Genomic DNA, 60,948 nt, shown 5'->3' with positions numbered 1-60,948 from the left:
TGAAATGAATGAATTTTATTAATATAGATCAAGAGAAGACTGATTCGGGTCTTGATCGGGGTATGAACAAAGTTTACGAGGATTGAGCTTGTCTTCACTATTTTGTATCGAGGTAAGTACATATGCAAATAATATGTTAACGAAATTTATTTTAAAATACCTTGATAATATATATGTTCAATTAGCTTATTGTTGTTATGTATCTAAAGTTTATTTGTTTTCGTGAATGTGTAAATGACATGTTATTTGAGTATATTACGTCGCGAGCAAATGCGATGTTATTCGGTTAAATATGAAATCCAGTTGAACCTTTGATATAACATAGGATACGAAAGGGCATGTCATAAAATATTTATGTGGTATGAACTCATGAATGAGTCAGAGTTCATGAGATGATTGTTATAGGTAATGTGGGTCTGAGTACTGGCTTTGTGTACAGACCCGTGAGTGGCTCAATAAGCAAACATTGCATGATAGCCATGGGGTACGGGTCTTTACTTGATAAAGAGGCTCATGAGTAGCTCAAATGCGAGCGCATCATAGCACGAGGTAGCCCTAACTATTTATATGGCATTTAGATGAAAATTTCCTATTTTTCCCTATATATTCCGAGTGTTCAACGGGTAATGCGAAGATTTAGTTGGTGAAAAATTTGATGAGGTACGTAGACTGAACTCATGGATAAGGTCTGAATATGTGATATGTTGTCTTTAAGCATATATGAATGGAAGGAAAAAAAAATCGAGAAGTCTAAGTGGTTTACATTTTTTATACATGTCAATTTATCGTTTGACAAATAGGTTTTCTTTAAATTACACTTTATCTGCATGTATGTACTTACTAAGCTCCCATGTTTACCCTCATTTCTTTTCTTTCCTTTTAGTGCTGCCAATCTAGCATCGGAGATCCAGTGACATCAGAAGCTTCGATCACACTATCACTCAAGGCCTTGGTATAGCTAGTTTAATTGTTTTGTTTACTGGCATGTATAGGGACTCGAGTCCTTTGTTTAGCGTTTTATCAAATAGTCATAATGTGTTGGCTCATATGTGATTTGTGATACTCATTTTGTATAGGCCATGGATGTTGGCTAATGCTAATTATTATTCAATGCAATGATGCAAATTTCTAATGGTTATGGCTGTTTTGGTTATGCTCATTATGTTGGTATTGAACTTGGTTGATCTTATTTAAATAGGTGTTTGTAAAGGTGGCAAAGAGGCTTGGTAAATAGCATTATTTTGTCCATACGGGTAAGCATACGGGCTTGTGTTTAGGCCGTGTGTGACCCACGGTCTGCCACATGGGGGTGTGAATTGGCCGTGTGTCCCCTGTACGTAAAAATTTTAAGTCAGTATGCATGATAGTAAACACACGGGCAGAGACACGGCCGTGTGTCTCAGCCGTGTGAAGGGTACGGCCTAGCACATGGGCGTGTGCCTTGGCCGTGTGGCCCTTAAGGATTGCTGACATCAGAAACAAAATGTCTAGGTTTTTGCACATGGGCTAGGACACAGGTGTGTTATGGTCGTGTGCAAAACACGGGCCAGGGACACAGGCGTATGCTAGGCCGTGTGAAAACCTCTGTAGGTATGCATTTAGAATTAATTCCATATGAGTAAAGGATACGGGCATGTCCTTGTTTTACTTAGACCGTGTGATCCACACGGGCTAATAGCACGACCGTGTCGAAATGTCACACGAGAGTGTTACCCCTCCCACATGGGTGTGTGCCCCTAGGTTAAGTGTTATTTTCAAGATTTTGTTTAAGGACCCGAATTGATTCTGAATGGGTTCCTATAGATGTTTTAAGCCTTGTAAGTTCTCATTAAGGAGTTTATAAATAGAATTGAAAGGATTTTAAATTTGAATATGTTTTGGTGTTATGAAAATGTTTATATGTAAAAGTTTAAGTTAGGTAACGCCTCATATTTTGACCCGGCATGGGGTACGGGTGTGGGGTGTTACATTTAGTGGTCTCAGAGTTACGGTTTAGTTGGTTCTTAGACTAATGTAGCGTGTGTATGAGTCTAGCTATACATACCAGAAATAAATTATAATAGTGTAACGACTCCTGACCTTTTAAATTGTGTTTTCATGTAGTAATGGATCCCGATCGAACTATGGCAGATGACATAGAAAGTAACGCGCTGGCTCCTACCAAAGGGGCGGTGCCATCTGATAATCGACCTCCTACGGTTAGTCAGGAAGGAGAAGAAGGGGCTCGGAAGCCTTTCTCCACATGATGAATGAGTGGTACACGGAGTTTGTCTGAGTGAACCCGAATGCTCAAGCCCCTCCACCCCCACCTATCCTTCAATCTGTCCCCGTAGTACCCAGGGTATGGACTTTGAGAGGCAGAATAGACCTCTAGTGGATAAGATCCGAAAGCGGGGAGCTGAGAAGTTCCGTGCTAATAAAGATAATGACTTTGAAAGGGAAGAATTCTGGCTTGAGAATATCATCAGGGTATTCGATGAATTATCCTGTACTTCTGAAGAATGTTTGAAGTGTGCCATATCTTTGTTGAGGGACTCGGCATACTACTGATGGAAGACGTTAGTCTCAGTGGTACCTCAAGAAAGGGTCACATGGGAATTCTTCAAAGAGGAATTCCAGAAGAAATACAGTAGTGAGAGATTTATAGACCAAAAGCGTAAAGAATTTCTTGACTTGAAACAAGGTCGCATGACAGTTACTGAATATGAAAGAGAGTTCGTCCGACTCAGTAAGTACGCTCGGGTGTGTGTATCCTCTGAGGCTAAGATGTGTAGAAGATTCGAAGACGGACTTAATAAGGACATTAGACTGTCAGTGGGTGCCCTTAAGTTGAAAGAGTTTGTAGTATTTGTTGATCGAGCCTGTAAAGCCGAGAAATTAATTAAGGAAAATAAGAAAATCGAAGCAAAAACTAGAGATGCAAGGAAGAGAAATGCGAGCAAATCATTTCCATCACAATCTAAGAAATCCAAAGACGCCTACTCTCGCTCTCATGCATCAACCAGACATTCATACCGAGATCGTATAAAGCAAGATTCAGATTTTAAGTCTCAGGCTACATCAGTGGCCAGCGTGGGTAATGTCAGATCTTCTAAACCAGAATGCCAACATTGTGGTCGAAATCATTTCGACAAATGTAGGATGAATGATGGATCTTATTTTCGGTGTAGTTCTCAAGACCACTTTATCAAAGATTGCCCCAAGATGATTGACAAAGAGAAGTTTCAAGGTACAAGACCAAGCGGCACAAATTCTAAGGGAAGGCTTCAGAAGAATGTTGGAACTGGGGCTAGCAGCAATAATATGACGAGAGACACCATCATAAGGTCTAAAGCTAGGGCTCAAGCTAAAACCTATGTTATACGTGTACGTGAAGATGCATCATCTCTTGATGTGATCACCGATACATTTTCTGTCTATGATAATACTGTTATTGCTTTGATTAACCCTGGTTCTACTCATTCATATGTGTGTATGAAGTTGGTGTCTAACACGAATATGCCTGTTAAGTCTATGGAGTTTATGATTAAAGTGTCGAACCTATTAGGCAAACATGTGATAGTCGATAAGGTATGTAAGAAATGTCCTTTGGTAGATAAAGGTCATTGCTTTTCGGCCGATTTGATGCTGTTACCATTTGATGAATTTAATGTCATTTTAGGTATGGACTAGTTGACATTCCATGATGCTGTAGTAAATTGTTGATAAAAGGCTATTAAATTGAAATGCGAAAACGGTGAAACCCTTTGGGTTGAATCAGGTGAACCAAGGAACTTGCCTATTGTGATATTTTTGATGTCGGCCCAGAAATATTTGAGGAAAGGATGTGAAGCTTATTTCGCTTTTGTAATGAATAAAAAGGAATCAGAATTAAAGGTTGAGTCAGTGCCGGTTGTAAGTGAATATGTGGATGTATTCCCAGAAGAATTGCCTAGGTTACCCCCTATTAGAGAAGTTAAATTTGGCATGGAGCTAATACTAGGGACTACGCCTATTTTGATTGCTCCGTATCGGATGACCCCAATTGAGCTGAAAGAACTAAAGTCATAGTTGCAAGAATTGACCAACAATGGCTTCGTGAGACCAAGCTTTTCACCGTGGGGTGCTCCGGTATTATTTGTGAAAAAGAAAGATAGATCTATGAGGTTATGCATAGATTACCGGCAGTTAAATAAGAGGACGATCAAGAACAAATACCCGTTGCCACGAATTGATGACTTGTTTGACCAACTGAAGGGAGCACCATGGTTTTCTAAGATAAATTTGAGATCTAGCTACTATCAACTACGAGTTAAAAAGGCAGATGAGCCTAAAACCTCTTTTAGGACACGGTATGGTCACTATGAGTTTCTCATCATGCCTTTCGGCTTAACAAATCCCCTGCTGTGTTTATGGATTTAATGAATAGAGTATTTTGGCCATATCTAGATAAGTTTATAGTTGTATTCATCGATGACATCCTATCTACTCTAGAGATGAGGTAGAACATGCTGAACAGTTGAGAACTGTTTTGCAGACTTTGAGAGACAATCAGTTGTATGCTAAATTTGGCAAAAGTGAGTTTTGGCTTCGAGAAGTCAGCTTTTTGGGCCATATTGTCTTGAGTGATAGTATTAAGGTTGATCCCGGGGAGGTTTCTGCTATTGTTGAATGAAAACCGCCAAGTAATGTGACCGAAGTTAGAAGCTTTTTAGGGTTGGTTGGTTATTACAGGCTATTTGTAAAAGAATTCTCTTTGATTGTGACTCCCATGATACAGTTGCTGCAAAAAGGAGTTAAGTTTGCATGGTCAAATAAGTGTCAACAGAGTTTTGAGAAGTGAAGATGTCGTTGACTGAGGCTCCAGTGCTAGTACAGTCCGAATCGGGAAAAGAGTTCATGATTTACAGTGATGCTTCTCTAAATGTGTTGGAATGCGTATTTATGCAAGAAGGCAAAGTTGTAGCTTATGCCTCGAGACAATTGAAACCTCACGAGAAGAACTATCTAACACATGACCTAGAGTTGGCAGCCATAGTGTTTGCTCTGAAGATTTGGCAACATTAATTGTTCGGGGAAATATGTCACGTATACACCGATCATAAAAGTCTTAAGTACCTAATGACCTAGAAGGATTTAAATTTAAGACAATAGAGATGGTTGGAATTATTAAAAGATTATGAGTTGATTATAGATTACCATCCGGGAAAAGCGAACGTGGTTGCCGATGCATTAAGTAGGAAATCATTGTTTGCTTTGAGACCAATGAATGCCCGATTGACCTTGTCAGAGGATGGTTCGGTTCTAGCAGAGTTAAAGGCTAGACCAACATTTCTTCAAGAAATTTGCGAGGCTCAGAAGAGCGACAGTGAACTACTATCCAAGAAAACCTAGTGTGAATCGGATGTTGGATCGGATTTTCAGATTGGTTCCGATGGTTGCTTGAGATTTCGGGCAATGATTTGTGTTCCTAAGGACACTGAGTTGATTAAAAAAAATTTAGATGAGGCACATAGTGGTTGTCTATCAGCACACCTCGGGAGTACGAAAATGTACAACGATCTAAAGAAAATGTATTGGTAGCCGGGAATGAAAAGAGATATTTCAGAATTCATATGCAAATGCTTAGTATGTCAGCAAGTGAAGGCCGAGCACCAAGTACCTTCGGGTTTACTTCAGCCTATCATGGTCCCAGAGTGGAAGTGGGATCAGATTACTATGGACTTCGTAATGGGTTTGCCGGTAACCCCGAGGAAGAAAGATGTTGTATGGGTTGAGGTTGATCGACTGACAAAGTCAGCTCATTTTATTCCGGTACGCACAGATTACTTACTCGATAATCTAGCAGAGCTATATATTTCTGAAATTGTGAAATTACATAGAGTACCTTTGTCAATCATATCGAATAGAGATCCAAGGTTCACATCACGGTTTTAGAGAAAGCTCCAAGAAGCTTTGGGTACAAAGTTGAATTTTAGTACAGCTTTCCACCCACAGACCGATGGCTAATCAAAGAGAGTAATTCTGACCTTAGAAGACATGCTCCGATGTTGTGTATTGGAATTTTAGGGTAGTTAGGAAAAGTTAACAACAGCTTGCAATCGAGTTTAAAGATGGTACCTTATGAGGCGTTGTGAACGCCTTTATATTGGACCGAGCTTAGAGAAAATTAGTGTGACAGCCCTAACATGACCCTAGTCGGGAAGTGGTTTCGGGACCACAAAACTGAGTCATAAAAATAATTAGCTGTCATGTTTGATGTTTACTATATGTATATATGAATGTGTGAAAGTTTTAAGCTTCGATTTAGTAAATTGCATGTGAATTTAGTCAATAGGACTTATGTGTGACACTTTTGAAATGTGATAGGTTAATCTATAAGGATCTATTAGTGCATGTAATCAAAAAGGATGGGTTTGCATGTCAAATTACCCAAAATTAGAGCTAGTGGCCGGCCATGCTATGGGGTGAAACATGTTGTAAACATGTTGTGTTAGTGTGTTATGTTAGAAAGAATAAAGTAAGAGGTTAGTAATAAAATAATGAAAAGAGTGGGGTGATGAAAACAAAGTTGTCTCATCCATGCCCCCCTCCATTGCCGTGACTAGAGAAAGAGGAGAAAAAAAAAAGTTTATTCTTTAGTTCTTCTTGGCCGAATTGAAAAGAGGAAGAAGGGGATGAAGCAATCGGCCATCTTAGGTGAATATTAAGGTAAGAAAGTTTATGCTAGTTCTTGAAATTTTAGTTGATATTGAGTGAGTTATCAAGTTATTTTTGGTAACACATGTTGAAATTTTGATTTTGGATATAGTAAGGTTTTCGGCTATGGAGATTAATAAGGGTGATGGTTATGTTTCATGCTAAATCTAGATGAACAATGGTAGATGCTTACACCTTGATATTTATGAGTTCCTTTCTTGGTTCTACCTTAGATCCATGAAGTATATTTTCATTTGGTGTTGTTGGAGATTTCGGTCATGGGTAGAAAAAAGGAACTATAGATTTTGAGATTTATGTTAGAAGCTAATGAGTGAGAGTTGGATGAATATTAGGAGGTTATAATTCATGGGATTATAAGCTTGTAAGCTTGATGATGAAATTTATGCTTTGTGAGGGTAAATGGTTTAAAAGGAGCATTCGGCCATGATGTAAGATTATGATGAAGTGATGTTAAATGCTTTGAATATTGAGTATATATTGTTATAAGTTGAATTTGAGGTTTGTTAAGTTGTCTTTGTCATTGCCGAATGTGTGTATAGTTAAAGAAAACTTGTTAAAGTGCTTAGTTAAGTGATATTAGGTTAATGATATGTGTATCCGGTCATAAAGGTGTACATGAGGAAATGTTAGATTAATTGTGTTAAATTGCTCAATGTGATTAAAAATGCGTATGACCATTTTGTATTTGAGCTAAAGGTGGCCATATGACCTATCAAACTCCTTGTCATATTCGGCCATAAGCTAGCATAATGAGACTTTAATAAGTTAAATTTGTTTGAATTAGCTCAAGAGCAAAGGGGAACTAAATCCGATAAAGGGAAGGAAAAAGTGGTTGAATAGCCATCGAAATCGTTCGACAACATCCGAGGTAAGTTTTCGAGTAACGAGACTTAGTTTACGATTTGATTAAGTCATGACGTATGAGCGTAACAAATATACGGTGATATGATGATTCTACTTGAATTATATGTTGAGTTAATTAGTCTATAGTATGACGGGTAGCCGTATGTGCATAGAGATCGTGCCATAATGCAAACTAACCCATGCTGTTTGTATGTGGCTAGTGAGCCGAAAATGGGATTGCTTAATTCGTGACTTGTGTTTGAACTCTAATTATGAAAATGAAATATAGATGTGTCATGATTTATTGATATGTGCATGAATATTTGGATGATAACCGGGCTAAGTCCGAAGGCATTTGCGCTAGTGACTAGTTCCGGCTAAGTCCGAAGGCATTTGTGCGAGTTACTATATTCGAGGCTAAGTCCGAAGGCATTTGTGCGAGTTACTATATCCGGGCTATGTCCCGAAGGTATTTGAGCGAGTAGCTATATCCGGTTAAATCCCGAAGGTACTTGGCTTGGGAATGAGCGACCTTGCTGTAATAGTTTCAATTAATACGCTCGTAAAATCCCAGTGATGAGGTATGTTTCGTATATGCATTGAATTAGTTGATCCCTTACAAATAGTATATTTCGATCGATAAATGAGCTACCGGCCTTTGGCTAAGTTGATCTTTTGTGTATGAATATAAGGGTTGGTAATGTGAAGTAAGTATGATATTGAGAATTTGTGCATATGAAATTATCCGTTTAGCCATATGAATGTTACACTTTAGTTGTGTCAAATTTTATGGCTCAAAACTTACTAAGCATTAAATGCTTACTCCGTTTCTTTGAATCTCTGTTTTATAGATTTTGGTTCGTCAACTACCGGACTCGGGATTGTCGAAGTAGAAGTCGTCCACACTATCAAAGCCCCTTTTGGTACACTTTTGGTTGAACTTTGAAATGGCATGTATAGGACTACCCTTTTTGATGTTGGTCATGTACCTTTCGGTATTGTACAAATTTGGATAGCCATGCGAAAATGGCTTATATATATTTTTGAGCATAATGTTATAATCATTTTGTATGTATATGGTTATTGAGAGGTGTGAATATGCTTGGCAATGATTGGCCATTGGAATGGTTAATCACGATCATACTTTGTGCTATATATGCTAAAGGGTTAGTTGAATCATGGAAACTATGTAATAGGTAAAGTCTACCTTAAAGGCAGATGCTGACAACAGCAGTGGTGTGAATTTGAAAAATCACTAAAAATAGTAGGAATGGAATTAAATAGTGAATAAATTATGTAATCGAACCTTGATGAATCTACTTCCATATGAAAGAAATGAAACGGTCATATGAGTCGTATTTTAAGAGATATTTAAGTTTTCGAGGGACAGGGCCAGAGCAATTTCTGGATCCCCTGATCTAACTTTGGAAATTCATTATAAATTAACCAGAGATAATTAGAAGTCATGCCATATATGTATAGATTCCTTTTTGAGTCTAGTTTTATTAGAAACAAACGGCATAAGTATTGAAGCCCTGTATAAGGAGTTATCTAAGTCACAATGCAGGAAGGTTAGTGTAGTCGAACCCTGTAACAGGGGAGACTTTAACTAATAAACTGTACTAATTGGCTCGACCAAAAATTCTAGAAAAAACTTTGTGGATGGATATATGAGTTTGGTTTCAGGGAAAAATTACGAAACTGATTTTCAAGTTTTGGAACTCAAGATATGATTTTTTTAGGTGACAGTGACGCAGTTAGCCAGCTGTCTAGAAATTTTTAAAATGGACTGTGAACATACATGAATTATGTCTGTTAGCACCTCGTGGTCGCTTCCGACAACGGTCTCGGGTACGGGGTGTTACAATTAGATTCACGGGGCTGATTTAGTCAAAGAGACTGAAGAAAAAGTTAAGGTGATTCGTGATTGTTTAAAGGCTGCTTCAGATAGATAGAAATCTTACGCGGATTTGAAACGAAAAGAGATCGAGTTTCAAGTCGGTGATAAGGTATTTCTAAAAGTATCCCCATGGAGGAAGGTTCTTAGATTTGGTAAAAAGGGTAAACTGAGTCTGCGTTTTATCCAACCTTATGAAACGATCGAGAGAGTCAGGCCGGTAGCCTATTGGTTAGCCTTACCATCGAAATTGGAAAAGATCCATGGCGTATTCCATGTGTACATGTTACGTCGATATCGCTTCGACCCTTCACATGTGATTTCTCCGACTGAAGTAGAGATTAGATCGAATATGTCTTATGGTGAGGAACCTGTTAAGATCCTAGCTCGAGAAGTCAAGCAATTGAGAAAAAAGAGTGTTCCTTTTGTGAAAGTGTTATGGCAGAGACATGGGGTTGAAGAGGCCACATGGGAACCCGAAGAAATCATGAAAAGCCAATACCCAAACCTTTTTATCGGTAAAATTTCCGAGGACGAAAATCCCTAATGGGGAGAATTGTAACAGCCCAATTTTGAGGCTAGTCAGAATAGTGGTCTCGGGACCACGAATCCAAAGTCGAATGAATTATTTTATTTTTATTTTGATGTGATAGCATGATTTTATGAGTGCATGAAAAGTTTGGTGGAGTAATTTTATCATTTGTGGGCTTAATTGTGAAAAAGGACTAAATCGCATAAAGTGCAAAAATCTTGAATTGATAGCTAAAGGTGTCAAATAGATAGAGAATAAGAATTGGGGGTCTTTAAAGGGGACATGGATGTTGAAAAGTCAACACTAGGTAATTGATGACATATTATGTAATAAAATAATACCCTAAGAGCTTACCTTCATCTTTTTCATTTTTCCTTCCTACTTGACCAAAAATACCAGCAATGGAAGAGTTTTTGAAGCTTTAAAATTTCAGCTAGGATATCCTCTTGCAAGTAAGTGATTTTTATGTTCTTTGTTAATGATTTTTACATTTTTGAGACCCTTGAAACATAAGCTTTCAAATGAGGGGACTATTATGCAAAATGGTAGAAAGTCTAGGGTTTTTCCATGAGAACATATAGGGTGTTTTTTGGAATCTTATGGAAGAATATGAGTTTTGGATATGTTATAAACAACTTTTGTGAAAGGTGTTAGCATGAAAACACCAAAAAAGGCCATTTTTGCATAAGTTGTAAAATAGATGATAAATGTATGAAATATTGAGAATTTGGGCTGCTTCTAGTTATAAAATATATTCAGCTAGGGTTAACTTGCAAGAAAATGTGATGAACATCGAATTTCGGGCATAGGGGTAAAATGGTCATTTTGTGAAAGTCTAGGGGCAAAATGGTCATTTTGCCCAATTATGAATTTTTCGGTGTTTGGATTGTTATGCTGATGAAATGAATGAATTTTATTAATATAGATCAAGAGAAGAATGATTTGGGTTTTGATCGGGGTAAGAACAAAGTTTACGAGGATTGAGCTTGTCTTCACTATTTTGTATCGAGGTAAGTACATATGCAAATAATGTGTTAACAAAATTTATTTTAAAATACCTTGATAGTATATATGTGCAATTGGCTTATTGTTGTTATGTATCTAAAGTTTATTTGTTGCCGTGAATGTGTAAATGACATGTTATTTGAGTATATTACGTCACGAGCAAATGCAATGTTATTCGGTTAAATATGAATTCCCGTTGAACCTTGGTTATAGCATAGGATACGAAGGGGCATGTCATAAAAAAATCATGTGGTATGAACGCATGAGTGAGTCTGAGTTCATGAGATGATTGTTATAGGCAATGTGGACCCGAGTACTGGCTTTGTGCACAAACCCGTGAGTGGCTCAATAAGCGAACGTTGTATAAAAAGTCTGTAAGTAGCTCAAATGCGAGCGCATCATAGCACGAGGTAGCCCTAACTATTTATATGGCATTTAGATGAAAATTCCCTACTTATCCCTATGTATTTCGAGCGTTCAACGGGTAATGTGAAGATTTAGTTGGTGAAAAATTTGATGAGGTATGTAGACTGAACTCATGGATAAGGCCTGAATCTATGATAAGATGTCTTTAAGCATACGTGAATGAAAGGAAAAAACAAAATCGAGAAGTCTAAGTGGTTTGCATCTTTTAGACATGTCAATTTATCATTTGACAAATAGGTTTTCTTTAAATTACACTTTATCTGCATGTATATACTTACTAAGCTCCCATGCTTACCCTCATTTCTTTTCTTTGCTTTTAGTGCCGCCAATCTAGCATCGGGGATCCAATGTCATCAGAAGCTTCGATTACACTATCACTCAAGACCTTGGTATAGCTAGTTTAATTGTTTTGTTTACTGGCATGTATAGGGACTCGAGTCTTTTGTTTAGCGTTTTGTCAAGTAACCATAATGTGTTGGCTCATATGTGATTTGTGATACTCATTTTGTATAGGCCATGGATGTTGGCTAATGCTAATTATTATTCAATGAAATGATGTAATTTTCTAATGGTTATGGCTGTTTTGGTTATGCTTATTATGTTGGTATTGAACTAGGTTGATCTTATTGAAGTAGGTGTTTGTAAGGGTGGCAAAAAGGCTTGGTAAATAGCCTTATTTTGTCCACACGGGTAGGCACACGGGCGTGTGTCTAGGCCATGTGTGACCCACGGTCCACCACATGGGCGTGTGAATTGGCCGTGCGTCCCCTGCACGTAAAAATTTCAAGTCAGTATGCATGATAGTAAACATACGGGTAGAGACACGACCATGTGTCTCAGCCGTGTGAAGGGCATGGCCTAGCACAAGGGCGTGTGCCTTGGCCGTGTGGCCTTAAGGATTGTTTATGTCAGAAACAAAATGTCCAGGTTTTTGCACACGTACTAGGACACGGGCATGTTATGGCCGTGTGCAAGACACGGGCCAAGGACACTGGCGTGTGCTAGGCCGTGTGAAAACCCCTGTAGGTATGCATTTAGAATTAATTCCATACAGGTAAAAGACACGAGCGTGTCCCTGTTTTGCTTAGGCTGTGTGATCCACACGAGCTAATAGCAAGACCGTGTCGAAATGTCACACGGGTGTGTTACCCCTCCCACACGGGCGTGTGCCCCTGGGTTAAGTGTTATTTTTCATAGTTTGTTTTAGGCCCCGAATTGATTCCGAATGGGTTCTTATGGATGTTTTGAGCCTCGTAAGTTCTCATTAAAGAGTTTATAAATAGAATTGAAAGGGTTTTAAATTTGACTATGTTTTGGTGTTATGAAAATGTTTATATGTAAAAGTTTAAGTTAGGTAACGCCTCATATTCCAACTCGGCGTGGGGCACGGGTGTGGCATGTTACAACTTCCATGCATACTGACTTGTAAAATTGAGGTGCAGGGGAAACACGGCCGGACTACACGCCCGAAGATAGACCGTGTGTCACACACAGCCTAGACACATGCTCATGTGTTTGCCCATGTGGACAAAAATAAGGCTATTTACCAAGCCTTTTTGCCACCCTTACTGTGACATCCCTAATTTGACCCTAGTCGGAAAGTGGTGTCGGGACCACTAAACCGAGTCTTATAAGTAATTAAAAGTTATATTCTATGTTTATGATGTTAGTAAATGCATGTGTGAAAGTTGCATGCATTAATTTGATCATTTCTATGTGAATTTATTAAAATGGACTTATATGAAACATTGTTGAAAGGTGATAGGCTAATCTTTCAATGGTCTAATAGTATATGCATGCAAAAGAATGGTTTTGCATGTCAATTTACCCAAAGAAAAGGAAGTGGCCGGCCATGGTAATGAAGATGGGCAAAAGAAAACATGTCTTAAACATGTTTTGCTAGTGGTGGATGTTAGAAATAATAAAATAAGAGCATGGGTAAAGAAATGAAAAAAAAAATGAGTGTGGATGCTTCCCCCCCCTTTGTCGTACATGAGAGAAACAAAACAAAGAAAGAAAGAAAAAAAAAAAGTGGTTGTTCATCCTTTGGTTTTCTTGGCCGAATAGAAGAAAGGGAAGAAGGGGGAAAGCTTGAGAAAATCAGCCATGGGAGTTTGCTAGACTAAGGTATGTTGAAGTTATCCATGAGATTCATGCATGTTTTTAGTTGATAGTTTGAGTTCCACCTAACCCATGGTCTAAACCTTTACCATGAAATGGGGATGATATTCGGCCATGGGTGTTGTCTTCTTGGTATCATTGATGTTTGATGTTTGATGTTGTGGTGGTGAGGCATGAAGATGAGTTAAGGTTCAGCTAAGGTGGATTTGTGGATGTTATTTGCATGCTAAAAGTAAAGCTTGTAATGATGCATGGTATGGTGTTCTATGGCATTCGACCATGGTAGGAAATAAAAGGAAACTATGTTCGTTGTTCATGTCATTTGAATGAGAAGTGCTAGTAAGGTGAAGTACAAATGTTAGTGTTTGATTTACTAGTGTATATGTGCATATTAGCCTAGTTGTGAACTTGAATCAAATTGGTGTTTAGTCGATACAAGCGACCTTACTTGTAGAATGTATCAAGTGTGAAATCGGCCTTAACATGGATGTGTATGTTCGCCACATGAACGAATACATATGTTGATGTGTATATTCGGCCTTAGGTAGCCTATTGATGGCCTTAGCTTTTCCTTGATGCTTGAATGAATTGTATTGAATTGCTTGATGTAATATAAAATGTGCATGACCATTGTGTATTCAAGCTAAAGGGTGGCCATATGACCATTTAAACTCCTTGTCATATTCGCCATAAGCTAGCATAATGAGGTTTTAATAAGTTAAATTTGTGTGAACTAGCTCAAGAACTCAAAGGATCAAAGTTGGACAAGGGAAAGACAAAGTAATTGAATAGCCGTTGAAAGCGTGCGACAACATCCGAGGTAAGTCATCAAGCACACATTTGATATTGCTTAAATGATTGTAAAATCTATGCAATTGTGTTTAATGGGATGATATACATATATAAATGAAAATGTATGTGTATGGAATGATGACATTTGTTGAATGTAAAAGAAATAGTGAAATGTGTAGAAAGTTTGCTTTCGGCACTAAGTGTCTTGGGCAATACGTGTGTACGGTGTGAGATTGGCACTAAGTGTGCATGCTGGAAATATATGGCACTAAGTGTGCATGCTGGAAATATATGGCACTAAGTGTGCGAGCTCGAGGGTATGGCACTATGTGTGCGGGCTTAAATCGCATGGCACTGAGTGTGCGAAATCGAGTATTAAGCACTGTGTGTGCGTACTATATATATATATATATATATATATATATATATATATATATCTCCGATCGAACAATTATATGGAGGGTGTGTCTCCATCGAGTTGAGTATGGACAGCGGATCGGGTAAGTACCTTGAGCTCATGACGAATAGGAAATATGATCATGCTCGGGGTTGAGCTTGGTAAGCTTTAAATCTATGTGATGATTGCAATTGTATGATTGTGGTGTGAATGAGTTGGTGTGTAAAAATGCCTCAAATATCTCATTGTATAGAATATGAAATGTGGATGTATGACTTGGTATGAGATTGAACCGAAAGGTCCGAGGAATTATGGTATAGTTTTGATATGGATGAGTACCTAGCCTCGTTTATTGTTTCATGTTGTGGTAACTTTATTAATGGATGGTTGTTGAATGCTTATGACTTACTGAGTTATAAACTCATTCGGTGTTTTCTTGTCACCCATTTTAGGTCTCTTGGACTCATATTGTTTGCGTGCTCGGAACCGTCGTTGAAGTCATCACACCGGCTGGAAATCTTTTGGTATTGTCTTCGTAGTTGAAGAACATTTGGCATGTATAGGCTATTATGTTTTGTGAACTGTGGGTTGTAAACTTTAAGCCATGTGAAAATGGCCTATGTGGTCGTTGAGTGGGATGCGAGAACCTATAGCCACGAGTCTTAGAAACTTTAATTTTGATAAGGTGGCCATAATTTATGTCATGTATGATGGATGATTAGTAAGGCCAAGGAAAGATTCATGAAATTGGCATAGTCTACTGCAGTAACTGTTGCGGACAGCAGCAGTGAGATGAGATTGAAAAATCACTAAAAATAGTAGAAGTAGAATTAAATAGTGAATAAATTATGAAATTGAACCTTGATGAATCTATTTTTATATGGATGAAACAAAACGACCATATGAGCAGTATACTGAGAGATATTAAAGTTCTCGTGAGACAGGGCCAGAACGGTTTCTGGGTCCCCTGTCGCGACTTTGAAAATTTACTATAAATTATCCAGAAAGAATTAGAAGTCATTCCTTATATGTGTAGATTCCATTTTGAGTCTAGTTTCATTAGAAACAAACGGCACCAGTATTAAATCCCTGTACAGAGAGATATTCAAGTTGTAACGCACGGAGGTCAGTGTAGTCGACCCCTGTAACATGGGTGACTTTAACTAATAAACTGTACCAATTGGCCCGACCAAAAATTCTAGAAATAAATCCATGGATAGATATATGAGTCTAAATTCAGGGAAAATTTACGGAATCAGTTTCCTAGTTTTGAAACTCGAGATATGATTTTTTAAGGCGACAGTGATGCAGTTAGCTAGCCTGCCTAGAACAGCAATTAAATATTTCCAAGAGAGAAATAAGGGAAGTAAGCCCGGTAACACCACATGGTCAAATCCGGTGACGGTCACGGGTTTGGGGTGTTACACTTACTTGCACCAACCTATACAATATCAACCAAAACCAATCCAAGCATAACACATATAACCAAATCAACCACAACCATGAGAAATTTGCGTCAAATGCATTAAATAATAATCAATATTAGCCAACATGAATGGCCTATACAAAATGAATATCACATCCATCATATGAGCCAACCCTTGTGGCTAAACTAACAAGACACTAAACAAAAGATTCAAGTCCCTATAAATAAAATCAAATGTTAAACTAGGTATGCCAAAGCTTCAGGTGATAGTGTGACCAATGCCTCCAACGTCCCTTGATCCCCGATACTAGCTTGGTGACACTAATGGGAAGGAGAAGGAGTAAGCATAAAGCTTAGTAAGTTACATATAAATAAGTAACTACATCAACCATGCATATTATAAATCCTCACAACATTCTTGAGTGAACATGGGTAAATATTACTACATACTTATATATATCGCAAGTATAAACTAAAGATTTCAATATCATCCCAAGATCATTTTCATAGCTAGAACTTACTCGTGTCATTCAAAACTAGACTCAAATCTCATGAGTTTCAAATAAGAACCTGTACCACTCACAACATGATTATATCATTCCATATCATTGTCATAAGCTTTTAAAATAACCCGTGAAACCATTTGAAATACTAAAGGATATCTGACAAGCTTTACACAAGAGGGTGAATTGCTGATGCCATGTTCCAAACATGGTCTTACACTGGCTCACATGTCGAGGCTGATGCCATGTCCCAGACATGGTCTTACACTAGCTCTCGTCTCATTGCCGATGCCATGTCCCAGACATGGTCTTACACTAGCTCTCATAATGTGGCCGATGCCATGTTTCAAACATGGTCTTACACTGGCTCTCATAATGTGGCTGATGCCATGTTCCAAACATTGTCTTACACTAGCGCACATATCAATGCTGATGCCATGTCCTAGACATAGGCTTACACTGGCTCTCACAACATCGCCGATGTCATGTTCCAAACATGGTCTTACACTGGCTCTTATATCGTGGTCGATGCCATGTTCCAAACATGGTCTTGCACTGGCATACATATCACCCAAATGTCATGGCATAGATTTCCAATCTATTCCTAGGTTCAACCGGGAATTTACCGCATTAATTTCATCACGCCTTATTCATAATCATATTCAACCATATTATGCAAAATAAATCATTCAACACATAATAATGATAAAGTTACCTTACTTAAGTACAACTTACCTCGATATACAAAAAATGGACGAGTAGTTGGATTTAGTTTACTTGCTGGGCCTTTCCGTCCTGATTTCATATTTCTTGATCTAAAATGATAAAACTCACTAATTTAATCATCATATTAATCAATACATTTCATAATTCATATTTTGGCAAAATGACCATTTTTCCCTTAGACTTTCACAAAATTACTATTTTACCCCTAGGCTCATAAGTCGATTTTTATCGAATTTTCTCACTAACCAAGACTAGAAAATTCTTTTTATACTAGAATCAGCCCACAATTCCCATTATTTCACACATTTACCCCATAATTTATAACTTATGCAAAATGGTCCTTAGTTAGGGTTTTCATGAAAACTACTTCACAAAAGTTGTTTGTTTAACAACCATGATTCATTTTCTTCCATAAAAATGCAGCAAAAAACATGAAAACTCTCATGCCAAAACCCTATACTTTCAACCATTTTGCAAAATAGTCCTTCCATTAGCTAAATTAAGCTACAAGAGTCCCAAAAGTACAAAAATCAACAAAAATAACCATCAAAATGACTTACATGTAAGGGTTTATTGTGCTGAAAATTTTCAAGCTCCCATGGGGTTTTTCACTTCAAATTTTCGGTGGAAAAGAAGGAGAAGAAAGATGACCCCTATTGATTTTTATTTTTTTATTCAATTAGCTAATGTCATCAAATACCAACCCTACTAAAATTTTGACTTTTTGACTCCTCTTGTTTCCATGGCCAGTCGCCCTATTGAAATAGGTCTATTTTCCCTTTAGATACCCTTAATTATGATTCTTTAGCTATTTAAGACCATTTGTTAGAAAAAACAAAACTTTTTCCCTTTATGCGATTTAGTCCTTTTTCGCAATTGAGCATGCAATCGCTAAAATTATTTCACCAAAATTTTCATGCACTCATATAATCATGCTACAACACATAAAATAATATTAAAAATAATTTCTCCGACCTCGAGTTAGTGGTTCCGAAATCACTGTTCCGATTAGGCCCAAAATCGGGTTGTTACATAAATAATATATTTATACATTATCACTTAATTTTGAAATTCAAATAATAATCTCAATGGCTAACTAATTGGGTTTTTTAAACATTAACATTATATAATTCAAGTTTTTCCTTGTTTTGGTTTGGATATTAAATATTAGCTTAGAAGTCAATTTATATTAAAAGAGAGTAATTTATAAGAATTGTTCTTAAACTTTGTTTAAAATTATATTTCAGTCATCAACTTTCAAAAGTTGCATAATAGTCGCTAATGGTATTAAATTGTTGCATTTTTATCACTAGACTGTTAACCTCCATTAAAAAAAAGTAATGTTGCACCTTGATTCAAAAGGTTAATAGTTAATTTGGTCCCTAAACTATAATTAAAAATTATTTTGATATTTTAAAATTTTCTTAACAATAATTGTTAAAAAGTCTTAAAATAAATTATAAAATCATATAAAAATCAATTGCAACAAAGAAAAACCAAGAATTTTGCAGCTATTTTTTATATCCAATCTCATCAAAAATTAGTCTTTGAATCTTCACAAGAAAAAAAACAGTAAATACACATTCATTTTCATCCTATTCGTTTTTGTCATTTGCTTTGTTGTTTTACACATTCTTTATTTTCATCTTTCTTTACCTTTTTTTTTCTCCTTTTTCATGCATATCGACACTAGCTCCACTCTTCCTAAATTATTAAAAATAATATATATATATATATTTATTTATAGCTGAAAGTAAAATCTTGACTTGAAATTTGATAAAAGAAATAATGGGTTTGGAGAAGAAAAAGAGCACTTTGTATTATAAAATTTTCCAAAATTGAAAGTTACTCAAAAACCTAATTAATCTAGTAAATAGAGTTACAAGAAAGAAATGACGGGTATAGAATAAAAAACTAGGGTACTTTGTATTATAAATTAAAAGAAAAAATTCTCAAATTTCAAAAAATTGAAACTTATCAAAAACTGAAACAATATTTTGCTCAAATAAATCTCAAATATTTTGCTCTTCTCTCTTGTCCTCTGCATTCTTAATATTTTCTCATTTATTTTTTTTCATAATAATCAGGAAAATCCTACAGATAGGCCATTGATGGTAGAAAATTTTACTATTGTTAAGAATGAAAGCAATGTTGTAAGACTAGATTTTGCTTCAAGTCAAGATTTTACTTTGAGTTATAAATAAAACACATATACATTATTAATGGTTTGGGAGGAGTGGATCCAACACCGATCTACATGAAAAAAGAGGGAAAAAAAGATAAAAATGAAGAGAGCATAAAACAACAAAGCAAATGAAAAAATGAGTAAGATCAAAGTGAATGGTGTTGTAAATCCATTAATAAATTGATGTCCATAACCCCTACAAATTTATCCTATTGTAATCCCTAAAGAATGTGTAAATTCGTTATCTTGTAAGCTCTAAATTATTTATAGGGTACCTTAATGTTGGTCCTTAATGCTTTGTAACTTATGGTACTTGAAGCCTTATAAATAGAGGGCATGTGCAAGTTTATTGCATCTCTAAGTAAAAATTGAATCATCATTTCATTTCTTTATCTTTCTTTCTCTCTTTATCTTTGTATTCTTCTTTTAGTTTTATAATACATTATTAGCACAAGCCTTTACAAGTTCATAGTGAAGTTCATGTCATTACGACTATATATAACTTTCCAATAAAACTCTGTTGAACTATATACAATATACATATGATTGTTTTAATTTGTTCATTATATTTCTATAAAAGAGAAATATTCAAAGCATACAAATCAATTTTACATAAGTATTATAATGATAATTATATATACATTTTTTAAGGTTACTAAAAGAAATTTCAATTATTTCAATTTGTCTTAAGTTATTGTTATGACTATTCCTCTCTATGCCAATATTTGACATACATATTATTATTCTGCAAATTTGGTATATATATTTGGATTGTTTTACTATTGAGACTGCTTATTATTTTACTATTTTTTTAGTGAGTATAATATCAAATCTTGTCAAACTTGAATTTGTGGCCCTAGACATCTCAAGCAAGAATTATTTTTCATGGGTGCTAGATGTTGAAATATCTACATCAATACAAGGCAAAAGCAATGATTTTCATCCGTCATCATCTACATGAAGGATTAAAAGTGAAATATCTCATTGTAAAAGACTCTTTTGAGTTGTGGAATAATCTAAAAGAACAATTTGACCATCAGAAAATGATGATACTCCCTAAAACTCGTTATGATTGGATGCACTTATGGTTGCAGGATTTTAATATTGTAAGTGAATACAATTTGGAACTTTTTAAAATTAGTTCTCAACTAAAATTATGTGGAGAAAACATAGATGAGAATTGGTTAGAGAAAACATTTTCAACATTTCATGCTACTAATATGCTATTGCAGCAGTAGTACTGTAACGCCCCAAACTCGCCCAATTAGGTTCAACCCGAATACGGCATGCCACATTAGCCATTGAAGTGGCTCTCTGTTAGCTCCCAACTTAACCTCCAACACACCACTTACTTACAGCATGAAATATGCCAAGTTATTACACAATAGCAAAATGTACTTATAAATTGTATATAAAACATACGAGCTTACAAAACAAATAAATGAATGGTTCACCTGTCAAACTGTAGAAAGACTTAGGGGTATGCAAACATCAAATAACTGTATAGTAACATTCAATATAAGTTCGCAACACATAAAGTATGAGTTCGTGCAAAAGCATAAGTTAGCATACAATAGTATAGGTTTACTAAATATCATAGTTCGTAATACTAAAGTTTGCAATATACAATATGGTTTCATAAACAAACAAACTTCGGAAACAAATGAATTATGCATGCAAGGGGTTTTATTCTTTAGTAGGGTTTTGCATAAGTAGAAAGACTATCTCTATCAAGGGTACGCATGTAATTTTTGAGGTCGTAGAAAAAAAAGTACTTAATAAATTTGACTTGTATATCATGACAAGATGAAATACACGTAACACTTATGCGTGAATAAACATCAAACTTTATTCATAATAAAGGATAATAAAATGTTTTAAGAAATGGTTCGCAAAGATAAACTTAAACTTTAAAAAAATTATTTAATAACAGAATCAACTTATAATAAATCTAAACCCATATAAAGTAACAAACCCTGTAACACCCCTTACCTGCCCGAGATCGGGATAAGGTACGAGGCATTACCGTACACAACCATGAACATTTCGGGAATAATGGGATATAAAATTTCATTCCAATTTAAAACCAATATAACAAAATCATATTGTCCCTATTATGGGCCTACAAGGTCTAAAACATGCGTTAAAAGCAGTCTGAGACTAAACCGAGGACTTAAGAAAATTTTAGAAAAATTTTCATGTTTAAGCCTCACACGCCTGTATGCTTGGGACATGACCGTGTCCTGTGCCCGTCTGGAATTATTTTTCATTTCAAACTTATAGGGGTTTTCACACGGCCGGGCACAAGCTCGTGCCCCTGGCTTGTGTCCCTTACATGTCCATGACACGCTCGTGTCACAGCCCGTGTGCAAAAACCTGGACATTCTGTTTATGATGTCATCATTCATTTAGGAGCACATGGCCAAGGCACACGCCCGTGGCTAGATGCCGTGTCCTCCACACGGCTGAGACACACGGTCGTGGCTCTACCCGTGTGTTTACTACCATGCATACTGCCCTAAAATTCTAGGTGCAGGGGACACACGGCAGTACAACATGCTCATGGGGACTGACCGTGTGTCACACACGACCAGGACACATGCCCGTGTGTCTAACTGTGTGGACCTTTTTGGAGGCTATTTTCCAAGCTTTTGGCCACCCTCAAACATCCATACACACTAATATACTTCTTGGACATTTATCATGGTATAAATGTACACTTTAAACCTTCTTGGCCAAGGTCATACATGTTATTTCATGTCCCTTTTTAACCTATATTAATATTACCTCTTTGTGTTAGGGTTAACATTTCAAAAATCCCATTTTATCCTTGGCCTATTTATAACCCATGCCAATTATGACATAAACTATTTCCAAATGATTTGGCCACATTACACACGTCTATTCATGGTATATCGCATCAACCATCACATGAAACATTCAAGCATAAACATTCACAATTAGTAGGTTTACAACCTACATCAATATGAGCCATATCTCATGGCCATATACAAAATGAATAAGCATATCATTTAAGCCTTTACTTTGGCTAGCCAAATGACACATATAACAAAAATGACCAAGAATCCTATACATGCCGGTATAACAAAATAAAAGTTTCTATATACCAAAGCAAGGCAAGTTGATAGTGTGATCGGAGCTCCAACTATCTTCCAATCTTTACGAGTCCGAGAGCTCTATAAGACAAGGGAAAAGAGAGGGGGTAAGCATTAACATGCTTAGTAAGTTCGGATAACTGGAAGGTAAACTTACTAGTTGTTTAGCATACAACCATATTAGATATTCACTCCAACAAGTATAATATAATTTCCCTATCACATACACTCGATCATCAAGTTAGTCTCATGTCAATACATTATAGCATTAATCTTACATGAGCTCATCAATTTAAGAAATTTCATTCTCATTTCTCATTTTAACCCCGTTGAATTTCTCAGAATCTCGATGGATATCCTATTTATAGTCATTTCATGCAAGTGGTCATTTTAAGTACGCACTCCCGTGAACCTCGCTCTTACGACGGGATTACTAGTCCAGGCTAAATCCCCTACAACGACATATACTCCTATGAGCTCGGATCTGAATTACCAGTCCAGGCTAAATTCAGATCCTAATCAGATTACCCATCCGGGCTAAATCTATTTCAGCACACCTATTCTTCGAGAGGCTAGATCACTTTAGGATCACCTGTCTGGGCTAGATTCTTTCTACCGTCAATTCATTTTCGAAAAAATCCATCAGATATCCTTGTTATTCAACAGAGATAGTTTATCAACTTTTCATTAACATAATATTTTTCATACATTATCTCACAACGAATAGCAATATTATAATTCATACATAAATATACATGTTTAATGTATTTAAATAGTCTACATTTGAGTTACACAAACTTACCTGGTAATCATTTCGGGTTCAAATTTCGGTTACTCTGAAACCTTTTGTTTTCCTCGATTGACCTCCGAGATTGGTCTCTCGAGGTCTATATAAGCAACAATAGATTTTTAATACCTCACATTATTCATTTTCAGGATAAAACTCAACCCTGGACAAAATGACCATTTTGCACCTAACCTTTTACAACATTTACAAATTAGTCCCTAGGCTCGTATAATGAAATGCATGTAATTTTCTTGGTTACCCAAGCTCAGCCGAATATTTTTCATACTTATAGCTGCCAACATTTTCCTTCATTTCACATTTTTCTACCCATTTTTACGACTTTTACAAAATGGTCCTTTAAGCCATTTTCCATGAAAATCTACTTAGTAAAAGTTGTTTACTATCCTTTAAGCTCTCCTACTCCTCCATAAATCATCAAAACACAAGCATCTCATGCATGGGTAAATTTATAACCATGAAACCTAGCTTAAAATATGGGTAGAAATAGATAGAGCATGTTACGAGGATCTCAGAAATACGAAAAACATGAAAAATAGGGCTAGAGAGTACTTACTATTGAGCTTGAAAATGTTGAAACCCTAGCTATGGAGAACATACAAATTTTGGCTGCTATGGGGAAGAAGATGGCTGATTTGAACTTTCATTTTCCCTTTTTATTAATTTTATTACCAAATGACCAAAATGCCCCTCCATACTAAACTTTTAAAATTTTCCATGCATGCCCATTTTTGTCCAAAAACTTAGAAATTGGGCAACTTGCTATTTAAGACCTCCTAATTAATAATACAAAGCAATTTCATGTAAATTTCTTCTAGAACCCAAGTTTTGCAATTTATTCAATTTGGTCCCTAATTTCCAATTGGACACCTTATACTTGGGATTTCTTCATGAAACTTTAACACATGCTTATTTTCATATCCTAGGCTTCATAATAATCATAAAATAATTATTTTAATGTCATATTTGTCATCTCAAAACTACTATTTTGACTTGGCCCAATTTCGAGATGTTACAAACCCCATCGTGCAATTCCTTGTAACATCCTGACTTAGGGCCTAGTCGGAACAGTGGTTTTAAGACCACAAATCTAAAGTAGAAATAATTATTTTATGATTATTGTGAGGTCTAGGATGTGAATGCATGCTTGTGTGAAAATTTCATGAAGAAATTCTATGCTTAAGATGCCTAATTTATTTTTAGGGACTAAATTGAAAAAGTTACAAAACTTGAGTTCTAGATGCTTTTAACATAGATTGAGTTGAATTATTAATTTGAGGACCTTAAATAGTAATTTGACCAAGTTCTAAAATTTTGGACAAAAATGAGCATGCATGGATAAAAAATTCAAAGTTTAGTAAAAAGGGCATTTTGGTCATTTTGTTAATTAACGAATAAAAAGGGAAAATGAAGTAAAAATCTTGTTCATCTTCTCCATCAAGTGCCTAAAATTTGAGAGGCCATAGCTAGGGTTTTTCTTCAACTTTCAACCTTGATTGTAAGTATGTCCTAGCCCCATTTTTAATGTTCTTTATGTTTTTGAGGTCCTTAAAGCATGATTTAGCTATTTCTACCGTCATTTTGAGCTAGGGTTCATGTTCAAAAACTTATCCATCTGTGGCATGCTTTTAATTTGGTGTTTAATGGATGAATATGAAAGTTTGATGTATGATAAACATCTTTTGCTAAGTGGTTTTTCATGAAAACACCTAAAATGGACTTGTTTCTAAAAAGGTGTAAAATGAGTAATAGATATGTGAAATAAAAGAAAATGTGGGCTGCGATGAACTAGTATATGATTCAGCTAGGCTTGGGTAACCAAGAAAAATACATGCATTTTATTTGACGAGCCTAGGGACCAAAGTGTAAATATTTGCAAAGTTAGGGGTAAAAAGGTAATTTTTGCATAAAGTGAAATTTTGGGCTGAAATTGATGAATGTGATACATTAATAATTTAATTTGCCTATATAGACTTGGAAAGACCAATCCTGAAAGTAGACCGTGGAAGACAAAAGGTTTTGGAATAGTCAAAATTCAAAACCGAAACATCAACTAGGTAAGTTCGTGTAACTTAATTGAATATGTAAATATGTTGATTATAATTGTTATGTGGAATTGAATGTGTAATGTAAGAATATTGAATTATGTGAAATTATTCATAAGTTAAAAATTGATTGAAAAAGGATTGTAATCCGTCTGAATTTTTGAATTCCGATCGTTAGGTTATTTTCTTATACAAAACGGAATCCAACATGTGTTGCAGAAAGGATTTAGCCCAGACGGGTAACCCCGAAATGAGCCTATCAAATATATGTTTCAATTAGGATTTAGCCTAGACTGGTAATCCTAATTGACTGGATTTAGCCTGGACTGGTAATCTGATAAAGCCCTTAGAGTATATGGTACAGTTAGAATTTAGCCTAGATTGGTAATTCTACTGTAGGATATGTGGCTCGAGAGTGCACCAAGATGGTACTGCTAGATATGAATTGACGGATAAAATATCCATCGGGAATTGAGTAATTCAATGGATAATATATATAAGACATGAGAAACATGAAATAGAATGTGTACATGATATGATGAGCTCATCTATGCACCTTATAATATTTTAGACTAACTTATTGATTGAGTGCATTTGTTTACGGAAATTATCTAAAATTGATGGGTAGTATGGCTTATTGAGATTAGGTGTTTAAAATGACCGGTAAGTTTACTTTCCATTATACGAACTTACTAAGCATGTAACGCTTACCCCGATTTACTTTTCCCTGTCTTATAGTGCTTGAGGGCTCATGAAAGTTGGAGGACGGTTGGAGCTTTGATCACACTATCAACATTTTCGTTTTGGGTATAAAAGAAATATTCATTTTGATATAATGGCATGTATAGGGTAACTTATCTTTTGTCATATGTGTCATTTAATTTGGCCAAGTGTGATGACTTTTGATGATTGATAATTCATTTTGTATATCGCCATGTAATATGGCTAATATGTGATTATTGGGTTGTAACTCTAATTAATTATACATGTATGAATTGAGTTACACTCATGTTATGCATGACCGTTACTTGTGTTTACTAGAGTGCTGAATGTCATTCATGTTTAGAGAAAGAATTAAAATCAATAGGTGTGGCCACAATCTTGATAAAATGGTATAAATGAGAAGTAGGTTATTGCTAAAGATTTATTATGGAATTTGTGTGGAATGACTTAAGCCACTTACTAAACTGAATATGTACTAAGTTAACTCTATATGGTTATATATTAACCACATTTTGAGCGAAAATCAAGCCATGTTGTTGTAAACTGAAAAATATATAGGATTTTCTTATATAATTCATCACCTTTTTACTTAAATTTGTTGTTATGATGATTGCTTTGATTAAATAATAATTATTTGATTCATGCTTATAATGTTTGTGCCTCAATCGATCATGTTTTCAATTAAAATCAAGTCTGTATTTCATTCATACGTGATTGAAATGCACCTGAATTACTTGAGCGATCCTAACTAGACAAAGGCTAATGGACACATAATTGAGATGTGCATGCTTAATTTAGATCCTAACCTGATTAAATTGTAGGTTACATAACAACCCTAACCAAGCTCTGTTATCTGCATAGTTTTTTAGATTTATGTGGTTAAACTGTTTCAAACCTAACACGTCCCTGTTAGCTCCCACGAATACTAAGAAACCCTTGGTAAATAAGGACCAGTAAAATGCGTATTTACTAAGTAAAGGATTTCGAAAGGACCTAATGTGGTTTCCAAACTCATGAAAGATCGAGTTGCCATAGAATGTTTTTTTGAATATTGATAAGCATGTAGTTAATAATTTGAGTTTAATTAAAGTAATTGTCCTAGCTTATTTATGTTATAATTGTTACTTATTCTGTTAATTTTACTAAAATCTACTTCATTCATATAGTTGCATGTTAGGATAAATACGATAACTCGATATTTACTTATTACTTGATAACGACTGTGTGCACTTGCACAAACCTAAGCGTTACAGTTGTAAGACTTTGAAACAATGATTGATCATGTTCAAAGGAGGGTGGCAATTGGCTTGGAAAATAGCCACAAACTTGTCCACACGAGTAGACATACGAGCATGTGTTTAGGCCGTGTGTGACACACGGTTTTCCCCATAAGCGTGTTGTTCGGCCGTGTGTCCCCTGCACCCTAGTTTTACAAGTCGGAATGCCTAGTAGTAAACACACGGGCTAAGACACGGGCGTTTGCTCTGGCCGTTTGAAGTCTGCACCATTTTAAGAAAAATCATTTAATTTTTAATTGACCACACGGTCTAGCCACACGGGCATGTGATATGGTCGTGTGACCTTGTTTTGGTGCTGACATCATAAACAGAAAGTTACACGGCCTAAGGACACTGGCGTGTCCCCTTCATCACATGGGCGTGTGGCATTATTTTGATGAAAAATTTTCTAAGTTTTCCAAAGATTTTGACTTAGTCCCGAACCATCCCTAATGCGTGTTTTGGGGATTTCGTAGGCCCATATAAGGGACAATATGTATCTATATGAATAGTTTCAAATTGGATGAAATTTATGACCCGTTTTTACGTGAGTATTAATGTAAACGTTCGGTAATGCCTCGTGCCCTGTCTCGACTTCGGATACAGGTAAGGGGTGTTACATTTTCAATTTCACCAGTATCTATGCAAGGATAAGCCTCACTGAGTCGTCTACTTCACTAATGTTATTCGCGACCTACCTTCTTGTAACATCCCAAAATAGGGTCTAGTTGGAACAGTGATTTTGGGACCACAAATTCGATGTTGAAATATTTATTTTATGATTATTATGAGGTCTAGAATATGAAAATATGTATGTGTTAAAGTTTCATGAGGAAATCCTATGAGTAAGTTGTCCGATTGGTAAATAAGGACCAAGTTGAATAAATTGCAAAACTTGGATTCTAGAAAAAAATTGTATGAAATTTCTTTAGATTATTAATTAGAAGGCCTTAAAGTGAAATTTTCCCAATTTCTAAGTTTTGACAAAAATGAGCATGTATGGATAAAATTTTAAAGAAAGGGCTTAAGGGCATTTGGTGATTTAGCTAATTAATGAAATTAAATGGGAAAATGAAGGCAAAAATCAGCCATTCTTCTCCCTCATCCAGTTGAATTTCTCAGGCCCTCCAAGCTAGGGTTTTCAACAATTTCAAGCTTAATAGTAAGTACTCTCAAGCCCCGTTTTTAATGTTCTTTGCATTTTTGAAATCTCGATAGCTTACTCTCTCCATTTCTACCCATATTTTGAGTTAAGGTTCATGTTTGTAAAGTGACCCATGTGTGAAATTTTTATTCTTTGATGTTTTATGGAGGAATATAAAAGTTGTATGTGTGTTAAACATCTTTTTCTAGGTGATTTTCATGTAAAACCCCTAAAAGGACTTTTTTGCAAAAGGTGTAAAATATGTGGTAAAAATGTGAAAGAATGGAGAAATGTGGGTTGCCATAAGAGGAAAGAACAATCGGCTAGGCTTGGGTAAGATAGAAATTGCATGCATTTTATTATACGAGCCTAGGGACTAAATCATAAAAATGTGAAAGGTTAGGTCAAAAGAGTTATTTTGTTCGGGGGTGAAATTCAGGCTCAAAAAGAATAATGTGAGGTATTGATGATTCATTTTTATTGTTATAGACCCCGAGGAGCAAATTTCGAAGGTCGATCGAGGAAAATGAAAGGTTTTGGAATAACCGAAATGCGAAACCGAGATGAATACCAGGTAAGTTTGAATAACTTTAAGTAAACTATTAATATGCCTAATTACGTGTGTTATGAATACATGATATTTAGTTATAAGGATGGAATGAAAATCCATGAAATCTGTCAATAATAAGGATATGATAATAAATGTCCCGGTTGAAGTAAAAAGGGAAATTCGATGGATAAACCATAGCTTACATGACTTGAGATCCTTCATGTGTTACGGAAAAGGATTTCGCCCGGACGGGCAATCTGTTGATCCCAAATGTAGAAAGGATCTAGCCCGAACTGGTGTTCTTTGAGTGATCGAGCCTCCCGAAGAATATGTGTGCATTGTGGATTTAGCCTGGACGGATAATCCAATTAGGGTCTGAATTTAGCCTAGACTGGTAATTCAGATCCGAGCTCATTGAGGGTGTTTGTCGCTATAAGGGATTTAGCCTGGACTGGTAATCCCACCGTAAGATGTGAGGATCGCGGGAGTGCATACATGAGATGATCCTTCTTATGACTTGACAGTAAATGGATAATCTATCTAGATTTTTTGAGTAACTCAACGAGATTAATATGTGATACAAAAATGAAAACATTGAATGATGAGCTCATCTTAGATAAGTTACATAGTGTGATGTTATGTGACTAACTTGTTGATGGAGTGCATGTGACAGGGAAACCATTCCATATTTGTTGGTTTATTTGCCTAATATGGTTGCATGCTAAACAAATCGATAAGTTTATTTTCCAGTTATTCGGGCTTATTAAGAATGTAAATGCTTACCCCACTCTTTTCCCTGTCTTACAGAGCTCGTGGACTCACGAAGATTGGAAGACGATTGGAGAGTCAACATACTATCATCTTGTCTAGCTTTGGTATATAGATACTCTTATCTTGTTCAATGGCATATATAGGGCTTTTGTTAATTTTGTAATATATGTCATTTGATTAGCCAATATGAAGGCTTGTATAGTGTACATGTCCACATGCATATGGCCATAGGATTTTACTCATTCTGTTATAAGGTATGACCTACATAGTTGTGCATATTTGTGTTCTATGTTATTGAGATGAACGATGGTGTATCATAAGTAGATACCAATGTAACATGACCGAATCACATGGGATGACTAGACCATAATTGGCAATGAGTTATAATAATGAGCCAATCTTGAATGTGTTATAAGGCATAGACATTCTTGATACAAGAGAAATAATCCTAGCATGTGTAAGACCGATGAAATGAGGATTATCGAGGTCATTTGAGAGAATAATTAGGCCTAACTATATTTTATGGAAACCTATAAGTGAGAACATATGTTAGAGGGTGACAAAAGGCTTGAAAAATAGCCTAACATGGTTTACACGGGCAGACACACAGGCGTGTGTCTAGACCGTGTGTGACGCATGGACCACCCCATGGGCGTGTGGCATAACCGTGTGTCCCCTGCACCTAAAATTTTAAGTTAGAATGCATGATAGTAAACAAACGGGTAGAGACACAGCCGTGTAGAGGACACGGCCTAACACACGAGCGTGTGTCTTGGCCGTGTGCCCCTAAATGCATGTTGACGTCATAAACAGAATGCTTGAGTTTTTGGACACGGGCGACCACACGGGCGTGTCAAGGCCGTGTGAAGGACACGGGCCAGAGACACAGGCGTGTGTATGGCCGTGTGAAAACCCCTGTAGGTTCGAAGTAGAAAATAAATTCAATTAATTCCATACGGGTAGGGGACACGGACGTGTCCTAAAGTACACGGGCGTGTGTAATGTCTCCACACGGGCGTGTGAGACATTAACTAAGAATTTTTCTTAAATTTTTATTAGGTCCTTGGTTTAGTCCCAGATCAATTTCAATGTAAGTTTGAGCCTCGTAGGCTCTTAATAGACACACCAAGATGCTATTGGATTAGTTTCAAATTGGAACGAAATTTTATAACCCTTATTTCCCAAAAATGTTCAAGTACAGGCTTGGTAACGCCTCATACCTGGTCCCAGTTTCGGGTACGGGTATGGGGTGTTACAATTAATGGTATCAGAGCTACAGTTTAGTCGATTCTAGGACTATCGTAGAGTGCATCGAGTTTAGCTATACATGCCATTATATGAACGTTGATAGTGTGATATCTCCTAACTGTTTAATTATCTTTGAATATAGTAAATGTCTTCCAATCAAGGACAAGATGAGTCTGAGGGAGCCGAGAGCCATTCTCTAGCTTCCGTACAATGAGTTGTTTCTAGTAGTAGTAGAAGGCCTATGTTTGAAGGTCAGGAAAAGGCCAGAGCCGCCTTCTTTGACATGATGGATGAGTGGTTTAGGGATTATTTGAGGAATTGCCTTAACATACCGCGACCTCCCCCGCCCTCTAACCAACCTGACGAGGAAATGCCACGAGGTATGGTACTTGTAAGAATTGGTAAAGCCCCTATAGACAAACTTAGAAAGTACGGGGCTGAGGAATTTAGAGCTAAGATTGATGATGATGCAGAATGAGCCGAGTTCTGGCTCGAGAACACTATATGAGTATTGGACAAATTATCGTGCACACCTAAGGAGTGCTTAAAGTGTACCGTGTCACTTCTAAATGATACTGCATACCACTGGTGGAAGACTGTATCTTCAGTGGTGCCAAAGGAAAACATCACTTGGGAATTTTTCCAAGCGAAGTTTAAGAAGAAATATATCAGCCAAAGGTTCTTAGACTCGAAACAGAAGGAGTTCTTGGAACTCAAACAAGGGAATAAGACTGTATCAGAATATGAAAGAGAGTTTGTAAGGCTAAGTCAGTATGCAACTTAATGGGTTCAAACAGAGTCAGAAATGTGTAAACGCTTCGAGGAAGGTCTGAATGAGAAAATCAAGCTGTTGATTAGGATCCTTGAGATACGAGAGTTTGCTGCATTAGCTGATCCGACTAAGAAAGTTGAGGAGCTTAATAATGAAAGGAAGTAAACTAAGAGAGAAGCTCGAGTTGCGAGCAAGAGATCTAGCGGTAAGACGCTCTCATTTCTCACAAAGAAATCGAGGAGCCAACATGAACGCTCTACTTCATCGGTAAGATATTCAGGTAGAACGAGAGGCTCCAAATGACGTAGTCTTCCTTCCTGATGGTGACTAGTGTGGGGAGTGTAGATAACCAAAAGCCAAAGTGTAAAAACTGTAATAAATTTCACTTTGGAGTGTGCTGGATGAAGAGCGGTGCGTGTTATAGATGTGGTTCTCTTGACCACTTCCTCAGAGACTGCCCAGAGTGAACCGATAAATAGGTGGAAGTAACCCTGAAATTGAGTGCTCTTATTCCACGAGGTAGACCTCCGAAGTATCCTGGAAGTGTTAGTGGCAGTCGAGTTGTGGCCAAAGATGCCACGAAATCAGCTCAAGCCCCGGCAAGAATGTATGCAATACGCACTCCAGAGGAAGCTTCTGCTCCTGACGTTATCACGGGTACTTTTTCTCTTTTTAATAGTTGTGTTGTTGCCTTAATTGATCCGGGGTCAACGCATTCATACATTTGCATGAGATTGGTGTCTAGTATAAATATATCCATTGAACCTACAGAATTTATAATCAAAGTGTCAAACCCATTAGGCAAGTTAGTCCTGGTTGATAAAGTCTGTAAAAATTGTCCTTTGACGATTTAGGGTCATTGTTTTCCGGCTAACCTTATGTTATTGCCATTTGATAAGCTTGATGTAATACTTTGCATGGATTGGTTAGCCTTACATAATGTAATTGTAAACTGTGGTAGCAAGTATATTGAATTGAAGTGCCCAGATGGTAAGGTTCTACGGGTTGTTTCAAGAGAATTGGATACACTGCCGATTGTAATCACAACAATGGTTGCTCAAAAAATATGAGAAAATGGTACAAAGCCTACCTTGCTTTTGTACTAAACACTAAGGAAATGGAGTTGAAGATTGAGTCCGTGCCAATAGTATGTGAATATCCAGTTGTGTTCCCGGAGGAATTACCCAAATTGCCTCCTGAAAGAGAGATAGAGTTTAGTATTGAACTAGTGCCAGGGATAGCTCCTATTTCTATTACTCCGTATAGGATGACACCAACCTAGCTGAAGGAATTAAAAGCACAGTTGAAAGAGCTGACGGATAAAGGTTTTGCAAGGCCAAGCTTTTTGCCTTAGGGTGCTTCCGTATTATTTGTAAAGAATAAAGATGGTTCAATAAGGCTGTGTATAGATTATCAGCAATTGAACAAGGTGACTATCAAGAATAAGTATCCTTTGCCAAGGATCGATGATTTGTTCGACTAGCTGAAGAGAGCTACTGTATTCTCTAAGATAGACTTGAGATCCAGCTACTATCAGTTGCGAGTTAAGGAGTCGGACGTGCCAAAGACAGCTTTTAGAACGTGGTATAGCCACTATGAATTTCTTGTCATGCCGTTTGGGTTAACAAATGCATCGACTATTTTTATGGACCTAATGAATAGGATATTTCGGCCATACTTGGACAAGTTTGTCGTTGTGTTCATTGATGACATTTTGATTTATTCCAAGGAAGAGATAGAGTATGCGAAGCATTTGAGGACTGTGTTGCAGACTTTACAGGAAAAGAAATTGAATGCTAAGTTTAGCAAGAGTGAATTTTGGCTCCAAGAAGTAGGGTTTTTGGGTCATATTGTTTCAGGTGATGGCATCCGAGTTGATCCAAGTAAAGTCTCTGCAATTGTTGAATGGAAACCACCTAAAAATGTAACCGAGGTTAGAACCTTATTGGGCTTAGCCAGTTACTACCGAAGATTTGTGAAAGGATTCTCCATGATCGTGACTCAGATGACAAGGTTACTACAGAAAGACTTTAAGTTTGAATGGATAGAGAAGTGCCAGCAGAGTTCCAAAAAGTTGAAGACATTGCTGACTGAAGCTCCAGTTTTAGTATTGCCTGAGCTGGGAAAAGAGTTTGTGGTCTATAGTGATGCATTTTTAAATGGATTGGGTTGTGTACTTATGCAAGATGACAAGGTGATAGCCTATGCTTCGCGACAGTTGAAACCAAACGAGAAGAATTATCCGACGCATGACTTAGAGCTTGCCGCCATTGTTTTTGCTTTGAAAATCCTGAGGCATTACTTATATAGTGAGACTTGTCGGATATTCACAGACCACAAGAGTTTGAAGTATTTAATGACTCAAAAAGAACTGAATTTAAGACAGTGGAGATGGTTAGAATTAATTAAAGACTACGAGCTGATCATCGATTATCATTCGGGAAAGGCGAATATGGTCGCTGACGCGTTGAGCAGAAAATATTTATTTGCATTGAGGGTTATGAACACTCAATTGGCATTGTTTGATGATGGTTCGGTCTTGGTAGAGTTAAGGGTCAGGCCGACATTTCTTCAGGAAATTTATGATGCTCAGACTAATGATAGTATCCTGCAGGCTAAAAGAGCTCAATGTGAGTCGGGCATTGAATTAGATTTTTAAGTTAGTCCCGATGGATGTTTGATGTTCAGAGATAGAGTTTACGTACCGAGGAATAATGAAATTATGCAGAAAATTTTGCAAGAGGCACATGATAGCCGTTTGTCTATTCATCTTAGAAGTACCAAAATGTACAATGATTTAAAGAAAATGTACTGGTAGAATGGCATGAAAAGAGACATCTCCGAATTTGTATCAAAATGCTTGATATGCCAGCAAGTCAAGGCTGAACATCAAGTACCTTCTGGTTTGCTACAGCCTGTGATGGTCCTCGAATGAAAATGGGACAGAATCACTATGGACTTCGTGACAGGATTACTATTGACCCCAAAAAAGAAAGATGTTATATGGGTTGTGGTTGATAAGTTGACAAAGTTGGCTGACTTGTATATATCTGAGATTGTGAGATTAAACGGGGTACCTCTATTGATTATTTTAGACAGAGGCCCGATATTCACTTCGAGATTTTGGAAGAAGTTACAAGAAGCCTTGGGTACAAAGTTGAGCTTTAGTACAGCTTTTCACCCGCAGACCGATGGTCAGTCTGAGCGGACGATTCAGATTCTGGAGGATATGTTGCGATGTTGCATCTTTGAATTTCAGGGCAGCTGGGAAAAATACCTGCCATTGGTAAAGTTCACCTACAACAACAGCTTTCAAACGAGTTTGAAGATGGCACCTTACGAATTCTTGTATGGCAGGAAGTGCTGAACTCCATTATATTGGACGAAACTCAAGGAGAATCAGATTCACGGAGTTGATCTGATCAAGGAAACTGAAGAAAAGGTTAAAGTGATACATGACTGTTTAAAAGCAGTATCGGATAGGCAAAAGTCGTATGCTGATTTGAAAAGAAAAGAGATCGAATTTCAAATTGGAGATAGAATATTCTTGAAAGTATCTCTATGGAAAAAAAGTATTGAGATTTGGCCGAAAAGCCAAACTGAGCCCACGATTTATCGGACCATACGAGATCACTGAAAGAGTAAGACCATTAGCCTATCGCTTGGCACCGCCATTAGAACTAGAAAAGATTCATGATGTTTTCCATGTATCTATGTTAAAACGATATCGATCAGATCCCTCTCATGTGATTTTACCGACGGAGATTGAAATTAGACCGGACATGACTTATGGTGAGGAACCGGTCAAGATTTTGGCTCATGAGGTTAAATAGCTAAGAAATAAATATGTGGCTTTGGTAAAAGTCTTATGGCATCGACATGGTGTGGAAGAGGCTACGTGGGGCCAGAAGAAATGATGAGAAGCCAATATCCAAACCTGTTTACTGGTAAGACTTTCGAGGACGAAAATCCCTAAAGGGGGGAGAAATGTAACATCTCAAAATAGGGCCTAGTTGGAACAGTGGTTTCGGGACCACAAATTCGACATTGAAATATTTATTTCATGATTATTATGAGGTCTAGAATATGAAAATATGCATGTGTTAAAGTTTCATGAGGAAATTTTATGAGTAAGGTGTCCAATTGGTAAATAAGGACCAAATTGAATAAATTGCAAAACTTGGATTCTAGAAGCAATTTGTATGAAATTGCTTTATATTATTAATTAGAAGGTCTTAAAGAGCAATTTTGCCAATTTCTAAGTTTTTGGACAAAAAGGGGCATGTATGGATAAAATTTTAAAGAAACGGCTTAAGGGCATTTTGGTCATTTGGCTAATTAATGAAATAAAATGGGAAAATGAAGGCAAAAATCAGCCATTCTTCTCCCTCATCCAGCAGAATTTCTCAAGCCCTCCATATCTAGGGTTTTCAACATTTTCAAGCTCAATAGTAAGTCCTCCTAAGCCCCGTTTTTAATGTTCTTCGCATTTTTGAAATCCTGGTAGCTTACTCTCTCCATTTCTACCCATATTTTGAGTTAGGGTTCATGTTTGTAAAGTGGCCCATGTGTGACATGTTTATTATTTGATGTTTTATGGAGGAATATGAAAGTTGTATGTCTGTTAAACATCTTTTTCTACGTGATTTTCATGAAAAACCCCTAAAAGGACCTTTTTGCAAAAGGTGTAAAATATGTGGTAAAAATGTGAAATAATGGAGAAATGTGGGCTTCCATAACAGGAAAGATCAATCGGCTAGGCTTGGGTAAGGTAGAAATTGCATGCATTTTATTATACGAGCCTAGGGACTAAATCGTAAAAATATGAAATGTTAGGTGCAAAATGCTTATTTTGTCTAGGGGTGAAATTTAGGCTCAAAAAGAATAATGTGAGGTATTGATGATTCATTTTTATTCTTATAGACCTTGAGGAGCAAATTTCGGAGGTCAATCGAGGAAAACGAAAGGTTTTGGAATAACCGAAACGCGAAACCGAGATGAATACCAGGTAAGTTTGAATAACTTTAAGTAAACTATTAATATGCCTAATTACGTGTGTTATGAATGCATGATATTTAGTTATAAGGAGGGAATGAAAATCCATGAAATCTGTCAATAATAAGGATATGATAATAAATGTCCCGGTTGAAGTAAAAATGGAAATTCGATGGATAAACCATAGCTTACATGACTTGAGATCCTGCATGTGTTACGGAAAAGGATTTAGCCCAGACGGGTAATCCGTTGATCTCAAATGTAGAAGGGATCTAGCTTGGACGAGTGTTCATTGAGTGATCGAGCCTCCCGAAGAATATGTGTGCATTGTGGATTTAGCCTGGTTGGGTAATCCAATTAGGGTCTGAATTTAGCTTGGACTGGTAATTCAGATCCGAGCTCATTGAGGGTGTTTGTGCTATAAGGGATTTAGCCTGGACTGGTAATCCCGTCGTAAGATATGAGGTTGCGGGAGTGCATACATGAAGTGATCGCTCTTATGACTTGACGGTAAATGGATAATCCATCAAGATTTTTCGAGTAATTCAACGAGACTCATATGTGATACAAAAATGAAAACGTTGAATGATGAGCTCATCTTAGATAAGTTACATAGTATGATGTTATGTGACTAACTTGTTGATGGAGTGCATGTGATAGGGAAACCATTCCATATTTGTTGGTTTATTTGCCTAATATGGTTGCATGCTAAACAAATAGATAAGTTTATTTTCCAATTATTCGGGCTTACTAAGCATGTAAATGCTTACCCTTCTCTTTTCCCTGTCTTACAGAGCTCGTGGACTCACGAAGATTAGAAGACGATTGGAGAGTCAACACACAATCATCTTGTCTAGTATTTGTATATGGATACTCTTATTTTGTTCAATGGCATGTATAGGGCTTTTGTTAATTTTGTAATATGTGTCAATTGATTAACCAATATGAAGGCTTGTAAGGTGTAGATGTCCACATGCATATGGCCATAGGATTTTCCTCATTCTGTTATAAGGTATGACCTACATAGTTGTGCATATTTGTGTTCTAATGTTATTGAGATGAATGAACATGGCGTATCATAAGTAAATGCACATGTAACATGATCGAATCACATGGGATGGCTAGACCATAATTGGCAATAAGTTATAATAATGAACCAACCTTGAATGTGTTATAAGGCATAGACATTCTTGATACAAGAGAAATAATCCTAGCATGTGTAAGGCCGATGAAATGAGGTTTACATGCAGTACGGTTTCTCGAGGTCATTTGAGAGTATAATTAGGCTTGGCTATATATTATGGAAACCTATAAGTGAGAATATATGTTAGAGGGTGACCAAAGGCTTGGAAAATAGCCTAACATGGTCCACACGGGTAGACACACGGACCACCTCATGGGCGTGTGGCATAACCGTGTGTCGCCTGCACCTAAAATTTTAAGTCAGAATGCATGGTAGTAAACACACGGGTAGAGACACGGCCGTGTGTCTCAACTGTGTTGAGGACACGGCCTAACACACGGGCGTGTGTCTTGGCCGTGTGCCCCTAAATGCATGCTGACATCATAAACATAATGCTCGAGTTTTTGGACAGGGCGACCACACGGGCGTGTCAAGGCCATGTGAAGGACACGGGCCAGAGACACTAGTGTGTGCTTGGCCGTGCGAAAACCCCTGTAGGTACAAAGTAGAAAATAAGTTCAATTAATTCCACACGGGTAGGGGACACGAGCGTGTCCCAAAGCACACGGGCGTGTGCAATGTCTCCACACGGGCGTGTGAGACATTAACTAAGAATTTTTCTTAAATTTTTATTAGGTCCTCGGTTTAGTCCCGGATCAATTTCAATGTATGTTTGAGCCTCATAGGCTCTTAATAGAGACACCAAAATGCTATTGGATTGGTTTCAAATTGGAACGAAATTTTATAACCCATATTTCCCGAAAATGTTCAAGTACATGCCTGGTAACGCCTCATACTTGGTCCCAGTCTCGGGTACGGGTAAGGGGTGTTACACTTCCTACGAAGTAAGAGAGGAGTGGATAAGTTCTTTGAGAAATCAGTGAATAATCAGGAATAGATAGAGTATGCTTACAACATAGAGTTTAAAATAGAAAGAATACTTAGACTAAAAATCGTTTTCACGTGCTGGGTTCTTGGTGAAAAATGCGAGACCCAGTTTGTAAATCCTATTTTTCAGAAAACATAAGTATGTAAAACTATTTTGCATGTATTTACTAAAAATCAAAATTAAAAACTTAGCTTGTGCTTGATCGAAAATGAAACTTATATAACATGAAAATGTTCGCATACTTGTCTTATCAAAATGGCTAAGAAACATAAAATATGTTCTTGCACTTAACACACACTTATCAGAATCTTGTCTCGTTGGATATGTAAATCTCCTTATAACGCCTCAGAATGACTCAAAAAGTCCTTATAACATGTCCCATAAGTGCAGCGCAAGGCAATACACTCTATTGTACACCAACATGTCCTTGTGAGTGGAGCATAACTTGACATTCATTTATCTCTCCACATGTCCCAGGGCCTTAACGCCTAAAATCACAAAATTGAAATGTGAGTACTCACAATCATTTGGTATACCAATATATTCAACATCGGCTTGCAAATGAGCATACATATAAACTTATCACTGAGAGCTTGCATAGGGAGCTTGCTTATCAAAAAGAGTTCGTACAAAAGCTTGTAAAATATAGTTTATAAAACCGCACTTTACAAACATATCTTAAAACATAGGCTTGTTTAGAAGCATGCGTAAAACATATCTTTAAAATCATAGCTTATAAACATATCTTGAAAACAGAGTTTCAGAACTTGAAAATAGAGGTTTGAAGAAAACTTACTTTTAGAGCTTAGTTTTAGAAAAAAAGTTCTCAAAATTCATAATAGTTCACACACGGGATACGAGCCACAAACATTTATGCTGAAAAACAAATCAATTAGTGAACCTAGCTTTTTGAACAATCACCTAATAGGACAGAAACTTACCTTTGGTGCTACGAACTTGATTTAAAATAGAGACTTGTTGATAAAATATTTAATGAGAGAATTCTTATGAAATAAGGGTTGTATTTATAGACCTAAGTGTCCTGGAAATCTTAGGATACCCTACATGACTTAGGAAAGCTGTTACTTACCATAAAGTATTACTAGATACATTATATCTTTATTTCCTAATTTTAGTTTGACTTAATCCTTTACTGGTGTACCCCCAGTTCACAACTCAACTAGCGAACCCTAGCTCGCCAAACCAACTAGAGAACCCACTCCACTTGCAATGAGTCTAGCAGAACCTTTACCATATCTTTTGGCGAACTCCCCAGTTTGCCGAAGTAATTGGTGAACCCCTAGTTCACCTAAACACTAGCAAATATTCACTTGCAAAGCCAAAACTTCCAGGCTCAATCTTGGGATGTTACAAATACCGTGAAAAAGGTTTCAAAAAATATTCTAAATTGATTTCATGCCTTTTGGTGGTTGAACAAAATGATGAGCTGTTGATGAAAAACCATGGAATTCGTCCTACTAGTTCTACACCATTCCCCTTAAGTGAATGAAGCAGTACACAATAATTATGAAAATGAAAAATATAGAAGTCGCGATCGTGGCCGTGGTCGTGGATGTAGTGGAGGACGTGGTCGAGGACGTACTAGTAACCGTTATCATGGTGATCATAACAGTAGTTCTTCTAACCACCAGAAAAAGAAAAAACAATGAAGGATGAGAAGAAGATGGTTAAAATAATCCTTCAAAGATTGTTGAGAATTTATACTACCGATATGGTATGAAGGGGCATTGGTCATGTACCTGCCGTACGTTTGAGCATTTAGTATAAATTTATTAAACATCCATTAAAATGAAGGAAAAGAATATTGAGACAAATTTTATTGTTAGACCATCACCAACTAAAGTTGAGATTGAATCTCTTGCATTTCTGGAACATATTCAAGGTGATATATGTAGGCCCATTCATCCACCATGTGAACCATTAAGATATTTTATGGTATTGATAGATGTATCTAGTAGGTGGTCACGAATGTGTTTATTATCGAGTCACAATGTAATGACCCAAAAGTCATTGGTGTTAGAAAATACGGTTTTAGAACCCTATTTTTGATGTTTGAGTCCTTAAATATTATTATTCAATATTTATGGAAACACAAAAATTTATATACTTTTTCATACCCCTTTTAACTTAAAACTAGGCTATTTAGGTTAAATTCTTGTCAAAAAATTAAATATTATAAAATAATTAAATTATGTAAAAATATGAACATTATGAATTTTAATTAATTTTATAGTTAATTTTGATTAAATTTGGTTATTTTTGACAGAATTACACAATTGGAGAAAAATGGCTCGGTGAACACTGCGAGAAGAACAAAACCGAGGGTAATTTGAAGTATCGAGGCTAATTAATTTCCAGCCCAAGACGGTCCAGAAATGTGTATTAATTCATAATTAAATTAATTTTAATTTATTTCCTATTCAATTTAGGTTAAATGAATTAATTTTAATTAATTATGAAGAAATGGCCTAGTGAACCGCACTGGTTGAACCGAATGGAGTGAGCCGGACCAGCCACTAATTGTGCTGACCAGAACCGTCCATTGGCTGACCCAAAAAATAAAATTAGCTGATAAAATATGCTTACAAAAATGCCCTTGAAAAACCTCCAAACTACGTTCAAACCCCACCTTTATTTTAGGCTTTGTAGATTTGCCCCAACCTATTTTTAGCAAGGTTGAAAGCTTCAACCTTGCCATGTGTGTGGCCAGCCATGGGAGGGCTCTCTTGGCTGCTGAATTTGCTATTTTTAACAGCCCTATTCAGCTATAAAAGCCACCCTATGCTGCCCATTTCAAAGCATCCCTCAACATCCCTCATTCTACAACATTCTCTCATCCTCTCTTCACTTTTCTCAGAGTTTCCTCTCCATTTTTCCATCCCATTTTCCCTTCCTCTTGTGCCAATTTCCTATATTGAGAAAGAGGTGTTCTTCAGCCATCTTGGGCAGCAATCAAGGATTCATAGAAGCCTTGATCGGCAAAGACAATGGAGACTAAGAACGGAGCAACAGTCAAGCTGCAGAGAAACACTGGATTTGCTTTCTATTCCTTTTCTTTTTAATTTATGTTGTTTTTATGATGAACATATTTATGAAAAATATTTTTGTTAATGGTTATTTTAATCAATTTAGCTTGAATTTAATTCATGTTGGGTTGATTATATTTTGCCTACTTGAATTATTAAATTAGTGTTTATGTTGTTATAGGCCTCAGTAAAATGCTTGATTAAGTAAAATCATGCTTAGGTTATTTGGCATTATAATTGTTTAGATAACTAAAGAATTAATTGTTTAAACGGATTGAAATTGCAATTAATGGACTCAGTACTTAATCAGTGCATGTTTAATTCTTCTAATGTCACTGAAAATTAAATCAGCATTGTATTTGGTGATACATATGCCTTGCATAACTTGCAAGATTGTTGTGATTAAATTGTTTCAAGGTATGGCTACTTTGTTACTTCACATGATCTTTTACATGTTTATTAAGTTGAATTAATAGGTTGAATCGACATAGGAATATGCGAGAGATAATTTAATTCAATAAGTATGTATGTGCGATAGCATGTTTACTTTATTAAATCTGTTTAGTCGGTTGAATTGGCATAGGGATATGTTCAAGAGATAAATGGAATTCTTTTAATTAGTAAATATGTTCATAAGTTAGCAAATTACTGGGTTGCCGTGAATTTATTCATAACAGCATAAGCACGAATTTAATATTTCTAAGTTAAACAGGTATAATTAATCCAACACAATTATATCATCTTGATTAAATCTTAATTGAAATCGTGCACTAGAACTCTTTTATTTTATTTAAATTGTTTGCTTAGTTTTAAAATCTTAGTTTATAAATCACTCTTTTCAAACCAAAATTATTTTTACCTCACCAAAGTGTTTTAATTAATTTCATAAATATTTCTTTTTACAGTCCCTGTGGGTACGATAACTCGACATTTACTTGTCACTTTATTACTTGTTACGATTGTGTACATTGCACATTTTCACCGTTCCAATTTACAAGGTTATTATAAAGGTTAATTAAAATTTGGTCCCTTAATTTTATCAAATGGATAGTTAATTATGGTACAAGGACTAAATAGTAAAAGTGATAAAAGTTAATCACTATGGATTTTTAATTAACCGGAGGACCAATTGGGCAATTGGACCAATTTTTATTTGCCAAACGGTGGTGGATATTATGTCTAATCCACTAACAAATGCTAAACATGCTTAAGGTTAAATAACAATACTTAATTAAATTAATTTAGGTTAATTAAATATTAAGTTAAGTATATAAGAAAAATAAAATAAAAACAAAATAATTTTTCATTCATCTTTTATTCTTCTCCACCTGAAACCAAGAATAAAAATAGGGTTCATGCTTCGAAACTTTCAGTCCCTCAAATAGGTATGATTTTAAGTTTGTTTCTTGTATTTTTTATATTTTTGAAGTCTCGGGAGCTTGATTTATCCAACCCGTATACCAATTTGTAAAACTGTTAAAGTTTATAAAGTTTTCATTGATGAATGCTTGAAGAAATTAATATTAATTTGTTATATTATAAGCTTAGATATGAAAAAGACTAATTTATAAAGTGAAAATTGTTAGTTTTAAATATAGGGACCTAATCAGTAAATATCTTGAAATTTTTATAAAATTTATGTAATTATGGATAGTAAAGGGTCTTATAATGATGTAATTGAGATTAATTTCGAAATTAAATCTCAAATTTGAAAGTTATGGCAATATCGGTTTTCAGGACTAAATTGAATAGAATGTAAAATGTTAGGGGTATTTAAATAATGAAATTAAGCTGATTATATGCTTATAATAGGATGATATAAGAGGGCTGGAATTGATAAATTGAATTGAATTATTGTATAGATTGAGAATTGAACCAAATTGGGGATAATCAGAAAAAAGGTGAAATTGTTTATTAGTCCTTGAAGATTTGGTTGTTCGTTGTTTTGACTAGGTATGATTGCATTTAAATTGTTTTTATTTATTTATGAATGTGTATGTTTAGTAGTATTTTGAAATCTTTACAATTTGGTATAAAAGGTGAGATATGAACTAAATCTTAAAGAACTGATAAATTGAAAATGAAGAATTGTAATTTGAGATATTAGATGAATTGATGGTTGATTATGATTGATCGAATCATATTGGTATGGATTGACTAGTATTTTGTAACACCTTTTACCTGAGTCTGAGGCCAAGACTGGGGATGGGGCATTACCATACTTAACCAAATGCATACAATCATTTCTGAGTCACCAAGACTTGATCAAATTTAAAACTTTTTCGAACCTTGTTTAAACTCCCTAATGTAGGCCTACGAGGCCTCAAACTCTCATTGGAAACCATTCGAAATCATCTCGGGTCCTTAAACCAACTTAATAAAAATGACTCTTGAAATAGGGCACACGTCCATGTGTTCATTATAACACGGCCGTGCTGATGGCCCGTGTGACACACACGGCCTAAGCCTCTAGGGACACGCCCATGTCCCACACTCATGTGAATTAAATTCTAAATTTGAACCTACAGGGGATTTCACACGGCCTGAAACATACCCGTATCCATGGCTCATGTCCCTCACATGGCCATGACACGCCCATGTCCTAGCCTGTGTCTAAAAATCATGACATTCTGTTTCTGACGTTAGCAATCCTTAAGGGTCACACGGCCAACGTACACGCCCGTGTGCTAGACTGTGTCCTTCACATGGTTGAGACACACGGCCGTTTTTCTGACCATGTGTTTACTACGATGCATACTAACTTGAAATTTTTACATGCAGGGGACACATGCCCGGACAACACGCCCATGGGGCTGGCTGTGTGTCACACATGGCCTAGACACATGCTCGTGTGTCTACCCGTGTGCACAACATAGGGCTATTTACCAAGCCCTTTGCCACCCTGAAACATAAAATAACAACATCCATCATGTAACAAATCATCATAATATGATTCCCCAATTCAACAACCACATCTAAGGCCTTTACACATTTCATATTCAGTAAAACAACCAACAAATTACCCATTCATGAAATAACCTCTTGTATTCATTTAACAACTTTCAACTTTAACCATTTCCGTGGCCTTATACAAAATGAATCAAAATGCTAAAATAAGCCAACACATTTGGCCGATTAACAGCGACACAAAATTCTAAAGTCAGGATTCTATACATGCCATAATCAAAATAAATAAATCTAACTATACCAAGTGCTTCGAATGATAGTGTGATCGATGCCTCCGACGTCCGTTGATCTACGAGATAATTAGGCGGCACTATAAGAAAATGGAAAGAAATAGGGTAAGCATAAAGCTTAGCAAGTTGCATGAAAATAAATATAATGACAACTTTACCAATCTTCATCATACTCATGATACAAAAATAGGTATAAGCACAACTTAGTCATCACTATCCAATATCATTCACATAGCATATACTAAGCTCACATCTCATACATTTCAAATAGGTACCTGTACCACTCACAACATGGTTATACTTTTCTCGTTTAACTTAAACTATAACTCTCACTGTTGAACCATTTGAAATACTATCGGATATTCACTAAGCCTCAAACATAGGGTATAGTGTAGATGCCATGTCCCAGACATGGTCTTACACTGGCTAATCCATCAAGTTGATACCATGTCCCAGACATGGTCTTACATTAACTCTCACATATCTGTGCTGATGCCATGTCCCAGACATGGTCTTACACTGACACATTTTGTAGCCGATGCATGTCCTCGACATGTCTTACATTGGCTTACATCTCGAGGCCGATGCATGTCCCAGACATGTCTTACACTAGCTCTCATTTTAATGCCGATGCCATGTCCCAGATATGGTCTTACACTGACTCCCATAATGTGGCTGATGCATGTCCCAGACATGTCTTACACTAGCACACAAATGACCCGAGTGTCATGGCATGAATAACCGATTTATTTCCTAAGGTTCAACGGGAGTTGTACTATCTCAAGATTCATCATACATAATTATTTCCACAAATAAGCTGTTTATGCCATATCAAGTTAAACACATATAATAACAATGTAGTTGTATTATTTACATACAACTTACCTCGGTATACAAAATGTAGACGACTCGTTCGGCTTAGTCCACTTGCTTTGCTTTTCCCCGGTCTAGGCCCAAATTTCGTAATTCTTGATCTATAATGATAAAAATTCAAAAATTAAATCATTTTAATGATCTACGTACTCAACAATTTATAATTGGAAAAATGACCATTTTGCCCCTATACTTTTACAAAATGACCATTTTACCCCTAGTTCTGAACATCAATTTTTATCGAATTTCTTCATATCTTAAGCCTAGCCGAACCCTTTTTACTCTTATAGTAACCCAAAATTCCCATTATTTCTCACATTTACCATCTAATTTTTCAACTTATGCAAAATAGTCCCTAGTTAGGGTTTCTATGAAAATTTCTTCACAAAAGTTATTTTGTTCACAATCATAACTCATATTCTTCCATAAAATTTCTGAAATTAACATGTCTACTATCATGGCAAAAACCTAGACTTTCAACCATTTTGCAAAATAGTCCCATGTTAGAAAGCTCATGCTACAAGGACCTTAAAAGTAAAAAAATATTCAAGAAAAGCCCCCAAAATCACTTACTTGCAAAGGTTTTAAGTTGCTAAAATTTTGAAGCTCCAAGAACTCTATAATGGCTGATATTTTTGGTGGCGAAGAGAGGGAATTGAGAAAGATGATAGCTATCTTTAGGTTTATTATTATTTTATCCTTTTTTTGTCACCTAACATTTGACCATCCCTTAATTTAAGGCTCCATGTCTAGCCACTAATATAATATTGGTCTATTTTCTCTATAAAGACCTCTAATTTAATGTTCCATGACTATTTGACACTTTTAGCTATCTAAATAGGACTTTGGCTCTTTATGCGATTTAGTCTTTTTCGCAATTAAGCTCACAAACGCTAAAATTACTTCACCAAATTTTTTATGCACTAATATAAAGATGCTATAACTCTAAAATAATAATAAAATACATTCTCTGACTTCAAATTGGTGGTCTCAAAACCACTATTCTGATTAAGCTCAAATTCGAGCTGTTACAATTCTCCCCCTTAGGGATTTTTGTCCCCGAAAATATTACCGACGAATAAGTTCAGGTATTGGTCTCTCATGGTCTAGTCGGGTTCCCATGTGGCTTCCTTAACTCCATGTCTATGCCACAAAACTTTCACGAGTGCTATACTTTTATTCTTCAATTGTTTGACCTTCCGAGCCAAAATTTTAACCGGCTCTTTTCCATGAGTCATGTTTGAGCTAATCTTAACCTCTGTTGGCGCGATCACATGTAAAGGATCCGATCTATATCAACGTAACATGGACACATGAAACACGTCGTGAATCTTTTCTAATTTTGAAGGCAAAGCCAATCGGTATGATACCGGTCCAATTCTCTCGGTCAACTCTTAAGGACCAATAAACTGTGGACTTAATTTGCCTTTCCTTCCGAATCGGAGAACCCTCTTCCACGGGAATACTTTCAGAAATACTTTATCCCCGACTTGAAACTCGATCTCTTTCCATTTCAAATCCACGTAGGATTTCTGTCTATCCGAAGCGGCCTTTAGATAGCCGCGAATCACCTTACTTTTTCTTCTTTCTCTTTAACTAAGTCAACCCTGTGTATTGATTCTTACTCAGCTCAATCGAATACAAGGGTGTTCGACACTTAGGCCCATACAAAGCCTCATAAGGTGCCATTTTCAAACTTGACTGATAACTGTTGTTATAAGCAAATTCAACTAGTGGCAAATACTTTTCCCAACTACCTTGGAACTCGAGAACAAAACATCGCAACATATCTTCTAAGATCTGAATGACTCTTTCCAACTGATCGTTAGTTTACAGGTGAAATGTTGTACTAAAATTTAGTTTTGTTCCCAATGCCTCTTGCAACCTCTTCCAAAACCTCAAGGTAAACCTCAGATCCCTATCCGAGATAATCGACAAGCGCACCCCGTGAAGTCTCATATCTCTGAAACATACAAAACAGTCAATTTCTCAAGGGAGTACTCGGTACGCACTGGTATAAAATATGTCGACTTGGTAAGTCCATGAACAACGACCCAAACGAAATCCTTTTTCTTTGGCGTCAAAGGCAGCCCTGACACAAAATCCATGGTTACTCAGTCCCATTTCCACTCGAGAACCATCACAGGTCGAAGCAAACCTGAAGGTACTTGGTGTTGAGCCTTCACTTGCTGACAAACTAGACACCTAGAAACAAATTCAGAAATGTCCCTTTTCATCCCCGACCACTAGTACATTTTCTTCAAGTCGTTATACATTTTCGCACTACCTGGATGGATAGGCAAACAACTACTATGTGCCTCTCGTAAAATCCTCTGAATAAGCTCACTGTCCTTGGGTACACAAATTCTGTTTTGGAACATCATACAACAATCGGTACTAATACTAAGCTTTGGTTCATTTCACGTTTCACACTAAGACATTTTATCTTGTAATTCCTTACCACATTTTTGTGCTTCACAAATCTCTTGCAAGAACATTGGTCTAGCTTTCAACTCTGCCAGTATTGAACCATCACTAGTCATGATCAATTGAGCATTCATAGCCCTCAGGGCGAACAATGACTTTCTACTCAAAGCGTCAGCGACTACATTCACCTTCCCCAAGTGATAGTCTATTATCAACTCATAATCTTTTATCAACTCCAACCATCTCCTTTGTCGTAAATTCAGCTATTTTTGAGTCATCAAATACTTTAGACTTTTATGGTTGGTGAATATCCAATGTAACACCCCATACCCGTAACCCACATTGAAACGGAATACGAGGAATTACCTAACTTGATCTCATGCACACAAATGTTCCCCAAGTCAGCAAGACTTGGTCCAAATTAGAAAATTTTCAATTTCTACTTTAAACTTCTTATTATGGGCCTACGAGCCCCAAATCGACCATTGAAAACTATTCGGGATCAACTCGGGTCCTTAAACCATCTATAAAAAAATTGACTTTGAAATAGGGCACACGCCCGTATAGAAGGGCAACAGGCCCGTGTGGCCATTTCAACATGGTTGTGTTGATGGCCCGTGTGGCTCACAAGGCCTAAGCAACATAGGGACATGCCGTGTCCTCCACCCGTGTGGAATTAATTCTAAATGTACACCTACAGGGGTTTTCACACAGCCTGGCACATGCCCGTGTCCTTGGCCTGTGTCCTTCACATGGCCATGACACGCCCATGTCCTAACCCGTGTGCAAAAACATGGACATTCTGTTTCTGACGTCAGCATCTCCAAAATGTCACACGGCCAAGGCACACGCCCGTGTACTAAGCCGTGTCCATCACACGGCTGAGACACACGGTCGTGTCTCTGCCCGTGTGTTTATTGCCATGTATACTGACTTGAAATTTTTACGTGCAAGGGACACACGGCAGGACCACATGCCTATGGGGCAGACTGTGTGTCACACACGGCCTAGACACATGCTTGTGTGTCTACCCGTGTGTATGATATAAGGCTATTTAACAAGCCTCTTTGCCACTCTTACTTACACAACCTACACAAAAGCAACCAAACCTATACAATAATAACTTATTTAAACCAATCAGCCACAATAGACTAGATCTCAATTAAGCAATTACTCATTCATGAGAATAACTTCATTTGTATATATCAAAATGAATATTTACCATCATTCAAGGCTTAATACAAAATGAAGGGTTTCTAACCCAAGCCAACACATTTGGCCAGTTCTCAATGACACAAAAATAGTAAAGTCTAAGCCCTATACATGCCATATTCAAAAATATAAATCAAACTATACTGAATGCTTCGATTGATAGTGTGATTGGTATCTTAGACTTTCTTTGGTCCTTGAGCTAGATAGGTGACACTATAAGAAGATGGAAAAAAGGAAAGAGAGTAAGCATAAACCTTAGTAAGTTGCACATAAATAAATATACAACATAACTTTACCATTCATCAACAAGTATCATAATACACAAGTGGCATAAGCAAAACTTACTCATCAATATTCAATACACCTCATATAGCATATATTGAGCTCACATTTCATACATACCATATAGGTACCTGTGCCACTCACAACACGGTTATACTTTCCTTGTTAACTTGAAATCATACTTTCACCGTTGAACCATTTGGAACATTATTGGATACTCATTTAGCCTCAAACATGGGGTCAGGTTCTGATGCCATGTCCCAGGCATGGTCTTACACAAGTACTAGCATATCTGTGTCGATGCCATGTCCCAGACATGGTCTTACACTAACACATCTCGTAGTCAATACATGTCCCAGACATGTCTTACACTGGCTTACGTCTCGAGACCGATGCATGTTCAAGACATGTCTTACACTAGCACTTGTCTCAATGCCAATGCCATGTCCCAGACATGTCTTACACTAGCTCACACAAGTGACCCAAACGTCATGGCATGATTATCCAATTTATTTCCTAGGTTCAATCAGGAATTCTACTATCTCTATTCTCATCATGTTTTCTCATTTCCAAAATCAAGCAATTTATGATATAATAATTTCAATACAATTCAAATGCATATATTATTAATGTAGTTTTACTATTTACATACAACTTACCTCGGATTACAAAAAGTGGCAACCAGTCGATTTAGTCGATTTGCTTGGTTTTCCCCCGGTCTAGGTTCGGATTCAGTATTTCTTGATCTATAATAGTAAAATGTACTTATTTAGTCACTAATTAAAATTAGGCAATTGAAAATTCATATCTTTGGTAAAACGACCATTTTGCCTCTGGACTTTGACAAAATGACCATTTTTCCCCTAGGCTCAAAAATTAATTTTTATCAAATTTTTTCTTATCTTAAGTCTAGCGAAACGCTTTTTACTCTTATAGCAACTCCAAATTCCCACTATATCACACATTTATCATCTATTTTACAACTTATGCAAAATAGTCATTTTAGGTGTTTTCATGCTAATATCTTTCACAAAAGTTGTTTATTAGACACCCAAGACTCATTTTCTTCCTTAAAAACTCAAAAAAAATTACAACTATTTTCATGGAAAACCCCTAAACTCTTAATCATTTTGCAAAATAGTATCCTCATTTGAAAGCTCATGCTTCAAGGGTCTCAAAAATGTAAAAATAATCAAGAAAAACTATCAAAATCACTTACTTGTGAGGATTACAAGTTGCTAAAATTTTGAAGCTTTCAAACCCCCTCTAATGGCTGATTTTTGGTGGAGAAAGAAGATGAAAAGGGATGATATCATCTTTCCTTTATTTACTCCTATTTTAGTCAAAATAAGCCACCTAACTTACCAAATTTTGAAAATTTGACCACCTTTGTCTCCTATGGTCGGCCATGCCTCCCTAAAGGGTCTAATTGCCCTTTAAAGACACCAAATTTAGGTTTTCTAGCTATTTGGCACTTTTAGCTATCAAAATAGGACTTTTTCATTTTATGCGATTTAGTCTTTTTTCACAATTGGACTCACAAACGTCACAATTAACTCACCAATTTTTTCATGCACTCTTAAAAACATGCTATAACATCTAAATAATTTTAAAATAATTTATTTGACTCCATATTTGTGGTCCTGAGACCACCATTCTGACTAGGCCCTAAATCGGGCTATTACATCTGACATCTCTCACCATACGAATGGTGTCTCCAAATCTTTAATGATAATACTATCGCTGCTAGCTCCAAATCATGGGTCGGGTAATTTCTCTCATGCAACTTAAGTTGTCTCAAGGCATATGCAATCAGTTTGCCTTCTTGTATGAGCACGCACCCCAATCTATTTAAGGAGGCGTCGCTATATACCACGAATTCTTTCCCCGATTCTGGTTGAACTAAAACTGGGGCCTCGGTCAACAAAGCCTTTAATTTCTCAAAACTCTGCTAGCACTTCTCTGTCCATTCGAACTTGACATCCTTCTGTAACAATCATGTCATCGAAGTAGCTATCATAGAGAATCCATTCACGAATCTTCTGCAGTACCCATCTAAGCCCAGAAAGCTTCGAATCTCTATCACATTCCTCGATGGTCTCTACTCAACAATAGTCGAGATCTTATTCGGGTCAACTCTAATTCCATCTCTCGACACGATGTGTCTTAGGAATCCGACCTCCTTAAGCCAAAATTCACTCTTACTAAACTTGGCATACAACTGCTTATCTCTCAAGGTTTGTAAAACCGTTCTCAGATGCTCCGCGTGTTCATTCTCATCACGCGAGTAAATCAGTATATCATCGATAAAGACCACTACAAAATTATCCAAATACAGTAGAAAAATACGGTTCATCAAATCCATAAACACCGCAGAGGCATTCATTAAATAGATGGGCATAATTAGAAACTCATAGTGCCCATACCTCGTCCTAAATGCAGTTTTTGGTACATCTTGCTCCTTAACCCTTAGCTAATAGTAGCCCGACCTTAAGTCTATCTTAGAAAACACGGTGGCTCCTCTCAACTGATTGAACAGATCATCGATCCTCGGCAAGGGATACTTATTACCTTGTTGAGCTATCGATAGTCTATGCACAATCTCATCGACTCGTCTTTCTTTTTCATAAAAAGAACCGGAGCACCTCACGGTGAATAACTCGGTCTTCCAAAACCTTTATCCGTTAACTCTTGTAACTAAGCCTTCAACTCCTTTAACTCCATTGGAGCCATTCTATACAGGGAAATCGAGATAGGTGTCGTACCAGAGACCAGCTCGATGCCAAACTCAATTTCTCTGGTTGGAGGTAATCTGGGTAGCTCTTTCGAAAACACATCCAAATACTCACATACCACCGGCACTGTCTTAATTTTCACTTCCGACTCTTTAGTGTTCAACACAAACTCTAAGTAGGACTCATACCCTCTTCTCAAATATTTCTCGATAGTCAAAGACAAAATCAGTACTGGTGAGTTATCTAGTTCACCTGGTTAAACTCGAAGAATATCCTCATTCTCACATTTCATTTCAATGAACTTGCTACCACAATTCACTATCACATTATGAGCAATTAACCAATCCATGCCAAGAATTAGGTCAAATTTATCAAATGGTAGTAGCATGAGGTTAGCCAGAAAACAATAACCTCTAATCATCAAAGGACAATCTCTACACACTTTATTAACTATCACATGCCTGCCTAATGGGTTTGACACTTTTATCCCAAATTCAGTGGACTCAACAGACATATTCATACTGGGTAGTAATTTCATGCATTCATAGGAATGAGTAGACCCCGGATCAATCAAAGCAATAATAGAGATATCGTGAAGAGAAAACGTACCCGTAATCATATCTGGTGAAGATACCTCTTCACGAGCGCGAATGGCATAAGTTCTTGCAGGCGCATGGGCCTCGGACCTCACAGCTGAATCTCTAGGGGTACCTCTACTACTAGCCCTACTTCCCGGGTTCTTCTGTGGTCTACCCCTCATACGACCACTACTTACCCTCACGTCTTCCTTTTTTTTTCTCATCTAATTCAAGGCAGTCTCGGATGAAGTGGTCCAAATATCCATATTTGAAGCAACCTCTTTCATTCACTCGGCATTCGTCAAAATGACGTCTACCACATTGTGAACACTCCGGCCTATTTGGCCAAGCACTACGAACACTTGTGACAGAAGTGGTTTGGGCTTTAAACGTCATATATTACTTATTCTTGCTCTTATTAGAGAACCCCACTGACGCATTTGATCAGGTAGGAAACTCTCTCGGTCTCTTAGATGCGGTCTACTGTGATTTCCCCATTTGTCCTTTTCTTGAGTCTCGGAACTCGATGTCGGCTCTTCATTCAAACCATCTTCCAACCTTTTGCACATAAGTTGTATATTGATAGTGTGACGACTCTTGATGATTATAAGTTATGTTTTTCATATAGTAAATGGATCCTGATGTAGCTACGGTAGATGGCGTGGAAAGTAATACACCGGCTCCTGCTGAAGGGACTGCGCCGATAGACAATGAGCCTGTGACACTGAGTCAGGGCAGAGTGGTTAGAGAGGCTTACCTCCACATGATGGGCGCTTGGTACATGGAGTTTGTTCATGCGAAATCAAACACTCCACCTCCCTCACCTCCTCCGATTCCTCAGTATGCCCCTGTAGCTCCGCAAGGAGTGGATTTAGTTAGGAGGGAGAAACCTCCAATAGATAAGATACGAAAGCAAGGGGCCGAGGAATTTCGGGCTAAGATTGATGATGACCCAGATAGAGTAGAACTTTGGTTAGAAAATACCATTAGGGTATTTGATGAGTTATCGTGCACGCTTGAGTAGTGCGTGAAGTGCGCAGTGTCACTCCTATGAGACTCAGCCTATCAATGGTAGAACACCTTTGTGTCGGTTGTACCAAGGGAAATGATTACATGGGAGTTCTTCTAGGAGGACTTTCGGAAGAAGTACATTAGTTAGAGGTTTATAGACTAGAAAAGAAAAGAGTTTTTAGAACTGAAGCAGCACCGTAGGACGGTGACTGAGTACAAACGTGAGTTTGTGAGACTTAGCAAATATGCACGGGAGTGCGTATCTACAGAAGCCATGGCATGTATAGTTAGACTTGTACTCATGCTAGGTTAGTCCTAGAACTGACTAAACCATAACTCTGATACCACTAAATGTAACACCTCTTACCTGAGTCTAAGGTCGGGACTACGCACAAGGCAATACCATACTTAACCATATGCATACAATCATTTCTGAGTCACCAAGACTTGATCAAATTTAAAACTTTTTCTAACCTTGTTTAAACTCTTTAATGTAGGCCTACGAGGCCTCAAGCTCTCATTGGAAACCATTCAGAATCATCTCGGGTCCTTAAACCAACTTAATAAAAATGACTCTTAAAACAGGGCACACGCCCGTGTGGAAGGGTAACACGCCCGTGTGTTCATTATAACACGGTTGTGCTGATGGCCCGTGTGACACACATGGCCTAAGCCTCTAGGGACACGCCTGTGTCCCACACCCGTGTGAATTAAATTCTAAATTTGAACCTACAGAGGTTTTCACACGGCCTGATACACGCCCGTGTCCATGGCCCATGTCCCTCACACGGCCATGACACACCCGTGTCCTAGCTTGTGTCTAAAAATCTTGACATTCTATTTCTGACATCAGCAATCCTTAAGGGTCACACGGCCAAGGCAGACGCCCATGTGCTAGACTGTGTCCTTCACACGGCTGAGACATACGACCGTGTCTCTGCCCGTGTGTTTACTATCATGCATACTGATTTGAAATTTTTAAGTACAGGGGACACATAGGTGGACAACACACCCATGGGGCTGGCTATGTGTCACACACGGCCTAGACACATGCCCGTGTGTCTACCCGTGTGGACAACATAGGGCTATTTACTAAGCCCTTTGCCACCCTAAAACACAAAATAACAACATCCATCATGCTAAAGATCATCATAATATGATTCCCCAATCCAACAACCACATCTAAGGCCTTTACACATTTCATATTCAGTAAAACAACCAACAAATTACCCATTCATAAAATAACCTCTTGTATTCATATAACAACTTTCAACTTTAGTCATTTCCATGACCTTATACAAAATGAATCAAAATGCTAAAATAAGCCAACACATTTGGCCGATTAACAATGACACAAAATTCTAAAGTCTAGATCCTATACATGCCATAGTCAAAATAAATAAATCTAACTATACCAATTGCTTCGATTGATAGTGTGATCAATGCCTCCGATGTCCGTTGATCCACGAGCTAATTAGGCAACACTATAAGAAAATGGAAAGAAATAGGGTAAGCATAAAACTTAGTAAGTTGCATGAAAATAAATATAATGACAACTTTACCAATCTTTAACATACTCATGATACAAAAATAGGTATAAGAACAACTTACTCATCACTATCTAATACCATTCACATAGCATATACTAAGCTCACATCTCATACGTTTCAAATAGGTACCTGTACCACTCACAACATGGTTATACTTTTCTCGTTTAACTTAAACTGTAACTCTAGCCGTTGAACCATTTGAAATACTATTGAATATTCACTAAGCCTCAAACACAGGGTATAGTGCCGATGCCATGTCCCAGACATGGTCTTACACTGGCTCATCCATCAAGTCGATGCCATGTCCCAAACATGGTCTTACACTGGCTTATCCATCAAGTCGATGCCATGTCCCAAATATGGTCTTACACTGGCTCATCCATCAAGTCGATGCCATGTCCCAGACATGGTCTTACACTGACACATTTTTTAGCCGACACATGTCCTAGACATGTCTTACACTGGCTCTCATAATATGGCCGATGCATGTCCCAGACATGTCTTACATAAGCTCTTGTCTCAATGCTAATCATATGTCCCAGACATGATCTTACACTAGCTCTCATAATGTGGCCGATGCATGTCCTAGACATGTCTTACACTAGCACACAAATGACCCAAGTGTCATGGCATGAATAACTGATTTATTTCCTAAGGTTCAATGGGAGTTCTACTATCTCAAAATTCATCATACATAATTATTTCCACAAATAAACGATTTATGCCATGTCAAATTAAACACATATAATAACAATGTAGTTGTATATTTACATACAACTTACCCCGGTATACAAAATGTAGACTACTCGTTCAACTTAGTCCACTTGCTTTGCTTTTCTCTGATCTAGGCCCGAATTTTACAATTCTTGATCTATAATGATAAAAATTCAAAAATTTAATCATTTAATGATCTAGGTACTCAACAATTTATAATTGGGCAAAATAACTATTTTTCCCCTATACTTTTGCAAAATAACCATTTTACCCCTAGTTCCGAACATCAAATTTTATCGAATTTCTGCATATCATAAGCCTTGATGAATCCATTTTACTCTTATAGTAACCCAAAATTCCCATTATTTCTCACATTTACCATCTAATTTTTCAACTTATGCAAAATGGTCCCTAGTTAGGGTTTCCATGAAAATTTATTCACAAAAGTTATTTACTTCACAATCATAACTCATATTCTTCCATAAAATTTTAGAAATCAACATGTATAATATCATGTAAAAACCCTAGACTTTCAACCATTTTGCAAAATAGTCCCCTTGTTAGAAAGCTTATGCTACAAGGACATCAAAAGTACAAAAATATTCAAGAAAAGCCCCCAAAACCACTTACATTTTAAGTTGCTGAAATTTTGTAGCTCCAAGAACTCTATAATGGCTGATATTTTCGGTGGTGAAGAGAGGGAATTGAGAAAGATGATAGCTATCTTTAGGTTTATTATTATTTTATTCTTTTTTTGTCACCTAACATTTGACCACCTCTTAATTTAAGGCTCTATGTCCAGCCACTAATGTAATATTGGTCTATTTTCTCAATAAAGACCTCTAATTTAATGTTCCATGACTATTTGACACTTTTAGCTATCTAAATAGGACTTTTGCACTTTATGCGATTTAGTCCTTTTTCGCAATTAAGCTCACAAACGCTAAAATTACTTCACCAAATTTTTCATGCACTAATATAAACATGCTATAACTCTAAAATAAAAATAAAATACTTTCTAAAAATTCAGATTGGTGGTCTCAAAACTACTGTTTCGACTAAGCCCAAAATTGGGTTGTTACATTTTTTAGATAGAGAATTAAAATGAATAAAATTAAAAATTGTGTAACTTAGTGAAATGGTGAAATTGGCGTGAAATTAAGATGATTCATGCTATTATATGAATGAAATGATTATTTGATTGATGAATTGACTATGTTGAATGCTGAATTAATTATAATTGAAAATTTAGTGATTATTACCCTATTAATTGCTCAAGCAAAGCCAGATATAATTAACACATCATAGATTAGATCAAGTATGAGTTAGACTACGGGTCAGTGAGTGCAGGGCACATTTGTATTTCAATTATGCTAATAAGCGCATGACGTAACTTATTTACTTTAGACTTGTCTGCTGAGGCACTGGGTTTCACACTTGGTTCTTATTAAAGTCTAGAATTAAAAAAGATTGAGAGTTAATTGGAAAAGATAGGAAGTTCGATGAACCCTACTAAAAAAATCTAAAAATTTTAGTGTTTGAAGGATAAAAAATTAGGATTCAATCTTGGTTCAGTTAAGTTGAAATCAGTTGGTTCCTTAGTAGGAGACAAAATGATTACCTGTAACAGCCCGATTTTGGGCCTAGTCAGAACAGTGGTTTCAGAACCATTAATCTGAGGCTGAAGAAATTATTTTTAATAGTATTTTATGTGTTATAGCACATTCACATGGATGCATAAAAATTGTGATGAATTAATTTTAGCGATTGTGAGCTTAATTGCGAAAAATGACTAAATCGCATAAAGGACAAAAGTTTTGTTTTTCTAGAAAATGGTGTTAAATAACTAGAGAATCATAATTAGGGGTATTTAAAGGAAAAATAGACCCATTTAAATAAGGGTGGCCTGCCATAGAGACAAATAAGAATAGAAATGTAACAGCCCAAAATTGACCCTAGTCGGAATGTGGTTTCGAGACCACAAAACCGAGGCATAAAAATAATTTAAAATTTATTTTGATTCCTATAATATGTGTGTATTCATGTGTGACATTTTTGATGTTTCGATTTAGAGTTATAAAGGTAAATTTCACTAGAAAGGACCTAGTAGTAAACTTTGAAAGTATGATGGGAAGATGTGTGATGACTAGTTGATCATGCATGCAAAAATAAAGGATTTGCATGTCAAATTTCCCCAAAAGAAGCTTAGTGGCCGGCCATGACATGGTTTATGGGTAAAGAAAACATGTTGAAACATGTTTTGTTAATGGATGATAAGAGAAATGATTAATAATTAAGATGTGGGAAGAGAAACAAAAAAAATGTGTGTGAGTGTAGCATCCCCCATTGCAGTGTAGGTAAGAAAGAAAAACAAAAAAATTGTTCATCTTTTCCTCCTTCCTTTGGCGAAATTTCTAAGAGGAAGAAGAGATTTTTGCTTCATTTTCTTTGTTTAGAAGAGATCTAGAAGGAGATTTGGCTAAACTTGCATCAAGATTAAGGTATGTATGAGGTTGTGTCATGAGATTCATGCATGTTTTAGTTGCTAACTTGATGTTCATGTTAGCCATGGTTCAAATCCTTGTTATGCCATGGAAATGGTATTTGGCCAAAGTTGATATTGTGTTAAAGCCATTGCATGCTAAAAGTGAAGCTTGTTGATGATGCATGTAATGATGGATTGACTACTCTTGAAATTTCTTTTTAGTATTCTTGAGTAGGGCATTGAGTCCTTTGTTTAACCATGACCAAAAATTGAAAGGGTGTGGTGTGTGATGTATTCGCCATGGTATGCTCATGAGCATGGTTTATGCTTCTTGCATGATAGTTAAAATTTGTGTTTTGAATGGTTATGAACACTTTGAAATTGACCTTGCACCTATATGTGTATATATGTTTGCACATGATGATTTGGTTATGAAATAAATGATAAATATGTTTGTTTAAAGAAGAAATTGTTGAAGAATGTTTGTGAGATTTGCATGTACATTCGCCTAGTACATATATGGTGTGAAAAACCTTGAAATTTATTGTTGATTTGGTGCAAGTATGACTAAGTATAATCGGCCATATGAGTGCTTGATGCTATGTTATAATTATTGAGCTCAAGTATGTGGATGTAAGTGTGTGCGGCCTTATAAGGGCTACGTACCTTGGATTCCCCTTTGATATTCAAACGACTAAATCAATTTATTTGTTAACATAAAGCTCAAGAGCTTAGAGGGCCACAATTGGATAAGGGGAAGGAAAAAGTGATCGAATAGCCGTTGAAGCCGTTCGACAACATCCAAGTAAGTCTTCAAGAAATGACCCTACTCGAATTATGTGAAATGAAATATGGATGTGTAATGATTATTGATATATGTGTGTATGAGTATTTGAATGATACCGGGCTAAGTCCCAAGGCGATTATGCTAGTGATATGTTTGTGTTTGAGCCCTAGTAACTGAAAATGAAACATGGATGTGTAATGATTATTGATGTATGTGTGCATAAGCAATTGAATGATACCCGGCTAAGTCCCAAGACATTTATGCTAGTAATTATATCCGGTTAAGACCGAAGGAAATTGTGCTAGTGACTACATCCGGCTAAGACCAAGGCATTCGTGCAAGTTGTTATATCCGGGCTAATACCCGAAGGCATTTGTGCAAGTCGTTATATCCGGGCTAAGACCCGAAGGCATTCGTGCGTGTGGTTATATCCGGTTGTATTCCGAAGAAGCTTGGGCTGAAGGTGAGCGTTGGTTGCTGTAATAAATTTAATTAGTACGCTCGAAAAGCCCAAAGGATAAGGTATGTTCACATGTGCATTGGAAAAGTCGATACGTTTGAATAATATTCGTTCAATCGACTAACGAATTTTCAGCTCTTGAATTGGTTGATATCTTGTGAATGTATATAATGATGAAGTGTGAAGTAAGTATGATTATGTGAATGTGTATTAATGAAATGATTCATTTGGCTATGTGAATGTAATGCTTTAGTTAAAGCCGATTTCATTGCTTGAGACTTACTAAGCATAAAAATGCTTACCCCGTTGATTTGGTTCTCTGTTTTATAGATTTTGCTCGTTAGCGATCGGATTCGGGATCATTGAAGTGAAGTCATCCACACTATCAAACCCCCTTTTTTGGTACTCTTTTAGTTGAACTTTGGATATGGCATGTATTGGACTACCCTCAGTTGTTTTCAAGTACTTTGTGATGTATATGTGTACGGCCATGCGAAAATGGTTCGTAAAAGTGGAGTAT

At 36.7% G+C, this 60,948-nt stretch overlaps 1 protein-coding gene across 1 annotated transcript; it reads left to right on the top strand.

The window, feature by feature from the left end:
• Positions 1–2,105: 2,105 nt before the first annotated feature.
• On the top strand, positions 2,106–4,050 carry LOC108473700 (uncharacterized). Its single transcript, XM_017775412.1, has 3 exons — positions 2,106–2,198; positions 2,557–3,429; positions 3,712–4,050. Exons 1-3 carry the CDS (start codon positions 2,106–2,108, stop codon positions 4,048–4,050), a joined length of 1,305 nt encoding a protein of 434 aa, XP_017630901.1.
• Positions 4,051–60,948: the final 56,898 nt, after the last annotated feature.

This window comes from Gossypium arboreum, chromosome 3, assembly GCF_025698485.1.
Source record: "Gossypium arboreum isolate Shixiya-1 chromosome 3, ASM2569848v2, whole genome shotgun sequence".
NCBI classification, from domain to species: Eukaryota; Viridiplantae; Streptophyta; class Magnoliopsida; order Malvales; family Malvaceae; genus Gossypium; species Gossypium arboreum.
The sequence above is the reverse complement of the archived record's forward strand: the minus strand, read 5'-3'. Positions and strand labels throughout refer to the sequence as shown.

Bases quoted from the DNA above. Each gene is read 5' to 3' on its own strand.
- LOC108473700 (XM_017775412.1), top strand. From the start codon at position 2,106: ATGGATCCCGATCGAACTATGGCAGATGACATAGAAAGTAACGCGCTG. The intron at 2,199-2,556 runs GTTAGTCAGGAA...TACTGATGGAAG, and splicing joins CTGATAATCGACCTCCTACG to ACGTTAGTCTCAGTGGTACC. The intron at 3,430-3,711 runs GTTATTGCTTTG...TGTTGATAAAAG, and splicing joins TTTCTGTCTATGATAATACT to GCTATTAAATTGAAATGCGA.